This window comes from Cardiocondyla obscurior, linkage group LG09, assembly GCF_019399895.1.
Source record: "Cardiocondyla obscurior isolate alpha-2009 linkage group LG09, Cobs3.1, whole genome shotgun sequence".
In the NCBI taxonomy this organism is placed as follows: domain Eukaryota; kingdom Metazoa; phylum Arthropoda; class Insecta; order Hymenoptera; family Formicidae; genus Cardiocondyla; species Cardiocondyla obscurior.
In genome coordinates, this window is record NC_091872.1 from 1,120,365 (window position 1) to 1,192,453 (window position 72,089).

The 72,089-nt window shown below is 40.8% G+C and overlaps 2 protein-coding genes and 2 pseudogenes across 2 annotated transcripts; 2 read left to right on the forward strand and 2 right to left on the reverse strand.

Moving 5' to 3' along the window:
* Positions 1-33,078: 33,078 nt before the first annotated feature.
* Positions 33,079-43,530, forward strand: LOC139105615 (uncharacterized; annotated as a pseudogene).
* A 3,517-nt stretch (positions 43,531-47,047) lies between these two features.
* On the forward strand, positions 47,048-48,757 carry LOC139105616 (uncharacterized). Its single transcript, XM_070661806.1, has 3 exons — positions 47,048-47,294; positions 47,382-47,544; positions 48,612-48,757. Exons 1-3 carry the CDS (start codon positions 47,094-47,096, stop codon positions 48,755-48,757), a joined length of 510 nt encoding a protein of 169 aa, XP_070517907.1. The 5' UTR covers positions 47,048-47,093.
* Positions 48,758-48,939: 182 nt separating this feature from the next.
* On the reverse strand, positions 48,940-50,901 carry LOC139105617 (putative nuclease HARBI1; annotated as a pseudogene).
* A 1,661-nt stretch (positions 50,902-52,562) lies between these two features.
* LOC139105619 (uncharacterized) lies at positions 52,563-54,332 on the reverse strand. Its single transcript, XM_070661807.1, has 3 exons — positions 53,923-54,332; positions 52,684-53,356; positions 52,563-52,589 (listed from the first exon to the last, which is right to left on the reverse strand). Exons 1-3 carry the CDS (start codon positions 54,330-54,332, stop codon positions 52,563-52,565), a joined length of 1,110 nt encoding a protein of 369 aa, XP_070517908.1.
* Between the last annotated feature and the right edge of the window lie 17,757 nt (positions 54,333-72,089).

Genomic DNA, 72,089 nt, shown 5'->3' on the forward strand with positions numbered 1-72,089 from the left:
CCTTAAGTCCGTTCGTATATCCGCTTCTTTAAGCATCATTCATTGTGCATTTACGAACACACATATGGAAGCGGATAGAAACGCAGCACGTGATTTTCAGTCGGTCGCTCGTCATTCGGTCGCTCGCCAGTCGAGGAGTACAGATCTCAACATTGCTTATATTGTTTATTATTGTTTGTGTTGTTTTTATTATTGCTTGTGTTGTTTTTTATTATTGCTATTATCGTTTTTATTATTGCTGTTGTCGTTTTTTGCTTGTATTGTTTTTTTGGCTTTTGTTGTTTTTTGGCAAGATCTGTTTTAAATTAAAACAAAAAAATTTTTTTGCAACATCCCACTTTAAAAATGAGTTGCAGAGATTATTTGATGAAGGTGTGTGCCAGAACGGAATGTAAGATGTTCCACGAGGTCCGGCGGTGCACAAAATTGGTGTGCCTAACAGGCAGCATGTGTAAATTCGTTCACCTTACCCAGGATGGGATGGATGAAATCAATAACTACGTGCGGCCGATGACAGAAACGGCGTTTAGCGAAGTAAAACGTCTCGCTTTTTTACTGCGCGAGACGTACCCGCCGGATCAAAGGCCTCACACATGCACCAAGAATCTACTTGAAGAGTGCATGTGGGAGTGCCTCTCTTGCGAGAATGGGACATTTCCCAGTAAGTTTTTTTTTTTCTTTAAATTAATATTAATTTTTAAATTACAGAGGATAACACGCCGAGATGCAATTTCTGCCTGGTGCAGCATTTCAAGGGGGTCCAGGCCTTAATTTGTGGCCACTTCTATTGCACACCGTGCATGAAGATAATACCATTCTCTATGCAGGGTCAAGTACCCAAATATCTTTGCACGGTGTGCAAACAATGAAAGGTGCAGATAAATCTATGTAAGTATATTTTAAATAAATTTTATTTATTATTTTTTAAAACATTTTATTTTATATTTTTTTAATAATTTTTTTTGTTTCAGACAATGACTAAAGACTCCAAAAAAGGCAAACAGGAAATTGACGGAGAGAGAACGCCGAAAAAAAATTTTTAGTTTATAAGTTTAGGTTAAATTTAATTTTATATTCATTTTATTATTTAATTTTTTATTATTTTATTTTTTATTATTTCATTTTTTATTAGTTTATTTTATTAGTTCATTTTTATTATTTCTTTTTTTATATTAAATTTATTTTTATATTAGATTTATTTTATATTCTAAAGTAATTGTACACATATTTATTAGTTTGTAAGTTTTTAATAATTAAAAGATGTTTAGACAGAAGGAATAAAATGTGTTTTTAATATAATATTTATTTTCTATCTTAATTTACTACTTTATTCTAAAAACGTTTAATATACATAAGCAAACTACAAAAAACTAATCATAAAACATAAAAAAATGCCATTAAAAATTATATTTAAAAAAATACATTAAAAAAATACATAAAAAATTTAAAAATAATACAAGTATAAAACACATAAGCAAGAAAATACTACACAAGAAAAAACAATATAGGCTAAAACGACATAAGCCAACAATAAACGCAAAAAAAAAACGACACAAGCTAAAGCAATTGTTCGTAACTCGCAACGGATCGGCATACCGGGCACACAACTGTTAGCATTTGGTACGGACGCGGAGGCCCTTGGCACTTAAGAGCGCATGTATAGCAGTACACGTGCCCGCAACTAGACGCCCCGAAAGTGTCCATCACTATTTCCGTACAACATACTGTTACGTCGGAGATAGGAAATTTTAAATGGGTTCATTCACCGTTACTCGGATGCTTAGGAAAAAGGCACAAGAGTAGGTAAAGAGGAGGAAATGTCTTGGAGAGCGACGTAACAGCCGATCCTTGCGTGGCGGGTATTTAAAGGGCCACGCGTAAACGCACTAGGAATGGGTTCGAGTAGGTTGAGTGCGTAATATTTGTTCTTTTTAGGGAAAGAAATTTAATTCTTATTCCCAGGGATAGAACCAGAGGTGATTTTCGCAACACGGGTACCAGGGTAAAAAATAAATAACTGATTCAGAAATTGAAATGCGTAATTTTAATCTTAATTAAAATACAAATTTAGAATAGAAAAATAGATTTAATGAATTTAAAGTGATTATAAGGTAAAAAGAAAGAGGAAGAGGGCTTAATAAAAGATATAATCTGAACATTTTAAAAATATATATATATATATATATATATATATATATATATATATATATATAAAGAATGGAAGAAAATGAGTAATGAATTAAATAATAAAAAAAACTAACAATAATAATAGCAATAGATAATCATTATTCTAAATTAATTTCTATAATCTCGGTAATCCGGGCCGTCGACCTCGGGAACACCCTGTCGATCAACCTGATCGGAGCCAGGAAGGGATATTCTACTCCAGGATAATAAATGAGGATATTATGGTCAGGAGTCGCCCTCCTGGCTTCCCTCCTGATTTCCTCGGGATCGAAGGAATCCGGGCCTATTGTATAGGCCCTCTCGGGGACGGGATCCGTCCACGGAGTGCAGGTGCTCCGGAGGAGTTCGAGGAGAGGATCTACGACCTCACTCTGTTCCTCTTGCTCCTCCACGAACTCTACGCTCGGGACGGGGGAAGGGGAACGTTCCGGGCTGTCAGGCTCATGCCAAGAGACGGTCTCGTCTTCAGCAAAGGAGTCGACCTCCTCGGGTTCCCCAGGGTAAGGAGTCGGTGAGCGGACGGGAGAGGAGCATGCCTGAGGGGCAACTCCAGGAGAAGGTGTGGACGAGTTCAAAGAAACGTCCGGAGTATAGGAAGGAGTTGTGGGGCGGAACAGCTCCGGCTCAGGTTGAGGGGGCGAGGTCGATTTCGGACGCGACGGCGATGGTGTTCGCCGCGGAGTATTCTCCTCCGTTTCTAAGTCTTCATGGTTACTCGGCGAATTGGGAGGTACAGAAGGCAGAGGAGACCATGAACGCTCTGTTTTCGCCCTCGGAGGTTCAGGTGTGAGCTCCTTTGGTGCTGCCGCGAACAAGAATTGGACGAAGAAGCTTCTGACCAATTCTCTTAACTCGCGGACCTTGCGATTTCTCCGGGCGCGGCTTTTCTTAATTGACCGAAGGTTCCTTGATTCCACTAAAAGGTGTTGATTTGATTTTTAATTTAACAAAATGATTTCTGCGGGAGAAATGTCAGGGCAACACGCCGCATCACTCCTTCCGGATCCCCCTTTTACGCCACCTCAAAGATTCTTTCGGTTCCTCTGACAGGATGGACCCTTACTCGAGCTAAGGTTTCGATAGTCACCATTTACTGGCGGCATATCGCAACCCCTGACACGAGGAGGCCCATTAACCAAGTCGAGTTACCGGAGAATTCGAGGGACTTTTGAGAGATGCCTATTTTGGAGAATGCAAACGGCACCCTGGCAAAACCCACGTCGTTCATTTTCAAATATATTAATTTTAAAATCTTAGTGGAATCATTTCAAACGGGCGGAGGTGAGAAGGTAGAATAAATGATGAAACTTACTTTTTGCTGTCTTCGGTTGCTTCTTGGACAAGTCCCTTGCAACTTCTTTATTAATCTTGATTCGGCACAAGTCACACACAAATCAATGGTTTAAACGAGATGAAATTCAGAGACTGAATGAGAGCGAGTCCTGCTGGAACACGCGGTTTAATAACCTCGGAAAAGGGGTGGGCTAGCGCCGGATTTCCATTTTTGGAAAAGTCAGTGCTCTGATTTGGCGGCCATGTCCCTCCACTTTTCCTTTTTCTTAATTATTGGTCCTTCGATCTTATCCCTTCTCTGATTTGCTTAAGCTCTAGTTTTCGTCCTTAGCTTTTTAATTAGTAGTGTGGAGTTCCCGATATCTATTGGCTCGAGAGAAAAAACTTGGTTGTACGAAACTCCGCCCGCATGGCTTCCCCTTCCAACCTTCCAGAATATTGTCATTAATAGTCGGGAAAAATTCTTAAGGACCCCCTTTCGTTATCACCGGGTCGCGTTTGTTTATGGGATCCGGTCGCGTGTCATATTCTTATGACTGTGGAGCTTTCACCCTCTTTATTTACGTTTCGTAGTCGCGGTTTCAAGTGCTTCACTTATCGCCAGATATTCGATATTGATTCCAAATTGTTTTAGGTTCCTTCTAATATTCTTTAAAGAGTCTTCTGTTTATATTTCCCGTTGGTATCTATGCTGTGATTGTTCTAAATTTCATTTAAGCATCCGGCGATAAGAGTTTCAGAGTGTAAATTATTTTCTTCTGAAAGCTTGGAAGTTCTCTCTCGTCACCGAATAGTCACGGTTTACTCCCTTTATCTAATTTATTGACCGCGTGTCGGAAAAAAGGAGATGTGGAGTCCGAGGACGTAACACCCCCCGACTTAGACAAATGTTGGGGAGTAATTCACAACATTTGCATAAACAAGAATATCTCCGTTTTTCTGACACCTCTTAATTTTAGTATTCTACACATTTTTTTTTTTTTTATTATTATTTCCACTAGGGATTATTTTGTACATATATGCATGAGTGCAATATTTTTCTAATTTAAATCTTTGAATATATATATGTATATATATATATATGTATATGTGTATATATTAAAAAATTATTTCCACATTCATAAATTGACTGCAGGTCACTTTTAGTTTATTTTTATTTCTTGCACATGTTTAAGGAATTGTCTATGGCTCGAAAGGTGAAACGTTTTTCCTAGCGAGCGGCCTGCTAAACAGTCCGTTCGAAATTGAGTGGGGCCATGCGGCAATTTTATTGCCTACACAATTGAGTCCCGTTTTTTTTGACCTGCTCCTAATAGGCAGATATTTCGGGTTTGTTTTGCTGAGCATTTAGTGAGCATAGTTCATTCACATTCCTCTTGTAGTACCATTCTACCACGTGCTTATTTCCACCATTCTCCTTGAATGGTGATACTGTTTATTTTTCCTGCAGTTACTTATTATGTGGTAATTCTAAGTTCTATCTATCCATTTATTTGCACTCGTGTATATATGTGCATTTTTAGTGTGTTTGTTTTTTTTTTTTTTTATTTATTTTTTTTTTATTTTTTTTTATTCTAATTCAACTATTTTAGGCCTTATTTAGATTATTCGGTTTCGAGGTTATCTTATTCTAAAGGATGATTATTACAAAATTTTTGTATAGTGTATTAAGGTATATATATTTGATAATGATATGTTTATAAATGCCGTATGTATATATATACTTAAAATCAATTGGTTAAATGTATAAGTATGTTTATAATATAATGCTAATATAGAAAAAAAAGTAAAAACATATCTCGATATATATATAAAAGAAAAAATAATTACATGTATATAATAATATGCATACATGTTTATATAATAGGAGGCTTATTTTCTAGGGATTATAATTATTTTCGCCCTGGTTGGCGCAGCTGGTCTAGGCTGACCCACTGCTCCACATTGTTGGGCCCTGCCTTATAATTCACTACCACCCCAGTGCTCTTGAGTGCTGCCCCCGTTGATTCTAGGGCGTTCGCCAAGCTTCGCTGCTGGTCGCCTTTCCTCCGGATGGAAAAATCCACCTCGGCGAATTCCCCACAGGAGGGTCGGCGAATTGAAATTTGCCCCCATTGTTTTTCAATGAGGGCTTTCGCGAGGGCAATGTCCCTTTCTTGCCATCCTGATGACTCGATGGGCTTGATGTTGTACGTTCCGCACGGGATTGCCTGCCATCTTTCTTCCATAAATCGTTCCTCCAGGCGGTAACAGTCAAATTTGCGGCGGTGAATTTTTCGCCCCCAGTCGCGTAGGTGAATCGTGACGTCGGTGTTCGATGTCACCTCTTCCACGATCCCCCTTTGCCACCGCCTCTTCTCTTTGACCGCCACCAAGGTCCCGACTTCTACCTGGTCCGGCGCCAGGCTCAAGTTTTTCCCGATCCTGTTCATCCGGATCGTCAGGAATTGGAGCAGTTCATTAATTTCTCCCTCTCCGTTCTTGAGCTTGACCCAGAAGAGGGTCGGCGACTCTACCTCCAGAACCTGGGCCTCCAGCGGTGACCGGGTCAGCTGGTGGGTGTTAATGCTTTCAATGGTGGCCATCTTCTTTTTCTTTCTCTTTTTTTATAAAAATTTAAAACCAAACTCTTCTTTTCTTAACTTCTTTCTTCTTTTCTAAAATCAAATGGTTTTTCTTATAAGAGTGAAAAGAGATTTTAATTATGGTTAATAAACTGTTTAAGATATATATATATATATGTACATATATACCTATATATTTATATATATATATAAAAGAAATTAATGTTGCGTGTACGGAAATACACGAGGTAAATGTAGTTATAATGAAGGGAAACTGTTGCGTGTATGGAAATACACGTGATAAATGAAGGGAAATTGTTGCGTGTACGGAAATACACGTGGTGATATAGTTGAATTGTGATTAATTTAATTATTATTTTTTCCTTTTTCCTAATGCCGCAATTGAAGAGAGTAGGATGCATTTTCCCGGTCGGGTAAAAGTGGATAGTGTCGTTCTGGTTCTGCATTGAGTTTCGTTTCAGATCCCTCGTCGGTAGGTAGTTCATTTTGCATCTGTTTTTCGTTTTCTGTTTCGGGCATTTTGGGTGCGCTGGGTTTTTCGTACCTGCGCCTCTTTTCTCCCAAATGTAATAAGAGTTGTGTTAACGAATCCCAGATGGCTCCGATTAGGTACAATGACCATCCATATACAGTATGTAAAGCATATCCATGAACTAAAGTGTCGAGGATTAATTTGACTCCGCGAATGCATAAGAATATTCCTAACATTCCGGCGCTAATATTTCCAAAAATCAAAAATTTGCTCCACATTTTATTCCATGCAGAGGTTGCTACCTTTTCTATTGATGCTTCGTCCATTAAATTTGAAATCAGGCCCCCGTGGACAGTTGTAGGCTCCCCCATTACTCCCCTCGCTACCGTATTTAGTAACGCAGGTCGTTCCGCGGGGAACATTATGTGATCTCTTAGATGTTCGAGATCTTTTTCGCTGTAAATTCCGCTTGCTGCAAGCGATCCTGGATTCGTATAGTGCCACGTTGGTTTAGTCATTGGTTTGATGGTGGTGGGGGGCAAAGTTCGTTCAGGAGTAGGTATCATTCGATACCATTCATCGTTTAGATAATACATAGTTGGAATTACTCGATTGCATGAGATTTGTGTTCCGGTTTTTGTTAATATGTGTGTTCGTGGAGATAAGAAATATGTTTCGTTATTTTTCAGTACCGGTAATTCAGAATAACATTCTTTAACGTGTTGAATCTTTACATCTACCGGTGTACATTTTATTATATGTACAACCTCTCCAGAGATTACAGCCATATAACCGGGCCCCTTCATAATTTGGTATGCGAATTCGTCAGGTGAATTAACTGCGATACTTAAGGCGTTTTTTAATACTTGTTGTTCTAAATTACAGCGTTGCTTTAATACGTCTCGATATAGTGAGTTCATCTGTGACCGAATATGTTTTTCAACATATACAAATTTCGAATTTACATAAGTGAATATATCTAAATTTTCGACCGATAATGGTCTTTTCTGTGCAAATGAATCGCCCTTTGTTGTTTCCAGAATAAGTAATTTTGGATGTTCGGTTTTCGTTAGAGTATATCCGCATAACGGCTCCTCCCCTGTTTTTGTTAATGCAAACGTTATATCTTTAGTGGATAGGGAGTATACTATTTGTGGCTTTTCGTACATCGTGTCGAGCATTCGGTTCGCATATCCGTCATACAGGATGTCATAATTGTTAAATTTACAATAATCGGTCGGTAGTGTCTGCCAAAAGGTATATCCTCCGTCGATATCGATACAAGTATTATCGGTATAAGTGCATACAGTTCCCGATCGTAGTCGGATTTGATTAGCTTCTAAATTAACAGTGGCTTGATGTGTAATTAGTGTGATCGTTATTACGGCTTGTACAACAACATTATCCCAGCTGCCGTAAGGATCCGAATAATAACTGCCGGTGCAATGTCCGTCAGTACTGGCAGATCCTGCGAGCGTAACCGGTCGCATTATGGTTTGATTTACTTTCAGTCCATAAATATGGTTGTAAGTTGAGAACGAAAATGACCCGGTTGCGTGCATCTTTTTGCATTGGTCTGCCGTGGTTTCAAAAACATATTCTGCTTGTCCGTTAGCTACGGTTGAAATATGTGAATGCATGCCGCAATGATATACGTGTCGGTTTATAGATATTTTGCACTGCGTTACTTGTAATGCTTCGAATTTAGACAATTGTAACAATTGTATATAAGTTCGGTCTATTTGGGGTTGTGTTAAGGGTATATTGCAATTTTCGACGTCTAATAACGATAAAGTTGTGACATTTAAATTAGCAGATCCGCAATCGTAGCCAATTATTCCGTTCACGGTGGTTATATTCGCGAGGACGAGGACGCCCATAATCCATTTTAATCTTGAATCCATCTGAAATTATAATTTTATTTCATTCGTTCGTTTTAATATATGATACACGTAGCCTATTCGGGTGTACTACTTTTGTGTTTTTCTTAATTTTTATTCTCACATTGTTTCTATTTAAAATTTCTAAAACTTCGTGTGGTCCGGTGTATTGATTACCAAATTTTCCTGGCTTCGGCCCCTTTAGTAAGAATACATAATCTCCAGGCTTAAAAATTTTCGGGTTAATCTTTTTATCATAATGTTTTTTAGATTTTTCTTTTGCTTCGGTTACGTTTTTGAAAGCGTTTGTCTGCAGACTATGTAATTGTGTGGCGAGCCCTATTAAATAATCGTCGTAACTTGCTAGCTTTTCTTCCGGACCGAGAGGTTCGTCCGTCGGTACCCTAGCTATTTTTCCGAATACCAGCTCATACGGCGTATGTTTTGTCGCTTCGTGTACACATGTATTGTAATTAAACATGGCAAGTCCGACCCATTTATCCCATTCTTTCTGTTCGTTGGCGTATTGTTTTAAATATTCGCCAAGAGCGTGGTGAGACCTTTCTAAAGATCCGTTTGATTGCGGGTGAAATGCTGTAGTTCTGAATTTTCGAATCCTGAATATTTTTGCAACTTTTTTGATTAGTTCACTTATAAAATTCCTTCCTTGATCGGTTAAGATTGCTTTTGGAGCCCCTAATACGCAGATGAATCTGTCTACGAATGCTTCGGCTATTGTTTTGGATGTTTGGTTTGGTAACGGTATACCCATGCAGAATTTTGTTAATTGATCTTGCATGGTCAAAATATACTCATTTCCTCTGTCAGTTTTTGGCAGAGGTCCCACAATATCCATGGCAATTTTATCGAAGGACGTTCCCGGTGTGTCTGTTATTAACATGGGTTGTTTCGTTTTTACTCTTACTAATTTCTTCAGCTGACATTGTAAGCATTGTTGAATATATAATTGTACTTCTTGTTTTAGATTTTCCCAATAATATTTATGTTTAATCCTGTTATATGTTTTATTCACACCACGATGTCCTCCTGTTGGAGAACAATGCATTTCTCCGATTATTGACGATCGGAGATCTCTAGGAGGATATTTTATTGACCCATTACAGATTATTAATTTTGTCGGTGATTTTAGAAAGATTATATGTAGTAGGTTTTTAATTTCGCGCCATGGTACATTATTTATTAAGTCGGTTTTTGCAATACTAATCGTTTGTAAATTTAGTTCGTCGGTGATTGCTCGTAAATTTTTTATTGCTGTGGTTATGTATTGTAAGGTTAAAGTTGGTCCTTCTCGGACTCCTTCGCTGATTGGTAAAATTACATGATAATGTTTTTTATATTTTATCGGTTGCGCTTCTCCTAAAGTGAGTGCTTTAATTTGTGGAAGTTCATTTCTCTCAAATAATTTTTGTGAACCAGAATCTAAAGGGTTTCCTTTAGTGTCAGTGAAGTATGTGATGTTATCTTTTCGTAAGAAGAGTAAGTCACGGGTTTCGATTATATTGTTAGGTATGTCCTGAATATCTGTAACAACAGGTAAATTTCTATTTTCCTCTGTCTCACTTTCGCTATCACTTCCATCATCGCTCTCTTTTTCCTTGTCGAGGTCCTCCTTTTGAATTTCAAGTTCTTTTATTTGTTCGTTTTTCTTTTTAATTATATTTTCCTTTAACTGTTCCATTCTTTCTTTCTTAGCTGTTTGGCTTCGTGTTTGAATTCGATGCTCTTCCGGTGGTTCATGAATTAACGCTTTTTCCACAATTTCCTGTGACGATTCGTTTAATTCTTGTTCTGTAAATGGTATTGAATCATTTTTGCTTATTCCATTTTTATTTATTTCCTTTTCTATTTCTTCCTCATCAGATAAGTATAATTTATAATCGTCGTCTTCTTCACTGTCATTATCAGATTCCTCCAGCATTTGCGCGATTAATTCTGCATCCTTAGGATCATTCGGATTTAATTTTTTCATTGGTTTAATTATGTTGCATTGCTTTTCTTCCACCGGATTTCTTGATAATGCATCTGCGTTTACATTCGTTTTTCCGGCTTTATATACTACATCGTAGTCATACTCGGCTAATTTTAATCGCCATCGTAATATGCGCATATTTGCATCTTGCGCATTTTTAAACCAAAGCAATGGTTTATGGTCCGTGACTAAAGTGAACTTTCGACCGTATAGGTATGGTCGGAAATGTTTCACACAATAAACTATTGCTAATGCCTCTTTCTCGTATGTGTCATATTTTACTTCATTTTCTGTCAATGTTCGTGATGCGTATGCCACAGGTTGATCTTTGTTTACTATTCCTTGTGACAAAATTCCTCCTACGGCTATTCCTGAGGCATCCGTGGTTAGTATAAATGGTTGTGAGAAATCTGGATATTGCAATACAGGCTCTTCACATAATTTTTGTTTTAGTGATTCAAATGCTTCTTCCTGACTTGGAGTCCATTCGAATGCTGTGTCATTTTTTAATAATGCGGTTAGTGGTTTAGCTAATTTTGAGAAGCTTGGAATAAACCTTCGGTAGTATCCAGCCAGGCCTAAGAATTGTTTAATATTTTTAGGCGTTTTCGGTCGTGGAAATAATTTGACAGCCTCCAGTTTCTTCGGGTCTGGAGTTACGCCGTCTTTACTGATTACATGGCCGAGATAAGTTACCTTTGATTTTAAAAATTCACACTTATCTGGCTGTAATTTCAGGTTCGCTTCTCGTAACCGCTGTATCAATAAATTGAATTTTCTTTCGTGTTCTTCTAATGTTTTTGCATATATGACTATGTCATCCATATACACAAATAATTCGCGCCCCTGTAATCCTGTTAGTACAAGATCCATTAACCTTTGGAAAGTTGCAGGCGCGTTTTTTAGTCCGAAGGGCATTCTTTCAAATTCATAGTGCCCGAACGGAGTTGTGAAAGCCGTTTTATGGCTATCCTTCGGATCCATTTTTATCTGATGAAATCCGGAAGCTAGATCACAGACGGAGAAATATTTAGCACCGCCTAACTGATCCAGTATATCAACGATGTTAGGTAATGGATAAGCGTCTCCAATTGTTTTTTCATTGAGGCTTCTGAAATCCAACACCATTCTCCATCGTTTATTTCCTTGTGAATCGTCTTTCTTTGGCACGATCCATATGGGTGTATTATACGGTGACTGTGAAGGTTTTACTATCCCTCCTTTCAACAGTTCGTCCACTTGTTTATTTATTTCCTCCTTATGTTTTTGTGGAAACCGATACTGCCGGGTGTTAATCGGTTGGTCATCCGTTGTGGGTATCTGATGCTGCAGTACCTGAGTGCAGGTCAGTTTTTCTCCGGGTATGTGAAATCTGTCTTGGCTCTTTTTAATGAGATCTGTTACATTTTCCTTTTCGTCAGCGCTTATATGCTCTAAACGCAATAATTCTATTATTTCAGAGAGGCGCTTATTTTCCTGCTCGTTTATTATGGCCAGGCATTGCGCACTAATTTTATCCTTTCTTTTTCCTTGGTTTGGACGATAAGTCATAGATTCTTCTATTATTTGTCGTGATTGTTTTTCCATGGAGGTTGAGATTCTTGAAGACGGTTTGTTAATTGTAGTTTTATTTTTATTATTATTAATTTTACATTTATCGTATAAATGTAACTTCTCCGTTAATTCTTCGAAGGTAATGTGAGAGGGAATAATTTCATTATTTCCGGGTTCTCTGACTCGCGGAAATTTTAATTCTTTTATCATTTTTAATGGATCCATTCTGGAATTACTGGAGGGGGTCATATCACGTAGTGAGGTTTGGAAATTTCCCTCCTCGTGATTGACAGGAATCGAATCTTTGGAAATTTTAGATTCTACTTGTGAGGCTTGGAGATTTACCTCTTTATTTATTATATTTCCCGGCGATGTCCTGGCATCCTTCTCCTGGGCAATTAAATTTATATATTTTTCTTCTTGGAACGGGGTTTGGAAATTTCCCCCATTATTGATTTCGTTAAGGTTGTTACCAGGCGATGTCTTCGCATCCTTCTCCTGTGTAATCTTTATTTTATTTTCCTCTCTCCTTTTAATTTTCTTCTGGATTTTGTCTTCAAGAAATTTTTCATCGTTGAAGTCTTGATGGCAGAGATCGTTGCTATCATGATTTCCTCCGTCATAGGAGTCTCGTGACTTTTCAACGGTCTGCCATTCTTTATTACTCTTCTCGATGTTTCCTTCCTGCATCTCGCTTAACGGTAGCAGTTGTATTGTAGGTACCTGAACTTCGATAGGTTCGTTCAGTGTACTGATTATGTTTAGGTAAGCTTTTCCGTCTTCGTTGGTAGCGACGGTATCTCCCAGATAAATACCGTGAACGACTTTCATTCGCGGTACATATCCGACTTCAATTTCCGGATTTGAGATTCGTACAAAGAATAGAGATTCGGCCTGTGGTGGAACGGTAATTGTCTCGGGAGTGGAGAATGAAATTTTTTCCCCTGATATTTCTAAATGTCCTTCGGCATAGTCAATTCGCGAATTTGTTTGTTTGAAAAAATCATTACCTAATATTCCGGCTTGAGAAATTGGAAAATCTTTTGATACAATGTGAAAAATTACTTGTTTTTTGAATAACGGCATTATTACTCTTCCAAGAGTATACACCGGATAATCATTTATTCCGTTCAGTCTCAAAATATTTCCGTAATCGATTTTTAATTTATCTGAAATTAAATTTTCTTTAATTATATTCGGGCCTGAACCTGTATCTAACATAAAAGTCGCGTTTTGATTCCGATTATTTAAATTCACCTGTATCGTGGGTACATGGCTATGCCTATCTAAATTTACGGTGACCGGCCGAATTTCTGGCTCCATTCTTTGTCTCATTTCCGGGGAGTTACCACTGGGTGTGAGATCCGTCCGGACCCCTGCTGCACACCCATCTTGGAGGGGCCACTGGCGTTTCCCGCACTCATCGCTTCACGCCTCTTATTGTTAGCAATTCTCAGCTCGCAATTGTCTAACACATGGCCATCTTTCTTGCAGTAGCGGCAGTTCTCTACTCCTTTGGAGTTACTCTGCCTCACATTACTACGGCATTCCTTTGCCGTATGACCGAACCCTTCGCATATTTGACACGCTACTCGTGTTCTAGGCTCGGCCGCTCTTGATTCTTGCTGTTTTTTCCAGCAAGTGTTTGCGGTGTGTCCCGACTTTTCACACCACTGACAGATTAGTGTTGTCCTAACTTGGTTATTATTATTACCGTTACTGTTATTAAATCTGCAATTTCTTGCATTGTGACCGGGTTTATTACAGATTTGACAATTAAATTTATTTTCTTGAATTAAATTTATAAACCGACGGTTATTAGTTTCACGTAACCGACATTTTTCGGCACTATGTCCGCGTTTCTTACAAATCTGACAAATTAAAATTTCGTTTGGAGCATTAAAATGGTTCCCGGTTTGTATCGTTAACTTCCTGCAGTTCGAGGCAACGTGCCCTTCTTTGAGGCATAACTGGCAAGTTTCCCGAGAACGATCCGTATTTGATGATTTGGGGATGGCTGAGATTTTACCGTGTCGTATTTCAGTAATTTCACGTAGCTCTCTCTCTATATTCAAGGCATCGTTAACAGTTTCGTGCACATCTAAATCCTTTTTTACCCTTTGCTCTATTTCCGCTTTTAATCCTCGTATAAAACATTTGCATACGTCCTTTTCTAAGGTATTTCTGATTTCAGCTAATTGCTCGTAATCGTCAGTCATTCTTTTGTGCACGTCCATTATTCTGTTTCCCAGAAGTCTCACTCTGTTAGCATACGTGATTACATCTTCTTCGTTTTTTTGATATACTCTACCCAATTCCCCCTGTAGTTGATAAACATTTTTATCTTGTCCAAAAATGTTCTCTAAAAATTTAGTTAATTGGGCCACGGTATCAAATTCTCTCCCCTGGATCGTACGTCGAGCTTCGCCTGTTATCCGCGTTCGAATTACTTTCGCGAATTGTTCCTCGGCTTCGGGGGGCAACATATTCTTTGCCTCCTCACATCCTTCCACAAAATAATTTATGGAGATGTTTTTGCCATCGAAGAAGGGAACCGCCTCCACTGCGTATTTTAATGTGGCGAACGGGTTTATATTCGCCATTTTCTTAGGTTCTACTACAGGTTCGGTTTTACTATAATACGCTTGTAATCGCTTTGGCACCAAGGGAACTCGTGTATCGTCTAATTTAATTGTAGATCCCTCCGTTACCTCGGATATATCAGGCAAAGGAGTAGATACGCATTCAGTGATGGTTTGTAAAGGAGTAGGTTGTTTAGGTTGTGGATTTTTGGCCACGGTAGGTGTCGAGGTGTGTATCTGAGGTTGCGTCTGTTTTGGTTTAGACGATTGTTCTACCGCAGCTTTATAGTTTTTATCTACTTCCTCCTTATCGGATTTTGCTCTGGTCTCCATTTGCGAAAAACACGCTCAACATCCCGGACGAGCCCCCAAAAATCAGCTGTATGTTACGTCGGAGATAGGAAATTTTAAATGGGTTCATTCACCGTTACTCGGATGCTTAGGAAAAAGGCACAAGAGTAGGTAAAGAGGAGGAAATGTCTTGGAGAGCGACGTAACAGCCGATCCTTGCGTGGCGGGTATTTAAAGGGCCACGCGTAAACGCACTAGGAATGGGTTCGAGTAGGTTGAGTGCGTAATATTTGTTCTTTTTAGGGAAAGAAATTTAATTCTTATTCCCAGGGATAGAACCAGAGGTGATTTTCGCAACACGGGTACCAGGGTAAAAAATAAATAACTGATTCAGAAATTGAAATGCGTAATTTTAATCTTAATTAAAATACAAATTTAGAATAGAAAAATAGATTTAATGAATTTAAAGTGATTATAAGGTAAAAAGAAAGAGGAAGAGGGCTTAATAAAAGATATAATCTGAACATTTTAAAAATATATATATATATATATATATATATATATATATATAAAGAATGGAAGAAAATGAATAATGAATTAAATAATAAAAAAACTAACAATAATAATAGCAATAGATAATCATTATTCTAAATTAATTTCTATAATCTCGGTAATCCGGGCCGTCGACCTCGGGAACACCCTGTCGATCAACCTGATCGGAGCCAGGAAGGGATATTCTACTCCAGGATAATAAATGAGGATATTATGGTCAGGAGTCGCCCTCCTGGCTTCCCTCCTGATTTCCTCGGGATCGAAGGAATCCGGGCCTATTGTATAGGCCCTCTCGGGGACGGGATCCGTCCACGGAGTGCAGGTGCTCCGGAGGAGTTCGAGGAGAGGATCTACGACCTCACTCTGTTCCTCTTGCTCCTCCACGAACTCTACGCTCGGGACGGGGGAAGGGGAACGTTCCGGGCTGTCAGGCTCATGCCAAGAGACGGTCTCGTCTTCAGCAAAGGAGTCGACCTCCTCGGGTTCCCCAGGGTAAGGAGTCGGTGAGCGGACGGGAGAGGAGCATGCCTGAGGGGCAACTCCAGGAGAAGGTGTGGACGAGTTCAAAGAAACGTCCGGAGTATAGGAAGGAGTTGTGGGGCGGAACAGCTCCGGCTCAGGTTGAGGGGGCGAGGTCGATTTCGGACGCGACGGCGATGGTGTTCGCCGCGGAGTATTCTCCTCCGTTTCTAAGTCTTCATGGTTACTCGGCGAATTGGGAGGTACAGAAGGCAGAGGAGACCATGAACGCTCTGTTTTCGCCCTCGGAGGTTCAGGTGTGAGCTCCTTTGGTGCTGCCGCGAACAAGAATTGGACGAAGAAGCTTCTGACCAATTCTCTTAACTCGCGGACCTTGCGATTTCTCCGGGCGCGGCTTTTCTTAATTGACCGAAGGTTCCTTGATTCCACTAAAAGGTGTTGATTTGATTTTTAATTTAACAAAATGATTTCTGCGGGAGAAATGTCAGGGCAACACGCCGCATCACTCCTTCCGGATCCCCCTTTTACGCCACCTCAAAGATTCTTTCGGTTCCTCTGACAGGATGGACCCTTACTCGAGCTAAGGTTTCGATAGTCACCATTTACTGGCGGCATATCGCAACCCCTGACACGAGGAGGCCCATTAACCAAGTCGAGTTACCGGAGAATTCGAGGGACTTTTGAGAGATGCCTATTTTGGAGAATGCAAACGGCACCCTGGCAAAACCCACGTCGTTCATTTTCAAATATATTAATTTTAAAATCTTAGTGGAATCATTTCAAACGGGCGGAGGTGAGAAGGTAGAATAAATGATGAAACTTACTTTTTGCTGTCTTCGGTTGCTTCTTGGACAAGTCCCTTGCAACTTCTTTATTAATCTTGATTCGGCACAAGTCACACACAAATCAATGGTTTAAACGAGATGAAATTCAGAGACTGAATGAGAGCGAGTCCTGCTGGAACACGCGGTTTAATAACCTCGGAAAAGGGGTGGGCTAGCGCCGGATTTCCATTTTTGGAAAAGTCAGTGCTCTGATTTGGCGGCCATGTCCCTCCACTTTTCCTTTTTCTTAATTATTGGTCCTTCGATCTTATCCCTTCTCTGATTTGCTTAAGCTCTAGTTTTCGTCCTTAGCTTTTTAATTAGTAGTGTGGAGTTCCCGATATCTATTGGCTCGAGAGAAAAAACTTGGTTGTACGAAACTCCGCCCGCATGGCTTCCCCTTCCAACCTTCCAGAATATTGTCATTAATAGTCGGGGAAAAATTCTTAAGGACCCCCTTTTCGTTATCACCGGGTCGCGTTTGTTTATGGGATCCGGTCGCGTGTCATATTCTTATGACTGTGGAGCTTTCACCCTCTTTATTTACGTTTCGTAGTCGCGGTTTCAAGTGCTTCACTTATCGCCAGATATTCGATATTGATTCCAAATTGTTTTAGGTTCCTTCTAATATTCTTTAAAGAGTCTTCTGTTTATATTTCCCGTTGGTATCTATGCTGTGATTGTTCTAAATTTCATTTAAGCATCCGGCGATAAGAGTTTCAGAGTGTAAATTATTTTCTTCTGAAAGCTTGGAAGTTCTCTCTCGTCACCGAATAGTCACGGTTTACTCCCTTTATCTAATTTATTGACTGCGTGTCGGAAAAAAGGAGATGTGGAGTCCGAGGACGTAACAATACAATGCACTCCATTTTTTCCTGGTGCCCGATATGCCGACGTTGACAGTCCGTCCTCGTGCACCTGCCCGCCTTATAATCCCCGCAAATGATGGAGTTTTGCAGGGTGCGTCCGACTTCATAGCGTAATTTTGCTGATGATACTCCGGTGGCCTCGTAACGAGCCTGCTCCACGCTCGTTATATGCAAGAATTTGCATTGCGCGTTTGTGCACTTTTTGTTCTGATAATTATAACAGTATCTATAGGTGTGCACTAACGCGCAATAACTATTGGAGCAGCTGCCTCGCTGGAAATCGCGGCATAGCTGTTGTTTTGCTAAAACAGACAAAATAAATATTATAACATGATTTAAGAAAAATTGAATTATTTTATAAATTGTATTATAATAAGTAAGCGTATAACTATCAGTAGGGTTAGTAAAATGCGATTAGGCACGCTCTAAGATTAGCAGGAACACCTACGGGAAAGAACCTGCGAAAAAAAGAGATGCAAAAAAGACAGAGCTCAGCGGAGCCCCGACAGTCAGTCGTCTATCGTCAGCCAAACCAATAACTGTACTGAAAAGAAAAATAAAGCCGCGTCAAGAATTATTAAAAAAAGAAAAACCCCTACAGAATCTCAGAAGTGGGATGTCGGACAGTGAAACCAATAATACTACATCAAAACAGGAATCAATGGCCTCAGCACCACCATCAACTGAATTCACGGTCGCCGTGATGAAAGAGGCCCTCCGTGAAAAGGGGTTGCCCACAGCAGGATCAAAAACGGAATTAATCCAGCGCCTCGGGGAAAGTGACCCAGAAATTTGGGCAACTCTGTCAGAACGTGTCAAAGCAAAACATCTGACCAGACAATTAAAACCGCTCCAGATTTCTTCAAAAATGACGACGAGAAATACAGCGGACGATGCGGGTGCGGAAAGCAGCGACGAGGAATCCGAGGCACCATGCGGGAAAGCTGGACCTTCCAGAAGACAGGCGGAAGCCAGGTGTACAGAGCTAGAGCTCTTGCGTCGAGAGAAGGAACTCCTAGAAAGAGAACGGGAGATTCTGCGACGGGAACTGGAGATAGCACGAGGTACATCGACTGTTGTGTCAGCGCCTGTGGAAGTAAGTGCCGTATCCACCGTGGGAGGTATTCAAATGTGAAGGAATTACTACCCGAGTTCGACAGTTTGGATAATACATTTTGGAGATGGAGACAACAACTTGATTTGATACGACAAACGTATCACTTAGACGATGGATCAACAAGAATCCTTATGAGTTCACGCTTGAAAGGACGAGCGTTGTCCTGGTTGCACTCAAAAACGGAACATATGACCATGGACTCTCACTAACCTGCTTCAAGAGATGGACAAGATGTTTAACTTGCGACCGGGAAAACTCTCCCTGCGAAAGGAATTTGAGACCCGCACATGGAAAAGTAATGAGCCATTTTGTGATTATTATCATGAAAAAATGATCTTGGCCAATCGAGTACCTGTAGCCGAAGACGAACTTCTTGATTATGTTATTGAAGGAATAACTGACCGTCGCTTGCAACAACAGGTGCGTCTCGTAAAACTCAATTCGGTGTCAGATCTGTTGAAAGCGTTTGAAAACATCACCTTAGATGTGAAAAGTACAAGCGAGGAAAAATCAAAACGAGAAGTGACAAAAACCAATACCAATCGGAGGTCAGAAGCAACAGCCGATGAAGGGAAAACAACCAGAGGATTCCGGGGACAGTACGCAAGAACAACGGGATAATACGCGGGAACAACAACAGCAACGCAGAGTGGACGAATTCTCAGAAAGCGTACCTGCTACGTCTGCGAATCGGAAGAACATTTGGCAAAGGAGTGCCCCCAACGAAGTCAACAAGCAGCTGCGACAACTCAAAACACAGCTCAAGCAACTGCGACAAATTTAATACAACCAAATGCGTTACCAAAACCGTATGTATTTACCGTTAAAGTGCGACCGGAAGAACAAAAAGAAACTTGCTATGTAATAGACGCGTTAATTGATTCGGGATCTTCGATTAGTCTTATTAAAAAAAGGGCAATTGACGAAAAAACGCCCCTTCTTAAAGAAGAAAACCCCGACGAATTCCATGGTATTAACGGCTCTCGACTCATAATTAACGGTGCGTTTAATAGTAACTTAGAAGTTCAAGGTATTCGCGTAAATATAAAATTTTTTATAGTACCGGATCATGCGATGTCATACAATGCCTTGCTCGGGAGAGACTTTTTAAACTGCCCGTCATTTCGTGTTGTTTTTGGACCAACACCCAAAATTGTAGATATAAAAGAAGATCACGCAATAAAGAGCCTTATGCAAATAGAATGCACCGGGGATCCCGTACAAGAAAAAGAGAAATTGCAAATTAACCGGGCAATAGACAAAACCATAGCGCTTAATATCCGCAAAGTTTATCAATCTAAGTATTTAGATAATCTGCAAACGGAAAATAATGAATCAAATTTCTCTATGGTAATCGCGCTCACGCATGAACAACCGGTTAGCTCGCGTCCACGTCGATTATCTTATGCTGACAAAGAAGCGGTCCGGAATATTCTCGACGACCTCTTAGAGAAAAAAATTATTCGCGAAAGTAATTTACCATATGCGAGCCCCATTGTTTTAGTACGAAAGAAAGATGGTAGCCTGCGACTTTGCGTTGATTATCGTGAGCTAAATAAAATCACAATCCGTGATAATTTCCCGACGGAGCTCATCGATGATAACATCGATCGACTCCATGTAAAACGATATTTTACGATCTTACAAGGGGATTATCAAGCCGCGCCCCCCGGGATTTTGTTAAAAAAAATATATGTTGTTTGGCATCCCTCCCCGATATACGCGGTACAATAAGTCTTTTCAATGCCCATTAGTTAACGAGAAAAAAATTATTAAAATATTGCGCGTGTGTAATCTACCGAGACGATAAACCTAACTTCCAACTGTTAGCGTGGTCGTGCGTTGAAGGCGCGCGGCTAGAACGCTGGAGGTCTCAAGTTCGAGACCAGCTTTTTTGGATTTTTTTTTTTTTTAATATATGTAATTAAAACGTCGCAACAAATATTTTATTTAAATAAATTAATTTCTAGTATTTAATAAAAAAATAATTATTATATACATATATGTTTAATCATACTTTTAATTCATAAAAAATAAAATACTTTATATTACAATATATTATATTTTATTAAAATAATATATATATTTTAAGTAATATATATTTTAATAAAATATAATATATTGTAATATAAAGTATTTTATTACATAGAAATAAAAAATACTGAAACAACCCCCGGAATCAATAAAAAACTCATCCCAAAATTCAAAGGGCCCTATGTCATAAAGAAAGCTTTAGATTTTGATCGGTATGTTATTTCTGATGTAAAAGGATTTCAATTAACCCAGTGTTGTAACCCGACAGCGCAGTCTGGTCATTGACCACCACGCGCGACACATTTTTATACACAACTCAGCAGATTGCCAAACTGTTGGAATCTGCTGAGCTCAAGAATCCGTCTTGTCAGCCTTTCGACATCGCGCGCTATCAGCAGAAGGCAGTAGGGCACGCGGCCACTTCCTTCTGCTATTTCGCTGACAAGACCAAAAAATAATAATATATAATGCACGAGCTCCGAAGCTCGTGCAAGTCAGTTCGAGAGTTTGAGGTAGCGACTCGTAACTGTATCACCGAAAACATCCAGGAGAAATAAACACAAATATATACTTTAAACGACTAAACGATATTTATTTATATAAACGCTGTAAACCTCCTACACTAGAACGTGTAATATTCGGAGGACGGACCCCGTGCACCGCTCCGGTGCAACACCAGCAACCATACACTGGAATAGTAGCCCCCGATCAAATGCGCCCGTATCTGGCACCTTGAAATGCGATAATATTATTTACACTTTAAGTTCATTTGCTATGTGTTATTATAGAACTTAAGTTTTTATTATTTCTTTTGCGTTCGATACCTTGAACATAGGTATAAAAATTTACATTATATAACTTTTTCTTATTTGTTTATTTTTATTGTCAATCATAAAATATATAAATGAAAACGTTTGATTGGGACAATTCAAACGGTCAGAACGGCCGAACTGTAAGCGTACAACTATCAGTAGGGTTAGTAAAATGCGATTAGGCACGCTCTAAGATTAGCAGGAACACCTACAGGAAAGAACATGCGAAACAAAGAGATGCAAAAAAGACAGAGCTCAGCGAAGCCCCGACAGTCGTCAGTCGAACCAATAACTGTACTGAAAAGAAAAATAAAGCCGCGTCAAGAATTATTAAAAAAAGAAAAACCCCTACAAATACATACCTTGTTCTCCAAAAAATGCCATTTTTTTACTTTCTTGGATTTACTTCTGGGATTTTCTTCTAAGACAGAGATCCTGCAGCTACGGATGTGAGACTGAGAATGAGGCATGGTCACATCGTCGTCGTCGTCGTCCTCGTCAATAAACAAAGAAAATAGATGCCGGGCCAACGAAAACGAAACGTAATACAAAAGATTCAATGATAAAAGACGCCAAAGATTTTTGTCGCATAGGCGTATAGAAAGAACTAAGGCATCTTGAAACGATTACTAGAAAAGCATGAACAATACTTGACCAAGAGAAAAACGCAAAAAGATTTTTTACAACGTTTGAAGCCCACAGAAAACACAAATGATTTTTGACCACACGGGTATATAGAAAAGAATCTAGCGATAGCATGTTACGCATCTGGAGACGATAACTAAAGAATGCGAGTGAGAGCGTGAAAGGGTGTGAGCGAGAGCGCGAATGACACTTGAACGCGATACCAAACGAGAAAAATACAAAATAGGAGTGAGAGAGATATAACGCAAACGATACACGGTGTTCAAAAGAAAATTTAACTAATGGGGGATTTTTTACTAATTATATATTGAACAAATTAAGAGAGAAAATCCTTTTACACATTAATGCATGCAAATCTCAACAATAGAAGAAATAGCTGTTCAACTTGAAGATACCCCTGAAGATATCAACTATCAGCCAGTCTTACTAAAATTTTACCGTAATGTTTAGTGAGAATCCGGTCCATAAACACTCGGCTGCTAACCAGGTACCTTATTTCCATTTAAATAATTAGGGTGGAAAGCCCTTCAATCTTTTGGGTACATCCTTCTCGTTGTCGAGGAGAATTTGAGCTACTATAAGAAGAATTCAGCCAAAGGATGGTTAGGAAGGGTAGATTTCTCCACATGCCTACCGAAGAAATGATTCCTGAAAAAACAGTTGCCGTCAGAATACATAGAGCATGGTTTAGAGCAGAAATCGCCTTCATACACGACACAACGATTACTGTCGATTTACGAGATTGGGCATTAACCACACAAGTCCCTATGTCCAAAGTTTATTATCTAGAAGATAAATTTGGGGCCTTCCCTGGCAAGCAATTCCTTGTGGATTAACGAATTTTCCGCCCATTGGTGGAGGATGCCGATGGACCCGTCGTACAAAGGAGGTGACCAAATGCTTTGCCGAAGGACTAACAGGAAGAATGAGGATAAGATTAATACCCTTTGATTTTGGCGCAATTGTTTCATTCGAAATTGATCAAAAAAGCGAATTTGCTGAACGCGATCTAACATAACTACTCATTAAAATGGGTTGTGGAGAATATACCGATAGAATTCAAGGGAGTGGTACTCCTAGTCTATAAGGAGAATTCCCAGAAGAAAAAAAAAAAAAAAAAATTTTTTTATAGAAGAAAAAAAACACACCAAAATAACAAAAAAAAAATAATAATAAAAAGGGGGGTGAGAAATAAAAATTAAATAAAAGGAGGATGGGGGAGAGAAACACAAAATGTAACAAAAGAAGAATTAATTAAAAAAAAAAAAAAAAGGGAAGAGAAAAAAAGAAGAGAGAGAAAAAAACACACAACAACAAAATATAATAAAAATATATACAAGAAGATATATACACTCAAGAAGAACTACATACCTACCTCAATTACTGGTACGCGCCACACAGAAGCCTCGGGTAATGTGCGCCCACATAAATAGAAAAGGGAACCCCGCTGAATTAAGACTACTTAACTCTAACGGAAACAAAAGGAGAAAGAAACAAAACAAATTATAATTTCAACCCATATTTATTACAAAGAATACACGAATTACACTTATGATTAATCCAAAAGCCCTGTTAATAAGGTAAATTGGATAGCCGCATTCGATAGAATTTTTTCGAAATTTAACGAAGCTACAAAGGGATGACGTTCCCCAGCCTCAAAAATTATCAATTGAGTCGTCGGAGGAAGGTGTTTAGCCGCCAACGCCAAGTTATGAAAACCGTACGGCCTCGGACCTAGGATGAATGCATCCTCCGGCACCTCGCCCGTCCATGGTGGAAATTTCGCCCTAAGATAATGAGCCCATATACTCTCCGGTACTGGACTCATGGACAGAAGGTTGTCCTCGTTGGCACCCGTATCCGAGAGGGTGAGGGAACTAGCACCCGTCGAAGGACTGGGCACCGATTCTCCCACCGGCGAAGGAGAATAAGATGGAGACATCGGCTGGTACTCCCGCCCGACTGAAATGTTACTCCCCGCAGAGAGGCTCTCCAGTGACCCCGCAAATCCTTACGGCTCCGAAGAAATAGCCAAGGGAGCCGAAAACTCCATTCTGGGATTCTCCCCACCTTCCATCTCCCCTGATACAGGTGTCCCTTCGCTTATTAGCCGCTCCACTAACAAGAGTTGCAACGATCCCATGCGGCACCGGTACCTGTCACTTGGGCTGACGTAGTCATACTCCACTAAAAAAAACCAAAATAAAGAAATATAAATTTTGAGTTTCGCCACAAATAACACAGAGAATTTACTTTTGAATCGTGTCACAAGAAAAAAAACTAATAAAGCAACAGACTAAAAATTCATCTTTATATACTTACAGTTAACTACTTCCACGAACCCTTATTTTGGGCGCCCCATTGCCCTACCTTTGATCAAAATAGCCACTGAATCTTCACTAGCACTTAAGCCTCACTAGTACTCCTTGTCTAACGGAATCAATTCCACCCAAAAAAGGGGGGAAATGTAAAGAAAAAATATATTTTTTTTTCTCTCTTTTATATATATCATTCATTTAAACAATTTAAAATTGAAGGAAAATGCTACAAGCCAAATAAAAAAAAAAAGAAAAAAAAACGACACCAAAGAAAAAAAAGAGACTTAAAATAAAAACAAAAAGGGGGAAAGAAAAATTATACGAAAAAGTTTCTATTTTACCAGTGAAAAAAAAAAGAGAGAAAAGAAAAAAAAAAAGAAAAAAACGTCACCAAAGGAAAAACTAAAATAATGCAAAAAGGGGAGAAAGGAAAGAAATATCTATTCATGAAAAAAAAAGGGGGAGAAGAAAAATATATATAATAATAAAATAAATAAATAATAATAGAAAACACAATTTCAAATTTAATTCAGTTTTGTTCTTCCCTATTTTCATAAGCTGTATTTACATTAATAAATAATGGTCTCTTGTTGCGAAGATATTGTTCATACTCTGGATAAAAATATAAAAAACTACCGACACATTCCTTACAATTCCTAGCTCGAAGAACATAGCAATCCAAAAATTCCGAACAAAGTGCGCATTTCGTCTCATCCGGCCATCCAGTAAAACGGTTGACCAAAGCATGCCAATTCACGATCGTTGTGAACCTCAGTGCGCCACCAGAGATGCAAACCTCGCAAGCTTGATGAAGCTCACCTCGCCGCGAGTGGTAAATAGTTGGCATCCGTATACACTTTGCCGTAAACCAAAAATCCTCGACAACGGAAGGATTATAAGCTGCAAGACGTTCCACGGTCTCCTCAGCCGTCAATGCTATGTATTCCTTCCAGGACAATGGATCCATTTTTCTCTAAAAAAGGGAGAGGGGTAAATAATGAAAGATGAAATCATATCGATTACAACCAAAATATCGCAAACATTAAATACTTACAGTTTTAATATTTGTCTAAGGCCGGGGGTGTTACGTCTGGAGCCGTTTCTTGTATGATCGTTCTCTCAGTAAGCACAGTTTTAATAACTCTGACCAGAAACTAAGGTCCACGTGCACGGAGACGATTAGTCAGCGAAGGCGTCACCAATAAAAAATTGGGGGGAAGAAAATCTATTCCCACACTCCGTGAGATAATTCGTACGGTAGCCGAAAACGCACAGCTCATTTCAGCCAATAATACAGTCGTAAAACCTAAATTGGTCTTACCATGATATCGCCTCGAGCAGTACGGTTTTGACTAATCAACGGAAAGTCGTAAAACAAGACAAAGACTCCCGCAGCCGTTGACACTTAGAAAAACCCCCCCTGGATAGTAAGAATACGAACCCTATGACCTCCGTTTTCAATTTTATTACCTAGATAAAATAGAGACGCCGACTCTATAATAGGAAATATTAAGATATACGATGGGCAGATGCGCCGAAACAGCAAGCATTTCGCAACGATCATCAAAGGAAATAATATGTGTAATCGCGCTTGGCAACAGCTAAGGAGCTTCAAGACAATCGGTGTAATAAAAACTTCGCAGGATGACTCAGAATTGGAGCATAATCAGGAAATAGGGAGATGAGACAATTCTCCCACCCTTCAACTTTTCTGCTATATAAGGCCCGCGATTTTAGGGCGAAGACGACTACCGAATTAAGACCCAACGTATACATATCGTTACCCTGCCCGATTTCCTCGCGAACGAATAAGTGGCCCATGCAGAACGTCTGGATCAGGGACTTGACGCCCTCACCAACCTATTCAAACCGAAAATACGAAGCCATTGTCAAGCCTACGCCGCTCACTCCAGAGGAAGCCGCAACAAAGACCGCTAGACTGCAACTAGCAACCAGCAGAAGTGAGTTAAAGATTAGATCATAAAGTTCGGAACGTTTAACAAACCGTAAATTATAGTGCCGTATCCCATGAATCTGACGCGACAGCAACCTGCTGAGATCCTGCGACCTCCTCCATCCGGGACATCAGCACATCTTAATTCAACCCCTTCGCGTCTATTAACAAATTCTATCACTTATACAACATCAGATATTACTCAATCGGCATCCTGATGCGAATCTGTTCCCCTACCCTCTCAATCTAGCGAAAGAACGCTAATTTATCCTCAGTTTGAAATAGATTCGCATTTATTCCCTTCAAATTCCCAACCTCCTTCCAAGCCCGAAACATACCATCCATTCTCTGATTTAGATTTTCCTACTTCAATATCCCGTCCACCTACCGTTATTCCTCACCCTGAAGAAAATTCCACTTTTTACCCTCCGGATAACAATCCACCAGCTTCCCGTTTTTGCGACTCGGAAAACTACCAATATCCCTCCCACCGAAAATTTTACAATTGCGAATCTCATTTACCACGTTGTGGCTATCATATGTGTGGTTATCAAAGTGCAAGGAATTCCGAATTTCGTCTATCAATTTCTTGCTCGCCATGCTCATTTTCAATTGAGCAGCCTGAAAGAAATTATCTTTGGCCAGGTTCTCACCATTTTCATTATAACAGAGCAGAAATAACCAATTGTCCCTTCGGGTCAACGCATCCTCCGCCCTTCTTTCCTAGAACTTCCCATTATTCTCATTTTTCCCCGCTCTGCCGACACTCTCATGCACACTGCCATTCACACATTTATCAAGAGAACCATATGTAAAGATACACATATACTGAAAAATTGTACACCCGCGAACATTCACAAACACTTGCAATAATTTAAAACAAAGGATGAATTTAATTGTAACAATTATCTAAGCAATAGTTACCGTGAAATTGTAAAACCGTTTGAAAAAAACAAATATCATTTTTTCAACACCATCATGCTCTGGTTTTTATTCGCTTAAGACTAGCGCGGCCCTGTCCCTATAAATAAGATTAGATTCTTTTATTAAAAAGGGACCATAGGCCGCACGCGTTTCGAAAGGAGTGTCACAGCGCCTATTAAAGGCGTTGACCCCCGACTCGAAACCTCAGCTCGTGCGCCTCTGCCGCAGCGGTACCGTCCCTTTTTTTAACGGCGAATAAAAGATTTTGTCCCGTTGCATCGTTAGCTTTCCGATTTCCAGCTTTCGGACGTAACAGTACCGCGGAAAAATCCGCGAGGCGCGAGAGTGGGGATACGCCGGGCCTCGTGCCGAAAATTCGCGCGGTCCTCGCTCTCTTCCGTGTAGACCGGCGTAATAGACGATAGGCGAGAACTAGCGAGCGATAGCGAGAGTGAGCCGAGACGACTGGGGCGAGCGAGAGCGAGAGAGAGGGTGCGAGAGAGAGCGAGGACGACTTAAGGGTCAGGACGTGCTTATTCGCGACGTTCGGAGGCGTCGCCGAGATTATTTTTTCAAAACCGTCGCGTCGCCAAAATTTATGGCCTCTTTTGTAGACGTTCGGCTTGTTTGCTTAAGACGTTAAGAGACTTTGCCCATATAATGAGTATGGAACCGTATTTCTATCCGAACAATAGTGTCTTATCTTTATCTTACATTTTAAGTCGTGCACGATCGCGTTTTTATACGCTTTCTCCCATTTCTTTTTAATCTTATCATGTCGCCGCATTGTGTCGTTCTTCTTTTTCAGTCGTAGACGTAACACTTCCACTTCTCTAAATTATCCTCAAATAATATTTGTGTACCAAGATCGAATAATTTTAATAATTTTTCAATGTGATGTCTTTTCATAATTTTTTATTACTATATTTTCACCTTAAAAAAACATGTTTTATATTATGCATCAGAAATATAACATATTATAGATTTAAAATATTTACTTACTTAAAAAATGATTGACGAGTTCCTCTTGGTCCCAACTTCGAAGCAGCATTTTTAATTCCTCTCTATGTTTTTTTTTATCATCCAAATTTAATAAATCGGGTGAAAGAATATCGTTTGGATTTATTAAAGACTCGACCATTGCTCGAGAGAGAGTTTCCATGCGAGGATCAAAATTTTCATTTGCAATATCAGATAATTTAAAGAATAAGCTGTTATTCGTAGTATCTAAATTTTCCATCTTTCTCTTGTAGGATCGTATCCATATATTATTTTCTGAAACACCATAGTGTGTGTGTATTCACATACACACACACGCAGAATAAAATACATACATATGAACATTTAACTATTAATTATTAATAAGTAAATATAATTTTAATATTTTTATTTAATTTTTATTTTTTATTTATTTAATTTTAATTAATTTTTAAGTAATACATTCATAATATTTTTTTACGCGAAACATTGATTTGTCTTTAGCGGTTTTTATTAGAGTTATTGAAGGTCCCATTTAGCGATATTATGCAAAATTCACTTAAACTAGTTTCGTCAATTTCGTACGCTACAAAATGTTTCTTAAATTGTATTTTTTGTAATTTTTGAGAAAAAAATAAGACTCTATTATTTTGCAATATCAAAATATCTAAAACTTAATATATCTCTATATTACTTTTATTATTGTATTCAAGACCTTTGTACTCGATGCGAGAATAAAGTTTAACATCTTTTTCGTTAAAATTTAATTTTTTAATAATAATAAATAAAAAATTACTTGATATTTCAAATTTATTATTAAATTTAAAAGTTTCAACCGCATGATTTTCAAGTTTCATTAAATTGTATGCAAATTTTAACTGGTATTTTTTACTTAATGTTAAACAAATATTTTTCCACGAAGTGATACAATGGGAGTATATTTTAAACTGCCGATGTTTATTTTCATATTTAAAGCACGAAAATTTTCTTAAGGGTCCTGATTGGCGAATAATCATCAGATAATGAGTTAAATTATAAAATTTAGGTTTTAACGTGTCATTAAATAATCTAATATAATCATTGTTGTGTTTTAATTTTATCTTTTAATAATTGAATATTTGTTTCATCAAATTCAAAGCAAAGAATAATGTCAATTAGTTCTATAAAATTTATTTAAAAAATTTAAATCTCTTCGTCAAATGGAATTAAGTCCCCAACCATACAAGGAAAATGTGAAATAAATGTTATCATTTCCAATGCTGACATTTTTAAATGTTTTTTTTCTAAATGCGATAACGTAATATCTTCTGAAATATTTCTTATTTTTTTTTATCCGTATTCAAAATTGTTTTCCTAGAATTTAAAGTATTTAAATCAAAATAATTCATTTTTAGAATAAAATAAGTTGTGGCCATAGACCACGAATTCTAGTCAATTCCAGACCCCGCGCCGCAACCACCACCGATCGCTTACGAAGTTCGCGCGGCAACCGTCCATTGTTTAAACTAACGCGGGCCGACCAGCCGCCCGTGCCGCGCACCGCATCAGTCCGCTCGGGAAGGGGTTTCCCCACTCTCGAGCCCTCGGGTATATAAGCCGGTTCGAGCGCGAGCTAAGGACCTTATTCCTCGCTGGAGAGCACTCCAGCAACCGTTTCACCAGGACTTGGGCGCTCCCAAGCCTTTCTCGACCGGGCTCCCCCGGCTCGCGAAACCGACAACGCTACCGCCGAGACTCGGGCGCTCCCGAGCCTTCCCTCGACCAGGCTCACCCGGTCTTTAAAACTGCTGCCCCCAGGACTCGGGCGCTCCCGAGCCTTCCTTCGACCGGGCTCACCCGGCCTTCGAAACCGCTATCCCCAGGACTCGGGCGCTCCCGAGCCTCCCTACGACCGGGCACTCCCGGCCACTGACACCTCACCGTCAAGACTCGGGCGCTCCCGAGCCTTCCTTCGACCGGGCTCTCCCGGCCTCCGACATCTTCACCACCGAGACTCGGGTGCCCTCGAGCCTCCCCTCGATCAAACTACCTCCGGCTCCGAATACCCGCGTGCGCCGCGACCGCGAAATTCCGTCCGTACGTCACGGCCTAAGCGGCCCACCCTGTACTCCGCGTCGCCGACTCGCGACCGCGTATTCTCTGTCCGTGCGTCACGGCCTAAACGGCCCACCTTGTACACCGCGTTATCGACCCGCGATCGCACAACTTTGTCCGTGCGTCACGGCCTAAGCGGCCCACCTTGTACACCGCGTCATCGACTCGCGATCGTGCAATACTGTTCGTGCGACGCAGCCTGTTAGGCTCAACCTGATATTAGTTTAAGACTTGTAGAAAAGATCGGGCTCTCTGTGAAATCCCGCTTTTCGCAATCTACTCACTTTAATTTTCAGTCTTGTCTACAAATTGCTTTAAGCCTTTATTCTGTTCTTTCATTTATAATACGTTATTCTGTACCTATTGTCTTTGATTTAATAATAAATTACTTTATTTTGTACGTTGATCACGTCTCGTTCCTTTAACTCGTACCCCGGTTCCCGACGAGCTTTCCACCGACGAAATTACCGTGTTACAATATTAATTGCCGACTATTTTTATATAATAAATGAATTAAAATATTACGGGACTGAAATAAAGCGGTAAAAGTATTAAAAAAATTTAAGAAATATTTTAAAAATAATAAATATACTTTAATTAAATTATCTTGAAAATAATGTAAAATAGTTTCCGCGGATTTTAATTTATCTTCAACGACCGCTAAAAGAAAATAACTTTTTAAAACGTCCCAGTTTTCGAAAAGTTGACAAACGCATTTTTGAAAACTAAGCCATCTAGTATTAGCAAGTTTTAATACTTGATGTCGATCTACATGAAAAAAATCCTGAAACTCTGCTAAAATTGCACATCTCCTTGCCCTGCCCGAAATATAAGAAGCTACTCCTTTAATTAAATTTTCGCATATGTCCGGTAATTTTTCACAACCTCTACTAGCTACAAGTGCCGATGAATGGCAAATACAATTCAAAGTTATTAATTCCGGAATTTTCGATTTTAAATGTGTCATAAATGAATTATTACATCCTATCATGAAGGATGCATTGGTACACGCTAATCCAATAATATTAGTAATAGGAATTTGCTTTGTTTGAAATAAATTTTTAAACGCTTCAAAAATTTTATTCGACGAACAATCTTTCGCGTCTAACGATATTAAATCTAATAATTGAGTACTGATCTTTTTATTTACAAGAGAAAAATATCTATCAAGAACGCACATTATTTTAGTTTCCGAGATATCAGTACTCTCGTCAATTAAAACGGAAAATTTACGTGTTTTTAAATTTTGGATAAGTTTTTTACTTTCGCGTTTGGCAATAATATTTTTAACAATTTTGGAACATTTTTTTCGAGACAGTGAAAGGTCTTGCACAATTTTAGAGTCAATACTTATGTAAGTTTGGGACGAGTCCAAACTTTGGCGCGACACGGCAGAGGTCGTACACCTGAGAATGATATCAGGCTAGCGGGTAGCCGGCGCGCTCAGTAGTCGTTGATATACGTAATAGATCCACGGCATTTCTTGCCGAATATTATAATTGAGAAATTCTCTATTAGAATAGAAAAGCTGTACTTGTTGTTGATTCAGGTATACCTGCGCTTTATAGTGTATCACAATTATTATGTGAATATTTGTATATAGTGTAAATATATTTACAGTTATTATTAGCATCAACCGCAATACATCAATTAAGGACCATCCTAATCTATAAGACCAATCAATTGTCTTATACTTATATCTTTTTGTTTGCGCGTCTAAAATTTTCGTTATAAATCGACCAGAATCGTATCGGCGGTAACGGTACGTCCGTCGTCTTCGCTCTATTTTCTTATTTTCGTCAGTCGCCGCATTCCGTTCGTTGTTTACGTCTACAGGTGAGATCCGCTAACGTTGGATTAATCCGGTTTTCACCGGTTATTTCGCCACCTGTTTTGTTTTCATCTTCGCTATTCCGATGATCGAGGGATTATTTCGGCCGAAAAGCGACCCGTTTTCGCGCGAACCGCTCACTTGTCATTCCGCGGTTCTCACGCTCTCATCGTCGGAATAAAGTCTCACTCGTTGCGATTATTTTCGATCCTACGCGATCTATAGATCCTCGGCGATCAGAAGATCTCTCGCGATCACCAATTTTAACGAAGCTCGGTTTCTTGTCATCGACTAGTGCACCGACAACAGTGCAGAGCAGGGTTCGCGATCGCGCCTTTATCCGGCACGCGTGCAAGATTTCCGACGCTCGCGTGCAAGATATCCGCCGATCGGGCGGGTAACAGTCCGCTCAAGAAGATCTCCGCCGGGAACGCCGGGCTAACGAAGATTTTCCGTCCGTCGTCAACCTTGCTCTCGCGCTCCACACTCTTGACTTTATATATATATCTTTTTTTGTATTTCTGTCTCTCCGTTTTTTTGAGGTTTTTTGTAAATATATATTGATTTTCTAATTGTCGCTGTGGCTCACCACGATTATTACCACGTCTATCTCTCTTGTGATTGTCGCCGTTCCGCGAAGCACCGCGTCGAGCTCATTGCTGAGCTGTTTTCACTCGCAGCGAAATAAGCCAGTGCGCTTTTTTTGAAATTCAAACTTCATCGCGCACATAAAATTAGTGGTCCTTCGAGCCGGATTCGACGCGTGTGCGGGTTTCCCGTCTTGTTCCTCGGGAGCACTCAAGTCTGTCATCATGTCCGACACCGCAAAACAGCTGCTGCTCGCGCAAGGGCAATTGCAGCGGTCCATCGTGCGATCTGTGGACAACCTCAAAAAGCTGGGTCGCGCCAACGTCACGCCAGCCATTCTTCGCTCTCGCATCAGCACCATCAAAGAGAATTGGGCGCTCTTCTTTCGTGGGCATTCTGAGCTGCTGAGGTCAGTGAGCGAGGAAGTTCAGCAGAACATTCCTTACTTCAAAGACGGTCATTACGACGTGGTGGAGGACGCCTATCAGTCTGCGCTGGATTATATGAATGAATCTCTGGAGACGCTCGAGCCGCCGGCCGTGAGTTTGAATCAAACAAGCAGTGACGCCGGGTTCTCGCGGTCAAATTTCTCGTTATCACATTTGCCTCCGATTTCTCTGCCGCCATTCGATGGCACTTTAAATGCGTGGGAGCACTTTCGGGATCGTTTTAATGCGCTCATAATCCAAAATCGAGATCTCAAAGACTTTGCGCGGATGCATTACCTCGTCTCATGTCTCACGGGCAGTGCGTTAGAATGCGTTCGCGATCTGGCCGTCACCGCCGATAATTTCGAAAACGCCTGGCAATCTTTAAATCTGCGCTTCGAGAATAAACGACGGCTTGTTCGCTCACATTTGTCTACGTTGCTTAATCTTCCCACGGTTTCGAAAGAATCTGCCGGAGAGTTACAAGCGTTAATCGATAAAGTCAATTCCACAATTGCGTCGCTCAAAAAATTAGATCGTCGGCCTAAAGATTTGTGGAACGATATTCTCGTGTATATCGTTTCTCAACGCCTCGATGCGCCGTCGCGAAAATCGTGGAGTATGCGGATAAGTGATTCCGATGATCTCCCTTCGTTTTCGGAATTACTTGAATTCCTACAGCATCGTCGTCGTGCGCTAGACGATTTAAGTGTTCCGCCAGCTCGTGTCTCAGCGGCAAAGGCGTTGCCGCATCGGATAAGTGCGTCCACGGCGTCTTCGACGTCCGCGTCCGGCTCCGGCCACCCCGCCGCGTCCGTTGCACCTCCTGCAAGTTCTCTCCATGCGTCATCAAACGCCGGGCCCAGCTCCCGCTGCCCAATCTGTCAGGCCAAGCATTATTTCAACGCATGTCCGTCGTTTGTAAAGGGGAGCCTGAGCCAGCGCCGCAATTTCGTGCAATCTCATAAACGGTGTTTCAATTGCCTCGGCGGCAATCATTCCAGTCGCGAATGTCCTAGCAAATATACGTGCCGCCATTGTCACCAAAAACATCATACGTTGCTTCACGATAGTGCGTCCGCGGGCTCAGGTTCTTCTTCTTCTTCGCAGGTCTCGGCCGTGAGCGACGCGGCGAAATCCGATGAGCCTCACGCGGAGGTCACGTCGCTGGTTGCGTCCCGATCTCCGCCCCGTGGCGCGACTCCCGTCTTGCTTGCGACCGCGTGGATATCCGTGATCGGTCCCTCTGGGCGCGAGTTGCGCGTTCGTGCGCTGATCGATCAGGGATCGGAAATGACGTTCGTTTCGGAATCAATTACAAATGTATTGCGCTTGAAACGCGTTCGTTGTCCAGTAACTGTCTCCGCTGTTGGTGGCCAGTCCGCCGGCACCTATCAGTTCGCGAGCAGTTTATCAATCTCTCCCGTCGGACTTCAATCAGTCTCAATTCAAGTTCTCGCGTTGATATTGCCGAAATTGACGTCATATTCTCCCCGTTGCGCTACGGATCTGTCCTCCTTGTCGCACCTGCACGGCCTTAAATTTGCCGACGAAAATCCGACCGGCGGAGAACCGATAAATGTAATACTCGGCGCCGATGTATATAACGAGATCATTTTGAGTGGATTAAAAAGGGGGGCGCCAGGACAACTCATTGCGCAAAACTCCATTTTCGGCTGGATCTTGTCGGGTCCCATCGAATCTCGCGATAGCAACGCGCGCTGCGCGTCGCATCACGTCCGTATCGCCGCTCATCACGCATTCGCTCAAGATAACGACGCGATTGATCTTGCCGACGCGCTCGAACGCTTCTGGAAATGTGAGGAGCCCCCGGAGCGACACGCAACGTCTGTCGAAGACGAGCACTGCGAGTCACATTTTCTCAACACATATTCGCGTAATTCAGACGGTCGGTTCGTCGTTCGTCTTCCATTCAAGAATCCTCCGCCGCTCGACATCGGTACTTCGCGAGCCAGGGCGCTGCATTGCATTAATTCGCTCCTGCGTCGTTTTCGCTCAACTCCGGAGCAATCGGCCGCATATCGCGCGTTCATGAGCGAGTATACAGCGCTTGGTCATATGCGTCTTGCTCCATCGGTTGATCCGCGGGCCGTGTTCATTCCACATCACCCCGTGTTCCGCCCCGACAGTGCCACGTCGCGAATTCGCGTCGTGTTCAACGCCTCGAGTCGCACGTCGAACGGATCCAGCCTCAACGATCATCTGTATGCCGGGCCGAAATTACAAAGTGACCTGCCGACGGTCATTCTTCGATGGCGAATTTTCCGATTTGTATGCACCGCGGACATCGCAAAAATGTATCGCCAAATCTTGGTCAACGAAAGTGATGTCGACTTTCAGCGTATTTTGTGGCAGCCGGATCCGTCCGACGAAATCCGCGAGTTTCAATTATTGACAGTCACATACGGAACGGCATGCGCTCCGTTTTTGGCATTGAGAGTTCTCAAGCAGCTATCTCACGAAGACGGCCGTGATTCTCCGCTCGCGCAGCATATTTTGAATCACCACATTTATGTTGATGACGTGCTGTTCGGCGCGGACGACACCGAACAGCTCGTTGAAAAGCGAAATCAACTCGTAACGCTATTACGTCGCGGCTGTTTCACTCTGCGCAAATGGGCCAGCAATTCGCCTCTCCTTTTATCCGACATCGATCCCGAAGATCACGGTCTCGCCTGCAGTCCAATTCCCGTCGCGGACGAACATTTAAAAGTCCTCGGGATTCACTGGATGCCGTTTGCCGACGAGTTTCGGTTTCGAGTCACGGTCTCCGACACGCTGCCAATAACGAAGCGCTCGATTTTATCCGTAATCGCGAAATTGTACGACCCGATCGGCTGGGTGACGCCTACCATTATTTGCGCAAAGATCATTATTCAGCACTTGTGGAAATTAAAAATCTCCTGGGACGATCCGGTCCCCCCGTTGATAATGTCGCGGTGGGAAAAGGTATATTCAAGTTTTTCCTGCTTAAACTCTCTTCAAATTCCGCGGTGGATCGGGTTTAGCGCGGCGTCTAACTTCATCGAATTGCACGGATTTGCGGACGCGTCTAGCGAGGCCTATGCCGCCGTCGTCTACTCCCGCGTAATTTCGACTTCCGGGGAGATCACAGTCTCGTTACTCATTGGAAAATCTAAAGTGGCCCCGCTTAAATTATTGAGCATTCCGCGTCTGGAGCTTTGTGCCGCGGTCTTGCTCGCTAAATTGCTTGAGTTCGTTACGTCGCTTTTTACCGACTACACCGTTAAGAGCACTTGCTGGACGGACTCATCCATCGTCCTTGCGTGGTTGCGACATTCTCCATCGCACTGGAAGACTTTTGTCGCGAATCGCGTCGCGGATATCCAGGCGCGCATTCCGGGGGTCGATTGGCGACACGTTGTCACGGGGGATAATCCTGCCGATTGCGCGTCGCGTGGCCTCACGGGAACCGCGTTGTTAACGCATTCGCTTTGGTGGCACGGGCCTCCCTGGCTGAGTCGTCCCTCCGCGCAGTGGCCAAATTCTCTCGTGACCATTGCTGACGCGTCGTTGGAGGCGAAGGATCTCACCGTGCACGTGACGTCCGCCGAGCCTTTCGATCTGTCCGATCGATTCTCATCGTGGCCAAAATTAATTCGCGTTACCGCGTACTTGTTTCGCTTCATCGCTCTGTGCCGACGACGGCCCGATGATCGACAACGCGACTCAGTTCCTGGCGCGTTGACCGCATCCGAGTGTGCACCGGTAAAATTGTTTTGGCTGAAATTCATCCAAGCAGCTACTTTTGCTCGTGAATTTCAAGCACTTACGGCTCGCCGACCGGTTTCGTCAAAGAGTCCGTTGAGCCCGCTTAATGTATTTCTCGATCGCGACGGCCTCATTCGTGTTGGAGGTCGAATACGGCGTGCCCCGCTCACATTTACTCTCCGGCATCCGATTGTTTTATCGGCTCACCCGCTCGTGACTCTGTTAATATCGCACGCGCATCTCCGCTCCATGCACGGCGGTTTGCAGCTCACGTTAAATACGCTTCGACGCGAGTATTGGATCCTTCGCGCTCGCTCCTTAACTAAAGTCGTAATTCACAAATGCGTAATTTGTGTTCGCGAACGCGCCGCGGCTCCGTCTCAGCTGATGGGCGATTTACCGGCCTACCGCGTATCGGCCCCTGCTCGTTGTTTTACGCATTGCGGACTCGACTACGCCGGCCCATTTCTCGTTCGCTCGTCGGGAGGTCGCGGCATTAAGGCTACGAAATGTTACATTTCCGTCTTTGTGTGCATGGCGACTCGAGCAGTCCATTTAGAGCTCGTTCCGGATTACTCCACTCTCGCGTTCCTTAATGCATTCTCTCGTTTCTGCTCTCGTCGCGGCTGTCCAACGCACGTCTATTCAGACAACGGAACAACGTTTGTCGGTGCCGAGCGCGAATTAATGAATGCATATCGAGCCAGCCTTCGGAATCCGTTACTTCACAACCGATCTGCCAGCGACAATATTTCCTGGCATTTTATTCCGCCCGCGGCTCCCCACTTCGGCGGAATGTGGGAAGCCGGTGTTAAAAGTGTAAAGTTCCATCTCCGTCGAGTCATCGGGGCACATACTCTCACTTTCGAAGAGTTTTCAACCTTACTCTGCCGAATCGAGGCCTGCCTCAACTCTCGACCGATCGCTCCGTTGACAGACTCGTGCGATTCATACGATGTTCTAACGCCAGGACATTTTTTAATCGGGTCCGCCCTTACAGCTCCTCCGGAGGAGTCTACCCTCGACTGTTCGGAGAATCGTTTAAGTCGGTGGCAATTAATCCGACATATGACGGAACGGTTGTGGGCACTGTGGTACGTGGATTACGTTAATACCCTTCAACAGCGCGTTAAGTGGCGACGGTCTCAGCCCACTTTGAAACTCGGACAATTAGTTGTTTTGAAGAATTCCTCTCTCCCCCCGTGCAAATGGGAGCTCGGCCGGATCACAGAATGTTTTCCCGGGGCTGATGGATTGATTCGCGTCGTCACCGTGAAGACCGCTTCCTCCGAACTCAAGCGGCCACTCTCAAAAATCTGCGTTTTGCCAATTGACGTTGATTTGCCAGCGCCGGCTCCCATCAATCCTTGCTCAACTCCGTAATCTCGCGCTCACATTATACTGGTTCGTTGCGTCGCGATCATGTTCGATTCGTGTGACTGTCTCCTGCGCTGCGTCTCCGCGTATACCTTTGTTAAGTTTTTTTTTGTACACCAGTCAGCGGGCTGGAAAGACCATGCGATTCTCACACATTCTTGTACTTGCGACTTTTTTTTTGTACTTGCGATTCTTATTTTTTTTTTGTACTTGCGATTCATATTTTTTTTGTACTTGCGATTCTTCTTTATTTTTTCTACTTGCGATTACTTTATTTTGTATTTGCGATTTCGTTACGTTGTACTGGCGATTTTCTCTCTTGTTGTATATGCGATTCTCTTTAACTTCTCCTTTTCGTTGTGAGCGATGAAACTCGTCATCGTTGCATTGGCGGGCGGCTTGATAAAATTGCGTTGCATGATTCAATTTCCGTTACCCGCCCAACCGCCTCTCCGTTCTTTGTAATTTTGAAATTCATAATTTCAAGGCGGGCGGTATGTTTGCGCGTCTAAAATTTTCGTTATAAATCGACCAGAATCGTATCGGCGGTAACGGTACGTCCGTCGTCTTCGCTCTATTTTCTTATTTTCGTCAGTCGCCGCATTCCGTTCGTTGTTTACGTCTACAGGTGAGATCCGCTAACGTTGGATTAATCCGGTTTTCACCGGTTATTTCGCCACCTGTTTTGTTTTCATCTTCGCTATTCCGATGATCGAGGGATTATTTCGGCCGAAAAGCGACCCGTTTTCGCGCGAACCGCTCACTTGTCATTCCGCGGTTCTCACGCTCTCATCGTCGGAATAAAGTCTCACTCGTTGCGATTATTTTCGATCCTACGCGATCTATAGATCCTCGGCGATCAGAAGATCTCTCGCGATCACCAATTTTAACGAAGCTCGGTTTCTTGTCATCGACTAGTGCACCGACAACAGTGCAGAGCAGGGTTCGCGATCGCGCCTTTATCCGGCACGCGTGCAAGATTTCCGACGCTCGCGTGCAAGATATCCGCCGATCGGGCGGGTAACAGTCCGCTCAAGAAGATCTCCGCCGGGAACGCCGGGCTAACGAAGATTTTCCGTCCGTCGTCAACCTTGCTCTCGCGCTCCACACTCTTGACTTTATATATATATCTTTTTTTGTATTTCTGTCTCTCCGTTTTTTTTTGAGGTTTTTTTGTAAATATATATTGATTTTCTAATTGTCGCTGTGGCTCACCACGATTATTACCACGTCTATCTCTCTTGTGATTGTCGCCGTTCCGCGAAGCACCGCGTCGAGCTCATTGCTGAGCTGTTTTCACTCGCAGCGAAATAAGCCAGTGCGCTTTTTTTGAAATTCAAACTTCATCGCGCACACTTTTAATAACGGAACCAAATAATCTACGGTGGAAAATGCAACATTATGATCCGCGAAAAAAGCAGCTAATTTAATTTTCGCGCGTTTAACTTTATCTTTATGTGATAAAGTATTATCGTTGTTGATGGCTTTACACTTCCCTGAATTTTCAATATGTTTGACCGTATGTGAGTGATTAATTAAATCAGACTTTTGGCAATTTATACTTCTATTACATATCATGCAAAGCGCTCTATTTTCTAAAGGATGAGGAGCTAACCATCCTTTAAAACTACTGTCATCTAGCCAAGAAGCTTGAAATTCTCTAATTCTACGTTTTTTAATTGCTCCTTTATTACTACAATCCATTATGCCCAAATATATAATTGATAAATATGCTTACCTCTATGAGCTGTATGTTGTATCGGACGGATTTATTTAACCGATTTAACGGTACGACTAGATTTAGCGGTAATGCCACAAATTATACCAGATACTACTTTACTGGCAATTTAGTTATTTCTACCGTGCATGCGCGAATACTCCGTCCCGATTCCCATCACTGCCTGAATGTGGTGTTATTTGATATTGTAATAGAATATCCTGTAGCGCGGATTGTAAATTAACAGAGTTTTCGATCTTAGATAATGCGTTCTTAATAGTTTGTACGTAACGTTCGGCTTGCCCATTTGTGGCTGGGTGAAATAGGGCTGTTAGTTTATGTATGATTCTGTTTTCTTGTAAGAAATTTTGAAAAATTGTTGACGTAAAAGTACGGCCGTTATCCGAGACGATAAACTGCGGAATACCATATTGCGCAAAAATTTCTTTACATTTAGCGATAGCAGTTTCACTAAGCATATTTGGAACGAAGTGTACTTTGGGCCATTTCGTAAACGCGTCAACGAGAATAAAAATAATTTTGCCAAAAAAGGTCCTGCAAAATCAATGTGTACTCGTTCAAACAGGGCTGAAGGAGGTTTCCAAATAAGGGTTTCGGTCTTGATCGGATTGTTTCGTTGACTTTGACATTTAAGACAATTTTTAACAAGTTTTTCAATATCAGATGTAATATTGGGCCACCAGCAATATCCTCTAGCCAAATTTTTCATTTTGACTATGCCGAAATGTCCGACGTGTAATTCATTTTATATTTGCTGATGTAATGTTTGAGGAATAACAATGCGGTGTCCGCGCACGAGAATCTCTTGTTCCATAGAAAATTCTCGTGGATCTATGCCCTAAGTATTTTTGTTTGATAGCTTCTTCCCGGTAGTTATCGCTAATATGATATCCTTCAGATTATCGTCCGTATTAAGTGCGTTACGTATTTCTGATGCAGTGACAGATAAAATATTTAGAGTTTTTGCGTAATATACAGGGTGTCCCATACTAAACGGACGTAATTTGAGAAGTAGGTAGAACTGGTCTAGACGAATAGAAAAGTCTAATATAATTTTTTATTTTTCGCGATATTAACCGCGTTAACAATATTTTAATACATCAGTCACGCCGCTTGAAATAGGCGGAGTCTTCCCACTGTGTGACTCGGGCGTCATTCGGTTAATGTTTGGGGGCAAGACGAGCGAAGACGCGCGCGAGACGAGCGAGCGAGACGAGCGAAGACGCGCGGGCGAGACGAGCAAAGACAAGCGAGCGAGATACGCTATCATGCTATGGTTTATTGAATTTAACTCGTAAATAAAAATTAAATTACTTAGCACGGAAACGCTATTGTTCCACACCACCTCGAGGTAAATAGCACGGCGCGTTTTTTTATAGTGGTATCCCCATTAGGCCTAATCCACTGTTCAAAATTAGTGCAATAATTGCTCGAAATGTCTTCCTTGCACTTCAATACATAATCGAGCTCTTTTCTCGATTTGTCGCGTGGCACGCTGTATCATTTCTGGCGTGATTGTACGGAGGGCTCTCTAATATTGCTTCACGTACCTCCTCTACTGTACTATCACGCACGTTTTCAATCAAATTTTTGACGTGTCCCCATACAAAGTAATCCAGGACATTTAAGTCCGGAGATCGCGGCGGCCAAGAGATAGGTGCGTTTCGTCCCATCTACCTATCCGGAAATATTCGGTCTAAAACTTGTCGCGCGCGTCGCGGTGGTGGGGCCCCGTCCTGTTGAAAAATTAATGTTTGCCGCACTTGCAACGGTACGTCTTCTAAAGAGCTGGTATTGGTTCTCCAAAGTCAGCGTACCTCGCCCCATCGAGATTAGGAGGTAAAAAGTATGGGCCAATCTGAAATTTGTTAGTACTAATCATTACGAATTTTCTTAGACTCTTTATTTAACGAGCAATCTAAGATAAATACCTACCACTCTGTTACCAATTACAGCTGCCCACACATTTATTTTCCATCTAAATTGGAACCCACATTGACGTACAGCGTGCGGGTTTTCGTGTTGCCATATTAAAAAATTTTTTGAATTAAAAATTCCGTTGGGTGTATACATGGCTTCGTCGCTCCATAAAATTCGATCGCAGAATATTATATTTCGGCGACATTGAGCTAGGAACCCTACATAAGTTTTATTAATTATTAATTTACAATACATTGTACATTATAAAAATAAAAAAAATGTACGTACCGTGACAAAAGATTACGCGCTGTATTTCATCGCGCCAAAGAAGATGTTGCACCCGTTGATAATGGAACGGGTGCAACCCATCTTCTCTTATAATTTGGTGTACTAAAGATCGCGGTACACCAAGATCTCGAGCAACGCATCTCAAAATTGTATTTCGCGTTGGATGATTACAATTCGGAAATCTTTATGTCCGGAGATAAACTTAAAAATTCATAGAAACAGTATACGCCGCGTTGCTTGAGATCTTGGTGTACCGCGATCTTTAGTACACCAAATTATAAGAGAAGATGGGTTGCACCCGTTCCATTATCAACGGGTGCAACATCTTCTTCGGCGCGATGAAATACAGCGCGTAATCTTTTGTCACGGTACGTACATTTTTTTTATTTTTATAATGTACAATGTATTGTAAATTAATAATTAATAAAACTTATGTAGGGTTCCTAGCTCAATGTCGCCGAAATATAATATTCTGCGATCGAATTTTATGGAGCGACGAAGCCATGTATACACCCAACGGAATTTTTAATTCAAAAAATTTTTTAATATGGCAACACGAAAACCCGCACGCTGTACGTCAATGTGGGTTCCAATTTAGATGGAAAATAAATGTGTGGGCAGCTGTAATTGGTAACAGAGTGGTAGGTATTTATCTTAGATTGCTCGTTAAATAAAGAGTCTAAGAAAATTCGTAATGATTAGTACTAACAAATTTCAGATTGGCCCATACTTTTTACCTCCTAATCTCGATGGGGCGAGGTACGCTGACTTTTTGGAGAACCAATTACCAGCTCTTTTAGAAGACGTACCGTTGCAAGTGCGGCAAACATTAATTTTTCAACAGGACGGGGCCCCACCACACTTTTCGCGACGCGCGCGACAAGTTTTAGACCGAATATTTCCGGATAGGTAGATGGGACGAAACGCACCTATCTCTTGGCCGCCGCGATCTCCGGACTTAAATGTCCTGGATTACTTTGTATGGGGACACGTCAAAAATTTGATTGAAAACGTGCGTGATAGTACAGTAGAGGAGGTACGTGAAGCAATATTAGAGAGCCCTCCGTACAATCACGCCAGAAATGATACAGCGTGCCACGCGACAAATCGAGAAAAGAGCTCGATTATGTATTGAAGTGCAAGGAAGACATTTCGAGCAATTATTGCACTAATTTTGAACAGTGGATTAGGCCTAATGGGGATACCACTATAAAAAAAACGCGCCGTGCTATTTACCTCGCGAGGTGGTGTGGAAACAATAGCGTTTCCGTGCTAAGTAATTTAATTTTTATTTACGAGTTAAATTCAATAAACCATAGCATGATAGCGTATCTCGCTCGCTTGTCTTTGCTCGTCTCGCCCGCGCGTCTTCGCTCGTCTCGCTCGCTCGTCTCGCCCGCGCGTCTTCGCTCGTCTTGCCCCCAAACATTAACCGAATGACGTGCATCGCCCGAGTCACACAGTGGGAAGACTCCGCCTATTTCAAGCGGCGTGACTGATGTATTAAAATATTGTTAACGCGGTTAATATCGCGAAAAATAAAAAATTATATTAGACTTTTCTATTCGTCTAGACCAGTTCTACCTACTTCTCAAATTACGTCCGTTTAGTATGGGACACCCTGTATATCGACTACATCTGTTTTCTCGTTTTGATCAGGAATAGGTAATCTCGATGAACAATCCGCATTGCCATTGTGTTTAGATTTTTTGTATTCAATATCATAATTAAATCCACGTAAGAAAATAGCATAATGTCATTTTAAGAGCGCTGTAAATCGGTAAGTCTTTATTTTTAGAGAAAATTTGTGTTAAAGGACGGTGGTCAGTAACAAGCGTAAATTTATGACCGTACAAGTACTGATATAAGCGCTTGACTGCAAACACAATGGCATTCGCTTCTTTATCGATTTGGCTTGTAACGAGGTAGGCACCTACCTCGCCCCGGCAAAACATCGGCCGGCCCGTCGGACCGAACATCGTCCGGCGGAATAGGGGCGCGGTGCGCCCCGACCCTTTTTTTTAAAACACCGCGAAGATTAACGCGCGCCGTTACCGGTAAGCGTACCGCCGTCCCGCGTCGCGCGAAAATTAATACTATTAACGATCGCGACGAGCGCTGCGACGCCAACCCCCGGGAACCCGAACGCCCCGGGCCACGCGGAAGACCAAATAAAAAGGCCGGGTACCGAGCGATCGAGAGCAGTCTTCCGATCTACTGAGCTCCGTTCCGGGCCTCCGCTCAGTAGCTTCCCGGACAACCAAGCAACCCAGGAGTCGCTGAGTACGAGGGTCGAGCGTTCTCGGCCTTCGCCAAGAGTTCTTGGCCGCGACACCGCCTCCTGTCCTCCAAAGCTCCCAGGTCGCCGGCCACGGCGGATAAAGCGAAGTGAAGCGTGCTTCGCCGCCGCCGAGCGTTCTCGGTTTATCTCGTGGCAGACACCCGGGCAGCATCTCCAGCCGCTTCGGCGGTTCCTGACGAGCGCGGTGCAATCCGGAGGTAAAGAGTACTTCGCCTCTGCCGAGCGTTCTCGGCGATTGCTCCCCGCGCTCCCGTTTCTAGAGAAATCGCGGTCCATAATAGGGAGGGCACCTTATTATACCAACGCGCGCGGATTCACGCGACCGACGACAATTCCGTTTGCGTCACCCGTGCGATAGGAGCCGCGTCCTAAAAACGCATGTAAAGAAAAGCGAAACTCGCGTGACCGCCGACAACTCTGTTTACGTCGCCCGTACGGCAAGCGCCGCGGCGGAACATCTGTATATAAGCATATTGTAAATAGCCGATCTGAAAATAAATGTAAATATCCGACAAGAAAAGACACGAGACTCTAAGTGCTTTCTCTCCTTCCCGCGGACACCCCGGCCAGCCCTGGACGCACGCGACGACTCGCCGAATACCGCGGCGAGTCGCTTGACCGTGTCCGGCCACACGGAGGGGAGAAAGGGGGGTGTTACAGGCTGTATTTTGTTTGCGTTTGATTCAATGTTTGAGAAATGTACATGATAGCCTTTTCGCTTCTGTCGGGATAGCGGTGGGATAAGACTGCCCCAACGTCATAAGGACTGGCGTCCGTAGCAAGAATAAAAGGTAAATTCGGATCGAAGAATGCTAAACATTTATTGCTAGTAAATTTTTTTTTTGCTTTTTGAAATGCAGCTTCTTGCGATTGTGATCAGATGAATTTCGTATTACTATGTAATAACTCGTACAAAGGTTGGAGGATGCTACTCGCGTTTTTAATGAATCGATTATAATAATTTATCATGCCGATAAATGCACGTAGTTCCGTTAAATTTGTGGGGCGCGGCATTTGTGTAATTGCAAGTAGCTTTCTTTTGTCTTTACTAATTCCGTTCTTATCTAATACATAAGCGCAATAATTAATGTGGTCTTGAAAGAGAGAACTTTTATCAATGTGTATTTTAATGTTGTATTCATTAAAAATTTTTTAAACGGTATCCGCATGTTCTATAAATTGTTGTAAATTTTTGGCTGCAATGCAAATATCATCCAGTAAAGATTTAACCCTTGGAATGCCTTGTAATAAATTATCCATTGTTTTTTGCCAAATTGTTAGAGCGGAGGCCACTCCGTACATTAAACGTTTAAATTTGTATAATCCGCGGTGTGTATTTAAAGTTAGTATTTTGGCACTCTCATCGTCAACTTCTAATTGTAAATAGGCTTTAACTAAGTCAATATGTCCAAAAATGCAACAACCTGCCATTTCCGAGAATAATTCATCTGTATTAAGCATTGGATGCTCGTCTATTTCTAATTGCAGATTTATTGTTACACTGTAATCGCCGCAAAGGTGCACGCTACCGTCTTTTTTTTAAATTGGTACAATGGGTGTAGCGTATTCAGAGGTATCGACTTTTTCTAAGATTCCTTACTTAACTAAAGAATCTAATTCGCGATCAACTAAGGGTGCGTTCCACTTAGCGTTTTCAACGTTCGCAAAGCCTCAAAACCCATTCCACATAACGACTGTGATCGTTGTGGTCGTGATTGAAACGTCACAGATGACGTCATTACATCGAGCTCACGACGCTCACGGTTCGTAGGTGGGTCGGCGTGAGCGTTGGCGTTGCGAGCGTTGCAAACATCAAATGGAACACAGGCCATGGTCTATGTCATAGACTCTATGGTAACGACACAGTATATGTATGTATAGTCTGTGGTAATGATGATCGTTGGACCGTGCAATTGCGTGCAATGCCGCACAATAAAAATTTACTGAATATAAATTTAACTTATAATAATGGAAAAAATAACTTTATACGACGAACAATATAATTGTCACTACGAAGTTATGTTATGTTCAGAAGATGTACATCGTGCTTTTAACGGTATAGTATTTTATAATACAACCAATAATGAAATATACATAATTTTTACAAAATATTTTACGATGTTTTTTAATAAAATATCTATTTTTACAGACATTACTTTTGCAACAGAAATATTAAATATAGCACGTTTGGAAAAAAAATGCCGAAAATAAAGAAGCTTTGCAATCTGATACAATGCAACAAGTCTCAGATAATGAAGACACAGCCACAGTTCCTCATAATGATGACATACAATTAACAGACAGCTGTGAAGAAGGTAAGTGTTATCTCAATCTTCAAACTATTATTTTTTTAAATGTCATATTTTTATTTTAGATTCTCTACATCGATGGTCAGAAGAATGTGTTCTTCTGTTATTAAGAACAAAGGAGACAATGGAGAAACAATTTACTCAAGGTAAACTTTTCCATAAAAAATGTTGGGAAATGGTCGCAGAAATATTAAAAACAAATAGTTACAACATAACAGGAGTTCAATGTGCTTCAAAATTTAGAAGTTTAAAAAAGACTTATAAGTCGATAAAAAATCACAATTTAAAATCTGGGAACGATCGTCGAACATGGCAGTATTTTAAGGTTTAAAAAGACTATATTGGCACTAAATTATAAGTAATGAATTTAAGTAAGTTTTGTAATAAACATGTATATTTTTCTATTTTATAGGTTATGGATGAAATGTATTGTAAAAATGCATGGTGTCAACCTGTTGCACTTGCTTCATTTACAGAAAAACTGATTAAAAATACACACATAGAAGAATCTACAACATCATCAGATCTGTCAAACGACGATTTATTTGATAAGAACAATAATGTATCCAAAAAACGTATGTTAAATTTTAATTAATATAAGTATTTTGTATCAATTAACATTAATTTAATGGTATGTTCTATATATATATACAGGGTGTCCCAGATCAGTGGACGATGCCGAAAATGATAGGTAGATTTAATCGAATTAAAACGAAAAGTCCTGTACCATTTTGAAAAATTCTCAATAGTTTTCAAGAAAAAAATTTATTTATGTACGCGTAAAAGCGACGAGGAAGGGCTGAGTGAGCGCGACAGACGACGGTGCCATTTCTAGTCATTCGTCTGTTGCGCTCGCTCACGCGCAGCTTTCTTGTCGCTCTTACGCTTATACATTTTATATATTTTAATTTTTTTCTCGAAAACTATTGAGAATTTTTCAAAAAGGACTTTTCGTTTTAATTCGATTAAATCTACCTATCATTTTCGGCATCGTCCACTGATCTGGGACACTCTGTATATACAGGGTGTATCATTTAATGTGTCACACCGAGTAAGAATAGGTAGGTCTTAGTGAGAAAAATAAAAAAGTCTTATACCATTTTGCAAAATTCTCAATGGTTATTAAGAAAAAAATTAATTTGTCTAGCGCAAGAGCGACAAGGAAGCCACGCGTGAATGAGCGCGGCAGGCAACGGCACCATTTTTAGCTATTCGCCTGTCGCGCTCACTCACGCGTGGCTTTTTTGTCGCTCTTGCGCTAGACAAATTAATTTTTTTCTCAATAACCATTGAGAAATTTGCAAAATGGTATAAGACTTTTTTATTTTTCTCACCAAGACCTACCTATTCCTACTCGGTGTGACACATTAAATGATACACCCTGTATATAGAACATACCATTATACAGGATGTTTCGGACCATGTGTCAGACCCGTTAGGAATAGATAGGACTTTGTTAGACAAGTAGAAAAGTTTTATACCGTTTTGTAAAATGGTAGACTTTTCTACTTGTCTAACAGAGTCCTATCTATTCCTAACAGGTCTGACACATGAACCGAAACACCCTGTATATTGTGCGTGCGTGCGTGCGTGCGTGCGTGTGTGTGTACAATATTAGTTAATATTTTGGTTTATTTTTTAGGTAAAAAATTATGTATAACAGAACTTTTGGCAAAAAACATCGCCCAAAAGGAAGAACAAGAAAATAAGAGACAAAAACGGCACGAAGAACGAATAGCTTTAGAAATAAAATTAATTGATACTTTTAATCAGTTTTTAAACAAATAATTTTTTTAGTTATTAAACGCGCAAAAGTGGGCAATACGTAGGAGAGAGAAATAGATATTGGCATTTTGTAAAGCAACCAACAATCCTATGGAAGGTACAAATGTTTATGATTGAAAAAATGAAAGATAAGGAAACGTTTTAACTTATCTGTAAAGTTTATTAATAAAGTTTATTAACTTTCACTAATTGTTTTCTCTTTGTAACATGTTCACAATTATATTGCGTTTACAAACTCCATTATTATTTTCCTGTATCCCGTTATCTTCAAAATCTTGTTTTGAATTATCGAACGACATTACCAGCATCACTAAAAGTTCGTCATTTCGTAATAAACAAATGTTATGAATGACGCAGCACGCTACAATATATTCAGCCATTAAATCTACTCTTTTCATGGGTAAACAATGAAGTAAACTGCGCATTCGTCCTTTTAAAAGAGCGAAACATCTTTCTACCACTACTCTGGCAGATGATTGGCAATAATTATATTGTTTCTGGGCAAGAGTTAAATGTCCATTATCTTTAAATGGCACTAATAAATGTTCGTGCAATATGTAAGCAGTCTCCAATAATGTGGCTATCAAAAGGAAAGTTATCATTGTCGTTCAAATATATAGCCACTTCTGATTGTCTGAACACTCTTTGGTCATGTACTGATCCTGGATAGCCAACAAAACAATGTGTAATGAGAATTCTATGATCACACACCACCTTTAACAAAAAATAAACAAAGATTAGAAAAAAAAAATTTTCTTTTATATATCTGAACAGGCAGCACATGTTCACAATTTCCCTTTTTTAGGGCCAGTTGTTTCAACTTCCTGGCAGATTTACTTGTCAGGTAATCATATGTCTATCTTTATCTACTTAGGAAAAAAGATGAAAATAGATATATGATTACCTGACATGTAAGGCGCACCGCACAAGACTTTCCGTAAACACGTTACGTTACGTTACGTACGAACCTTAAACTTAAGCCGCACTTATACTTAAACTTGGGTCAACGCACAAAGAAAAACGTAAACGCAATAGAACGCTACGTTCTATTGCGTTTACGTTTTTCTTTGTGCGTTAACCCAAGTTTAAGTATAAATGCGGCTTAAGTTTAAGGTTCGTACGTAACATAACGTAACGCGTTTACGGAAAGTATTGTGCGGTGCGCCTAAATCTGTCAGAAAGTTGGAACGACCAGCCCTAAAACTTTTGTTCACAGATATTATACTTCTTCTCATATTGTACCTGAAGCTGGATAGAATGATATCCTTTTCGATTAATATAATCGACTGCATTTTCTACAAGTGCTTTTATTCTAATGTGGGTTCCATCTATAGCCCCTATAGTACTAGGAAAATCACTAATTTCCTTAAATTTATTTATAATACCGTTTGCCTGCTCATTTGATGGCCAATAAATAAAATTAGCTCACTTTAAACAGAGCATGTGCCACTCTACGAACTGCTCGTAGTGCTCTGGCTCTGTCTACGTTGAACCGATTACAAATAGATCTATAAATAAACATAATTTTCAATTTAAAGTGAAACAAATTTTAAATTGGTGAAAACTGGCTTAATATACTTTTAGCACGTTTTTTAAACCACTTTATGGTCGAATAAAAGTGAAATTTAATCTTGTTTTACTTATAATTACAATCAAATTAAAGCACTCAATAATCAGTATTATTTTTTATTGAAATACCTGTATGAATCAATCGTTGCCATTTTCCATAAGGCAATCATGAATTGCTTGCCCGATGGAATTGTTTCATTGCCCGTTGTTTTTCGAACAAGATCAGGACTTATAATACTTGATATATATTCAAAAGTTGTTCGCTGCAATCTAAAAACAAATCAATTGTATAAATTTATAATATATGTAATTTAAAAAATGTTTGTGTCATTAGATACATAATTAAATAATTAATATACATATAATTATTAAAATTTGATACTTAACCTGAAATGACTCTTAAAATCATTATCGGTATAACGGAAAATAACTGTTTCATAATATTCGTTTATACATGGACGAAGCAAATGCTTTTTCTTTTTTTCATATAAAAATTTTTCGTCCAAACTAAAGTCGGTATCTGAATCACTTTTTATTAACATTTTGATCGCAGATATTACTGCAATTTTTGTCGCCATGTTGTGTCGATCATAATACTCGCAAAATCGTTCCACTTGCCTGGCTTTAGTTGCTACAATGATCCAAGTGGAATAAACGATCATAACGCCGCGAGCGTGAGCATTCGTACTATCAAGTGGAACGCACCCTAAGGGTACCAATTTGAAAGAAAAAGAGCGCGGTTTTAAAAAGATAGGTTTTGCCCCGTTTTTTAAAATGAGTTTCTCTTGAAGTTTATTAATCTTTGTAAGATGAAACGACCTGTTTGCGTGGTCCTCGAATAACGGGCCAGCGAGCCCGGGACGCTCGTCGGAACACAGGATTCGAGTAGGTGAGGTCGAGAATGCACCGAGACGGAGTTAATTAACAAAGAACGATTTATTCCTCAACAACGACGCTCGCTTAGTCAAGCGACGCCGATAGATATAGATAGACAACAGAATATGAACATGATAAAATAAATACGTGTGCGGCGCGCGGATACAATGTGCCGGTGGACGTGTCGGCCCTTTCGATCGCGGATCGATATAACGCTTGCGCTATACGTATATTCGCGGATGGTCGCAGATGCACCACGTGAGGCGCGGTGGGTGGCGCGAAATCGTGGGCGCGGTGTTCGGCGCGTATCGTCAATTTCGGGATCGGTCTTGACGGAAGGACCGGTGGCACGCGGGCCGCGGGCGCGGAACAGTGGGTGCGGTTTACGCCGCGGATCGTAGATCTCGCGATCGGTCCTGCCGGGCGGACCGGCGGGACGCGGGACGCGGGCGCAGAGTGACGGGCGGGGCCCGCCGTGCTATAGATCGCGATACAATTGATCTCGTTTTACGGTCGGAAATATCGATGCGTTGGTGGACCGCGGTGGACGCGATGCGCGTGGTCAGGATGCACCTTGCCTGGTGTCGTTAGCCAAGAGTTCTTGGCCGAGGCGGAGATCTCTCCACCCCGTGGATCACGACGGTGCGGCGGGATCTTTATTGCGTTTCGAGTCTTTCCGTGCCGCAGACGTAGGATCGAGAGTCCTCGAAGGAGGCGGAGTGCGCTCCACCCCACGAGCCAGTCGTGCGTTCGGTCAGAGGTCGTAACGAGAGGATCGTGAGCGCCAGGATCTCCTGGCCGAGACGAAGTTCGCTTCACCCCGTGGTTTCGTGCTCTAGGACGGATGTTCGCTCGAGAGCGAACGGATCAGGACGGTCCCGCTGAGTCCTGGCGTCGACTTTTTATACGTAAAAAGTGACGGCGCAGGGTTGCCGGGGCTCAGCGGGGTGCGTGACGTGTCCCGACGCGTGGCGCCGAGGCCCCGGGATGCGGCGCGCTCGGAAACGACGGGCCTCGACGTCGACGGCGCGGTTCGGCGGCGCTCGGGGACGCTCGGCTAAGTCCGCGGATGGACTTAGCCGCGGAACGGCTACGCGTTGCCGTGCTGTGCCGGCGTCTAATAATATAAAGTTTGGGGCGCACCGCGCCCCGGATCCCCGCCGGACGGTGTTGTGTCTGGCGGCCGGCCGTTGTTGTGGCCGGAACGGTGCATCGCCGGTTGCACCGTTACAAAGATTTGAACTGGTAATGTTCGGGTATTTGTCTAGTAACGCTTTTATGTATTTTTCTTTCTCATTAGGATTTGTAGTTGTTGTATTAAGAAGTAATATGGAAAGAAGAGAATTATTTGCATTTTGTATTTTTAGAAATTCGTGTAACTATTCGCGACCTAATAATGGTTTTCAATTAACGTTTGTAACATATAGATTTAATTGAAAGGGAGTTTCCTTGTATTTAACTGCAACTTTTATGTAACCTATTACCTTAACTTCGGTATCGCAAAAAGTAATGAGACTCAAATCTGAGGGCTGTATTCTTCCGCCAGGAAAAAGTAGTTTCGTCTGGCGTTCCGACGTCAGGGTCACTGCCGCACCGCTGTCGACTTCTAAGGTGATTTCGCTTTCGTTGACCTTCAACTTCATGATGAATTTTTCACGGCTCCTTTTTTCTTCGTTAAGTTGTAGAATTTCCTGGACGTCGTCATCCTGAATCTCGGTGACCTGGTCCAGTCGCTGTTGTGTGTTTTTCTTCTTGAAACAGACACGTTCAATATGTCCAGTTGTATTGCAAAATTTGCATTTGATTCGGCTAGATAAAGAGCACTTTGGGGCCAAATGATTTCCGCCACACCGGAAACATGATGTTTTGTTTCGTGCTTCGTAATACCCTTTGTAAGACGTAGAGGAAGACGGACCGGAATTTGACTTCGTAAGCCATGGTTTTTTTTGTATGGACTTCTCAGTTGTATTTTTCTTCGCATATAGATACTGGACGGCTGTTGTATTTTGGCTCATGACAATTGCTTTTTTGGTTGTAAGTTCCATGGCAATCGCTGTCTGAACGGCTTTATCAAAGGTTAAATCCTTGGTTTCCAAAAGTCTGCTTTGTATGCGCTTGCTTTCTATGCCGTAGACGAATTGGTTTCTCAAAGCCGTTCTTTGAAAATCCCCGAAATTGCAAGTTAGGCTCAATTTTGTAATGGCATTAGCGTAGGTTTGTATATCTTTAGGCTATTCACTAATTCGCGGGATAGGAAACGCGCAGGATGTATAGCGAAATAACTCAAGAAATAGAAAGTAATAATAAATTGTAATTTAAACTCAATACAAAAGGAAACAAGAAAATGACAAAGTAAAAAGGAATACAAAGACTCGATATAAACTAGATGAAATCCGTCGCGTGCGCGCGGAACGACTTCGAGTGCTGGACTGACGCTCCGGCGCGTCGCCAGCAAGGAAACGCGAGAGGAAGTCTCTTTGTGGCTTATCAGCCCTTTGTTAGAGACGGGACTTCCCGGTGCATCATCCGAGCTGATGCAACGCTGCGTCAGCGGAAGCTGACGAAAAGGCTTCTAGAAGGTCCATAGGTCCCGTTGCCAAGCCGTACTGTTGCTAGGCAAGGGAGAAGATAGTGCGCGGCACTATCAATTGTTTGCGACGACGGCCGGCCGCAGGTGATGCCGGTACCGTCATCTGACGGGGTGCAGGCAAATCCGCACCCACATATCTTCTCCGGCTCTTTGTTTTCGACAGTTAAATTTGAAATTTTCTGCAATCTCAAATTTTGCCGGAGCATAAAGTTCTTTTAGTTTGTCCGTCAGCTCACTGTATGATTTGGTGTAGGGATCTTCTGCACCAAAATAATCACACAATTTATTGAACACTTCTTCACCCACGTAATGAAGGAGATGCGTAACTCTATCTTCACCATGTATATTTGTAATTATAAAAGATTCTTGTAAGCGTTGAATCCAACGATCCGAAATTGATATGCCTGGTACGAACGGTTGTACTTGTAATTGTGTAAGTTGCTGCGCAATAGGCATGATCGTGGCTGTAGCCGTAGAAGTAGAAGGTGCCGAAGTCGTCGGGAGTGTCGGTTTGCCTGGTGTTTTTTCTTCTTTCTGTGGCATTTTGTCGTGGAACACTCACTATTCACTTGTAATAAATTCCCGAATTTATTAATGCAAGAAAAATTCTCGTCACCAGCTATTGTATATGCGTGGAGGAAAAAAGAAATAAAAGAGCGACGTGCTTGGCCGGCTTCTAGTTTGCTACTGCTCGTCTTTATTAAAGCTAGTCTTGATAATTGTTAGAACAAAGAAGGTAATGAATATCTTAAATGATAAGGAGCATCTTGATGCATTCTCTGACGCATCTCAGCTCATCTTACTTTTATCGACTAATTTATGACGCATATAACATCAAAGTTTTATAGTAAAACACTTCTGTCTATTTATCTACTACTAAAACTAGAAACAATTTTGTTAAAAAAATTTTTTTTTGAATTTGTTACTGCAGTAAAATAGAGGTATTCTTTTTGGAAGACTTGTATAAAACATTTTTTGATATTTTGAGTTGTTTTCGAGATATATCGAAAAAAAGCAAAAAGCTCTTACATTTAAAAAGGATAATTTCTGCCTCTTATAGTAAAATTTAGCATAAACAAAAAATTGTTTTGTGTTACGGATGAACTACTCTACATGCACAAAGTTTCAGAATTTTTTTAAATTTTTGGATTTTCTAACCTTTTTTGTAAGACATCTGCACAAACAAGCGTTAAAAAAGTTGTAAAACAGACACAATAGACAAGTGAGAGTATTCCGTAATAGATGGATTTCTTAGAGAAGATAGACGAAGTCAGCAAACATCAATAGGCGAGCGAAATGTGTAGTTATTCCTGCTGTTTGCCGCTTGCTTATTGTCACGTGCTGATTCCATCTATCTTTTCTAAGGAATACTTGCAATCTTCTACTGTATCCGTTTCACAACTTTCTTGACACTCGTTTGTCCAGACGTTTTAATTTATTACTAGATAATAGTAACAATTTTTTCTAACAAATACAAGACTTTTCATCTCGATCAGTTATTGCGTACTCACAATTTTTGGAAGTGACATTTTGTTTCGTACACTCTGTATATAATCAAGAATATTTATTCAAAGATATTTAAATATTTTGTAACGTGTAATATTTAATACTTTCGCGAAATATGTACATGCACTTTGAAAACAGGTAGTGTAATAAAACGTAATTACTATAATTGAGTTTTTAAAAGAGTCTATAGGGACACGACGAAGCCTAATGTCTCTAATAATCTCTAAAAATATACTTGTTTAAGTTATGTATTGCAATACTTACATATTTTGTCTTTATGCAAAAATAGCATTTACTAATTGAAAAACATCATGCTTACATTACGTTTATCAAAGTATTTTGTAATTGATGTTATTACAAAATAATTATTAGTTTTTGTTTTGAATTTAAATTTGTCAGATCAAGTTTATATTAACTTGTATATGTGAAGAGACAGTTATAGGTAACAAAAGCGACATTTAGAAACAACTTTGCAATTACACTTACAATTGTAGCGATTACGTGAATAATAATTTATAATAAACAATAATTTTCTTTATCACAAGTTACTAATTATGTTCATATCGTTAACAAATTTTCAAGGAGAACGAAAAAGAGTCAAAAGAGGCAAACAAGGAAACAAATGGCAATTGTTTTATGCCAAAGACTTTCAATCTTTGATGTATCCGTGCTTTATGTTTTGCCGTATTATGGGTATATTTCCATATAAGATTAACGCTACAACTTTTGAAGTTTCAAAATCGCACTATATTTTGTCTATTATCTTTATCTGCATTCATAGCATTTACATATTGGTAATGCTACTCAGTTCTTCTTTAGTAGCGAGAAATGATATTAATATGTCAATTTTACCCGGAGTTCTTGGTTATAAATGTATTTTTGTGTTTGGCGGGTTTATAATGGTTATTACCTTCATTCTAAGAAAGCCACAAATGCGTATACTTCAAATTATATTAAAAATTTCTTCAAAATTGCCTTCGGAATCATATAAAAAACTATCTCGATTAATTCATGCTAAAGATATCATTGGTTCTGTTTCTTTAATTGGATTAATATTGTTCTTTATTTTCACGTTACAAATAAATTGCTACTTTTATATAAACATTATCACGGTGGTATTTCAAATGGATATGCTATATATCAATTATGTTTTTGTATTAAAGGCTTGTTTTAAAAGAATTAATGATAATCTGATGTACATGCAAGATTACATGACATTCGACAATATGCGTGACTCCAGATTGACTTATCAGCAAAAAAATGTATTTTTAATAATAGAACTCAAAGCTTTAAAGAAGGAACATTTGACACTCAGTGATACAGTAAAGAAGCTAAACATAATCTTTAGTATGCAACTTGTTGCTACAGTAATCATGACGTTCTGTACTATCACAATTAATTTGTACTATTATATAACTTATATATTAGAAGTGCAAATTGTGTTAATGTCTACTTGGGTTATAATAACTCACATGTCTTTTCTCTTCAGTTTTACGTATTACATTACAAAAATTGCGATAGTAATATGGGTCTGCGAAACAAGCAAGAATGAAGCTTTACAAATCACTACTTCTATTCACGATATAATAAATAGTATTACCGATAAGCAGATAAAATATGAGGTAGTAACTAAAAAAAAAACTACATTTTTAATTTATATAAAATTATTTGTTCGAGATCGGACTAAGAAAGAGTTTAAATTGTGGAAGTCATTATTATGTTTTTGTTCTAATCTCGAACTAACTTTCTACGTAAAACTTTTTGACAACTCTTTAAATCAGTTTTCGAACAAATAAATATAAAAATCAAATTAAGGTAGTAAATTATATTTATAATATTGTATAAAAATGAGTGATTACAATTTTGTGAGTTACGCCGCGAGGATGTTAACGCGGTCGTGGCCGGTTTAATTAACACGAAAAGGCGGATGTTAAGTCCTTCGTTCGAACCAATCACGCGGAGACACGCGATGAGCCGTGGCCGGTAAATGAGATCCGCACTGAATGTTTGATGAGTTTTAACGAGAGTTTTCTATGAATTGATATCTGTCCGTCTGAATATTTCTTAGAGTCCGCACTGAGTTTAACTAAAATCACAATTCTATTAATTATGAGATCACACGCTGTGAAGTTTAATGAGCTACTGAGCACGAAGTTCAACACACCTCGTGCTGCAGGATGATGTCTTCCAGATGATTGTTGGCGTGTTGCACACGGCGAGGATGATCTGGATGAGTTGCACTAAAGACAAAGCGATGAGTGATCCGATGAGTGACACAATGAGTAAGATTTCTACGAGAAGCACACTACACGTTTATGCACACGTGGTGATGCTTGGCACAGCTGAAAGAACAGTGATAAGCCTCGAGCCGGTAACGCCTTCGAGAATCGAAGGCAATAATCGAACGACGGATCGATATCGATCCGTCGCCGGCGATCGGCCACGAGATGCTGCCCCCGCGGCGGTAACAATAACTATTAAATAATTCAAATCTTTGAACAAATATGAATAATTAAACTTCGAACTCACGCACTATTCAATGTAGTCTATTTAAGTAAGACCACGTAAGCATTTCGAAAAATACACATTAAATTAGAACAAAAATATGTTTTATAGTATATACCCGATAGTTTTAATATGTAGTATGATTAGCAGTTTCCGTAGAAGCGCAAAGGATACAAATGCGGGTGCTCTATAAAGTCAGTTGTTGTTTAATCACCGTCTTAACTGACCACATCTCAGTGTACCTAGCAAAACTTCTCTATTTCTTACATATCGAGTAAAAACGTGTTTAATAATATTTCGAAAAGCATTAAATAGTTTCAAAAATAACCCATCCCAAACTTGTTTTAAGAATAGGGTCAAAAGCAATTGTAAAATATTAAAAGTAGACATTTTTTTATTGCAGATTTGTTATACAGAAAAGATACGTAATTATTGTTTAAAATATTTTTTTTGTGATTGTTAAGAAAAAAGAAAATATCAAGAAATGTAATGCGATGCTTGTGCGTTGAAAGGTTTCATGCGTTTGGAAACTTTGCTTTTTCTTTTGTTACTTATTAGTATAAGAAATTTATAACTGAATATCCGGTCACGTAGACCGACTGATAAGTTTAATCTTCAGAGAAACTGGGCCTTCCCGTAATATTATACGGTCGTCCTTATGAACAAAGGCAGGGCAAGCAGATATCGCAAGCCTTCTCTCCGTTAGTTAGTTGCCTTCCGATTCTCAATACGGATAGCTCGTGCTGCTTAGCAAATAATATAACTGTTCATTTTATACGTAAACTGCAATTGAAAAGGTTTGCTTGCGCGTCGCAGAACCGGCGAACCATTAATATTGAACTAACTTTCTATATCTCCATTATTCTTATTTTATTATTTTTTTGTATATTTTTTATTCAATGAATAAACCACATTTTCTTTACTATAAAAAAATTTGTGAAGTGTTTTTGGAAACTCAAACAGTGATAAATAGCGGTGTATTCGCAAAAAAATAAAATTTTGCAGTTTGCATATTGAAAAATTTCTAATACATTCATTATTTTGTGAAAATTTTGTGAAACTATTTTTATAGATTACCTCCTGTAAATGTAAAAAGAAATATTTTATCACACTAAAAATGATTATTCCTTCTTGTTTGCGATTTATCGAGCCCGCTCGACGGGGCCGCGCGTTTTATTTAATGTCACGCGTAATTACAGTGGTGGCCGCCAATTGTCATGGTGGCACCACGTTAGCCGGTTTTAATCCTTCTTCTTGTCCCGATTTTCATAGTGATCACACGGTGTCTAAGTCAGCTCTCGATTCACAGTTAGAAAACGCGCAAAGTGCAGTAATTTTCGGATTAGGCCTACCGGGAAAACCACGTAAAAAAAGAACGCATTGACCTATCTAATTCATAAAGTAATAAGAAAACGATAGCGTAAAAGATGCACGTAAATTTGCTCGCGCGTCGTCAAGTTACATCGCTCATGTGTTGTCGCATCGCCTCGCTCGCGCGTTGTCGCCTCGCCTCGCTCGCGTGATTTCGCTGCTGTATAGTCGCATCACCTCGCTCGCGCGTTGTCACCTCGCCTCGCTCGCGTTACATTCAGTTCGACGCCCCAGTAAGCGGGATTTATTCTTCTAGTGTACGATCACGCGCTCACATTCGCTCGACGGCCCCAAAATTTTAAAAATTCGTATCTCGAAAGTTAATGAGAATTTTGCAAAATGGTACACAGGGCTTTTCTATTTATATTTCCAAGATCTATCTATACTTAAGCGATGCTCACTACTCAACCAGACACCCTGTATAGATTAAATTAGATTACCTTTTTATTGGATTCCCTTTAGAGTTACATATTCTTATACAGGGTGTCTTAGCCCATGTGTAAAATCCTATACAGATAGGTAGGTCTTGGAGAGATAAATAAAAAAGTTTGTAACGATGCACCCCGACGGTGCATCATTTCCGGCCGACGACCTGCCGATGCCGTCGAACCGACCAGCCGTCAGGCGAGGAGAACAAAAACGCGGCGTGCCGTAAGTGCATTCAAAAGTAACGAACGAGCCGCTCCGCAACTAAGTTCCGCGCGCGGAAAGAATTGAACAAATCCGAGGGAGCCGACGGCACCGCGGCTCCTCGTTCCGAAACGCGCCGCGACAAAAAACATAGCGCCGCGAACGATAAGCGTCCTACCGCGAACCCCCGGCGCCTACCTTTTTACATATAAAAAGACGACGCCGAAGCGGTAAAGATACCGTTCCTATCCGTTCGCTTCCGAGCGAACATCGACTCCGACCCGAGCATAAATTGTCACGGGGTAGAGCACACTCTGCCTCGACCAGGCACTCCTGGTGCTCACTCCAGTCCGCACCTTAGCTACGTAATCTCCGGCTCGAGGGGTAGAGTTCACTCTGCCTTCACCGAGTATTCTCGGTTCCAGGGGAAGGCGTACTAACGCACGGCACCTTCACGATACTCTCGCGCCGTCGAGAACAACGGGGTAGAGATCTCTCCGCCTCGACCGAGCTATCTCGGTAAATCGACACAATACAGGCGCCACCCTCCTCTCGACCCCTCATTACCTCGCGTATCCGTCCGTCGAAATCTTCCGCGTTTATCATATAAGTGTTCCGCGACGTCGTTTCAAATTTCGGTTGACGATCCGCGTAAACACCGCGCTCCATCTCACTCACGCCGCTCGCGCCGACGACGCTCTCACTCGACGGGGTGAGCGACCGACCGCGTATTACCGCGCGAATAATAAATTTAAACGTGTAGCCGTCAACTGCGTCAGCGATCTTTGTTAAATTGTATACGACCGTCGTCACGAGACAATTCTCAATTGTACATATTTCTTTTGTTATAATAAATTCAGTTCATTATTCCATTTAAATCTCGAGTGCATCTATCGACCCTCTCACGCGAATCCTGGAATCCCGACGAGCGCTCCGGGACCGGCTCGCTAGAGCGATATTCGGTGTCCGCGACAAAACGGGTCGTTTCAAGTTCTTTAACATTTTGAAAAATTCTCAACCGTTATTGAGAAAAAAATTAATTTATTTAGCGCAAGAGCGACAAGGAAGCTGCGGGCAAGTGAGCGCGACAGGCGAATGGCTAGAAATGGCGCCGTCGCCTATCGCGCTCACTCACGTGTAGCTTCTTTGTCGCTCTTGCTCTAGACAAATTAATTTTTTTCTCAATAAGTATTGAGAATTTTTCAAAACGTTAAAGAACATTTTTACTTATCTCTTCAAGACCTACCTATCTGTATAGGATTTTACACATGAACTGAGACACCCTTACCTTATACCCTGTATAAGGTTATATTATTCTTACATCTGTCTTACTTGGTACCGTACGTACTCTATTGTATAACATTACAAACACACGTGGAACTGTACAAATGTAAATATAGGTTTACTCCAATGATATAACGTGTTTAACTATAAGAAAGAAAGTTTCCGCATATTACCGACGTGCAAGCTAACAAATTCCTCGATAAGAAATTAAAAAGAGAGATAAGAAAGGTATCGGACTATGCGCTTTGTTCGATGCTTTGCCACATGCGATTGTCTTTTGGTAGTTAGTCTGTCTCGAGCAGTATGCGAATTAAGATCATATATGCTCCTTGTTCTATACTTTTTCTTTTAAATATATTTGATTATTTTGCTTAATACACCACTGTGTAACTCTTATTTAAAAAATAAACAACATTAACATTACAAACCTATGTAGAACTGTACAAACATAAATCTAAGTTTGCTTCAAAACGATATAACATGGTAATGTAAAGAAAAAAAAAAAATCTTGGCGCTACGAAACCAACTAACCAAACTACGCATTTGTCTCTTCTTTCTTCTGTTTCTCTTATCGGTTGATATTGTGAGTAGATGTATATAGGCCGGTTCTGGACCAATTCGTATTAGTGTGTCCGTGTGACCTAGGGCGAGGGGTAATGACGTCACGCGGGGAGGGGTGTTTTTCCAGGAATCGCTCCTTTGTCTGCGATTCTCGGAATCGATTGTTTATAAATATAACAATAACATAAAAGTTATGAAATTAGATATTTTAATTACGTAATTTGATATTTTTAAAAAATAAATAAGTGCGTTATCGCGCCGCGGTATTTTCCTGCGGCATCGCGAATTTCAAAGGGTTGGAATTTTTTCAAAAGGGGAAGGGGGGGGTCTTATTTTTTACAGGGGTAAAGGGGGTGTTGGGGGTGATCACGCGAATCTTAGTCATGGTTCGGCGGCGGCGGCAAGCGGCGGGGCGGCGTTTGTCACCATCGACTACGACTCGTAGTTTTCATGCGTAGTATGCCGCTTTGAAATATAATATTAAACAAAAGTTGACACTATGAGGATGCACAACTGTCGGCTCGAGTGTATTTTCCTCTTCTTATTATTCTTACGATAAGAAAAAATTTTAATAGGTTGCGTTGGAGTTTTATACCGAGAGGGTATCTTTTTTTTTTTTTTTTTTTTTTTTTTTTTTTTTTTTTTTTTTTTTAATCAATGGCTAATATCGTGTTTATCAATCGCTCATGTCGTGTTTATCAATCGCTCATGTGGTATTGATTCCTTGCCCAAGACAATCATCGAAGAGGTGTGCGATTCATGTAATCCGTAAATGGTAAGTATAAAGATAAATAAAATAAAAATATTTTTATTCGTACGAATAGTAGCCGTAAAATTTTAATATTACAGAAGGACAATTTTGCGTAAAGCCAACGTCACCGGCGTCTTCATTGCAATCATCATCGTCGTCATCGTCATCGTTGCTCGCATTATATCGATTGTATAAGATAATATCGTTAAAATATAAAATTAGTAAAAAATTGTATTTTCTCGTTCAAGTGCCATTCGCGCTCTCGCTCACACCCTTTCACGCTCTCACTCGCATTCTTTAGTTATCGTTTGCAGATGCGTAACATGCTATCGCTAGATTCTTTTCTATATACCCGTGTGGTCAAAAAATCTTTTGCGTTTGTATGGGCTTCAAACGTTGTAAAAATCTTTTGCGTTTTCTCTTGGTCAAGTGTCGTTCATGCTTTTCTAGTAATCGTTTCAAGATGCCTTCGTTAGATATGGTCGATTCTTTCTACACGCCTATGCGACAAAAATCTTTGGCGTCTGGAATCTTTTGTATCACGTTTCGTTTTCGTTGGCCCGGCGTCTATTTTCTTTGTTTATTGATGAGAACGACGACGACGACGACGACGACGACGATGTGACCATGCCTCATTCTCAGTCTCGCATCTGTACGTGCAGGATCTCTTTTTCAAAGACAGACGAGAACAGTGAAGAAAACTTTTAGTAAAAATGGCATATTTTGGGGAACCAGGTATGTATTATAATAGAATTTATAATACAATTTAGAAAAATATTTTAATCTGTTATTAAATGATATATAATATGTATTTTTATGTTTTTAGCTCAAAAACAACAGCTCTGCCGCGACTTCCAGCGAGAAGCCTGCTCTAATAGTTATTGCGCGTTTGTGCACCCTTACAGGTATTGTTTCAATTACCAAAACAAGAAGTGCACAAACGCGCAATGCAAATTTTTGCACGTAACGAGCGTGGAGCAGGCTCGTTACGAGAGTACCGGCCTAACATCAGAGAAGTTGCGGTACGAAGTTGGACGCACCCTGCAGAATTCCATCATCTGCGGGGATTATAAGGCCGGCAGGTACAAGAGGACGGACTGCCAACGTCGGCATATCGGGCACGACGAAAAACTGGAATGCATAGTGTGTTGTACGGAAATTGTGTTGCACACGTTCGGGGCGTCCAGTTGCGGGCACGTGTATTGCTACACGTGTGCCCTGAAGTGTCAAGGCCCCCCGCGTCCGTACACTATGTTTACGGTTGTGTGCCCGGTATGCCGATCCGTCGCCAGCTATGAACAATTGCATTAGCTTATGTTGTTTTTGCGTGTATTGTATTTTGCTTATGTCGTTTTGCGTTTATTGTATTTGCTTATGTTGTATTTGCTTGTATCGTTTTTTTTTGCTTATGTTTTGTTTATTTGTATAATTTTTAATGTAATTTTTAATGTATTTTTAAATGTAATTTTTAATGTAATTTTATGTATTTTTATGATTATGTTTTTTTTTATACTTGTATTATTTTTAATTTAATTTTAAATGTAATTTAATTGAATTTTTATGTTTGTATGATAAGTTTTTTTTTGGTATTAAATAAGATTGAAAATATTATATTAAAAACATATTTTATTTCTTATGTATAAAATATATTTTAATGATTAAAAAACTTACAACTAATAAACTTGTGTACAATTACTTTAAAATATAAAAAAAAAAAAAAAAAAAAAAAAAATGAATACATAAAAGTGACTATATAATATAAAATAAATATATAAAGAAAATAAAAATTGGTATATGGTATTAAATAAGATTGAAAATATTATATTAAAAAAACATATTTTATTTCTTATGTATAAAATATATTAATAATAAAAAATGAAAATATAATACAAAAAATGAAAATATAATACAAAAATGAATATATAATATAAAATATAAAAATGAATATATAAAAAGAAAATAATACAAAAAATAATAAAAATAAAATATTAAATAAAACCTAACCTAAACTTATAAACTAAAAGTGTATTAATAAAAAATAAAAAATGAAAAATGAAAAATGAAAATAATAAAAAATGAAACTTAACTTAACTTAAACTTAACCTAAACTTATAAACTAAAAAATTTTTTTTGGCGTCCTCTCTCCGTCTCTTTTTTAGTTTTTGTCTTTTCCGGAGTCTTTAGTCATTGTCTGAAACGAAAAAAGAAATTATTAACAGGGTATAAAATAAAATGTATTAATACATTATAGATGAAATTTATTTAAAATATACTTACATAGATTGATCTGCACCTTCCATTGTTTGCACACCGTGCAGAGATGTTTGGGCACTTGGCCTTGCATAGAGAATGGTATCACCTTTAAGCACGGTGTGCAAAAGGAGTGTCCGCAAATTAGGGCCTGGATCCCCTTAAAATGGTGCACCCGACAAAAATTGCATCTCGGTGTGTTATTTTCTGTAATTTAAAAATTAATATTAATTAATTAAATAAAAAAAAAAAAAAAAAAAAATTAAATAAATAAAAAAAACTTACTGGGAAATGTTCCATTCTCGCAAGAGAGGCACTCCCACATGCACTCTCCTAGTAAATTTTTCGTGCATGTGTGAGGCCTCTGATCCGGCGGGTACGTTTCGCGTAGCAGGTACGCTAGGCGTTTTAATTCGTCAAACGCTGTTTTTGATATCGGCCGCACATGATGATTAATTTCATCCACCTCATCCTGGTTGAGGTGGACGAATTTGCATGTAGTTCCTGAAAGGCACACCGACTTCGTACACCGCCGGACCTCGTGGAACATTCTGCAGTCACTCCTGGCGCACATTTTCATTAGATAGTCTCTGCAACTCATGGTGATTTTTTTCTGATTAATTTAAAATGAGATCTTGCCGAAAATTTTTTCTGTTTTAATTTTGATCCAATCTTGCCAAAAAAACAACAATAGCCAAAAAACGACAACAGCAAAAAACGACAACAGCAATAATAAAAAAACAACACAAGCAATAAAAACAACAGAAGCAATAAAAAACAATATAAGCAATTTCGACATATGCACTCCTCGACTGGCGAGCGACTGACTGACGAGCGACCGACTGAAAATCACGTGCTGCGTTTCTATCCGCTTCCATATGTGTGTTCGTAAATGCACAATGAATGATGCTTAAAGAAGCGGATATACGAACGGACTTAAGGCCCTTTCGGTGTAATTCATTCAGCCGGCGTATCGATCCACATGATGAAACTTTTTGCAATACCCAGGTGTATGAATAAAGTTGACATATCTACCGGGTGCACATTTTCTGTTTGCCCGACTCTAATTAACGAAACAAGAGCCGCATCGCCAGAGAGAATATCATTGATGGTAATTCACTCCCGCGCTTTTTCCATGATTATTTTAGCGAGTGTGATCTCTTGCTCCGTCCACATCTGGGCTCGCCGAGGCAAGATTCCGTCTAGAACACACGGTATCGCTTGCCACTTTAATTCACAGAATCGTTCGTCCAGTCGGAAACACTCATAAGGTAGTCTACAAGTTTTGCGAGCCCAGTCGCGAAGATGTACCGTAATCAATGTAGCACTAACATCATCGACGATTCCTCTTTGCCACTTTAAACCTTCTCGGATAGCAACAAGGGTTCCCACTGTAACTTCATGTGGTAACAGCATGAGGTTGGCTGCTGCAATCCTCATAAATGCAGTCAATTGTTCAAGCATCTCCAAATGAGCCTTCTCTCCGTTTATTAACTTTACCCAAAATAGCGTGGGTGATTGTACGCGTATCACGCGTACTTCGTGCGGCCAGCGGGTAAGTTGTCTTATATTGATGTTGGAAATCATCTGAAAAAAATATTTTATATTAAGCGGAAATTTTTTTAAAAAAGATATTAAAAATAATATCAGAAAAGATACTTACATTTTTTTGTTACTTGTTAATTGGCGACAATCAGTTACCGATGCCTGGTTGCAAGGAACTAATCGCTCGACGGTTGAAGAACTCATCTCGATCCAAATTGTTTTATACTGATAAAAAAAAATTATCGTTCTCACTCGCGTTGTCACTCACGTTGCCACTCACGTTGCCACTCACGTTACCCCGCATCAATGAAAAATATACTGCTAAGAGAACAAAAGACTATGCGGCTGAATTCAAAGGCTGCAAACGGAGGTAGTTGTTATTTAGCAGGTGTGCATTTCTTTTCTCGGAAAGAGATAAGGTAACGATTTTCATTCCCCCACATCTTTGAAAAATAGACTGCTCAGATAACAAAAACTATGCGGCTAAACTCAAAGACTCTGCAAACGGGGTAGTTGCTATTTAGCGGGTGTACATTTCTTTTATCGGGCAGAGATAAGATAGCAATTTTTAAATACTGCAAAGTGAAACTTATGAAATGACTCATTATAATTTGAGAAAGGGTAAAAAATGTGTCACATGATTAATCAGGAGTAGGGGTAGAATATAAAGGATTCCTTAGGCCTCTCTTGTAACCACGCGCGAATCTCATTAGTGGACGAGCGATCGACGATAATGAACGTTGACGTGAGAATAGAAATCGGTGAAGAAATCGGTGAAGAAATAGAAATAGAAATCGGTGAGGAAATTGAAAAGGTTCATCCCCTGTCGGAGGATAGTGCTTGCGAAACCGACGATGACAACGATGAAACGGTTGAAAGTACTACGCGCAAAACGATCAATTTACGGAATTTAAACGCGATTAATCTGCGTACGAAATTTTGTGCCATATATTTTTATTATTGTGACGGGCGAGGATACAACGTGTGCGCTTCTTGTTTGGTGTTGATGCGAAACGATTTCAACGATTCCGTTTTCAAGATTCGTAAACACGTCGTAGGATCGTACGATAGTCTGAGCGGTACGTGGTGTTTGAACTGTACAACCGCAACATTCGTTGTAATTTCGTGCGATATGTGCCCGGTATGCACGAATGCGTGAGCAATGTACTTCGATTTCCATACTCACGTTGCTAATGTCGTTTTTATCGCTAATGTTGTTGTTTTGTTGTATTTATCGCTAATGTTGTATTTATTGCCAATGTCGTTGTTTTGTTGTATTTATTGCTAATGTCGTTGTTTTGTTGTATTTATTGCCAATGTCGTTGTTTTGTTGTATTTATTGCCAATGTCGTTGTTTTGTTGTATTTATTGCCAATGTCGTTGTTTTGTTGTATTTATTGCTAATGTTGTTGTTTTGTTGTATTTATTGCTAATGTCGTTTTTTAAAAAACATTAACGTGCAAGCATCGGTGTGAGAATCATTAAAAAATGGATCAAAGTTTTCTCGAGGAAGAGCGTGAACTCCTGGTGCAGGCTGACGCCGTGACCACCTTGGGAGAATTTTTCGTGTGGCTTGAGAGATGTGACGACCTAGTGAATCGACTCGAGGAACGCAGTCGCGCCAAGCGAACGTGCGTATCCGTCGAATGCGCGCAATCCACGGTGGCGAGTATCGCGCGACTTTTGGGTGCCAGGAAACATTTGTACGGACGTTACGTGCACCAGGGTGGCGAGTATGCGAGCACCAGTGCTGCCGACGGTGATGGTGACAACGCAGCTGGTGAACTCGAGTGGCGCGAGATCGAGACCGCGTTCAAAAGTCGTATCGCAACGGGTGTGGTAATAAACACAAACTACATCGAGCCGCTGCGATTCCTGGAGGACGCCGGTAACGCGGTGTGCGAGCGCGTACAGAACATCGTGCGTAAAACTAATTGCGTGAAAGTGAACACCGCGTTCAACGGTGAATTCACGGCCGGGGACAAACGCGCCAACAAAAGTATAACCACGAAAAACTGTGAGATCTTTCAAGATACTGATGTACGCGAGTGGTACCGATTACATGTTATCGAACCCACGCTGGCTTCTCTCGAGGAGTTTCAGGAGCGCGACAGCGGATGGGCGTTGTCGCGAATTTTGAACTTGTTGATCAACGTAAACAAGTACAATCCGATGCGTGCGGGATGTCACGTTACATTGTCGCGGAAAATAGTCGCTAAAAAAGCAGTGATATGCGTAAAATCGATGGATGACAAGTGTCTCGCGTGGTCGGTGGTGGCAGCTCTGTATCCCGTAAAGCAGCACGTGGATCGGGAATCGTCGTACCCGCATTACGCAACGGTGCTGAACGTCGAGGGTGTGGAGTTTCCCGCGACTCTTAAAGACGTTGCAAAACTCGAACGATTGAATGATATCTCGATCAACGTGTACGTCACAAAAACACGTGGAAAAGAAATAAACGTTCTACCTATACGCCTCAGCAATGAGAAGAAAAAGAGACACGTAAATTTATTGTACGTGCAACGCGATAACAACGATGACAACGATAACCAGAAAGTGGGACACTTTGCGTGTATCAGTAATCTATCACGCCTCGTCAGTTCGCAACTAAGCGGACGCGAGCATCGGAAACACATTTGTGATCGGTACGTATGGTTTTAAATATATAATTGATTTTTAAAATATTATTTTTAAATTATTATTTTTTAAAAATATTTTATTTTTAGGTGTCTTCATTACTTTAGTTCGAGCGAGAAGCTCGAGGCTCACGTCGTGGATTGCGGAATATTAAACGACTGCGCTATACGACTACCCAGCGAGGACGACAAATGGCTCAGCTTTTCCAATCACGACAACAAGGAGCGCGTGCCATTCATCGTTTACGCCGATCTGGAGTGCGTGCTGCGAAATATCGATCCACCATCATCGCCCGAACAAACGACGTTTAATTATCAACATCACGAAGTATTCAGCGTGGGATACTACGTCCGATGCTCGTACGACGAGTCGCTCTCGAGATACGAATATCGTCGCGAACCTGATTGCGTCCAGTGGTTCGTCGAGCGGCTAGTGAGATTAGCTCATCGCGTAAAAACCATAATCTCAAACGTTGTCCCGATGAAGACGTTGTCGAATGCGCAGCTCGAGGTGCACGAGAACGCGAAGCTGTGCCACGTATGCGAAAATCCGTTTGCAGCGGACGAGAAGCGTGTGCGCGATCATTGTCATTTGACCGGTCGGTATAGAGGTCCCGCGCACTCAAAATGTAACCTGCAATACCGCGACACGCGTTACATCCCCGTCGTATTTCACAATCTGTCGGGTTACGATGCACACTTTGTTATAAAGGAGATCGCCACAGCGTACGAGGGTAAAATTAATCTATTACCGATAACGAAGGAGAAATATATCTCCTTTACGAAACACGTTAACGATACGGCTGAGGGACAGGACTTGCGAACTGCGATAAAGTTGCGCTTTATAGACTCGTACAAATTTTTGAACGCTAGTCTCGACAAATTATCGTCTCTACTCGCCAAAGACAAATTGCGAATCTTGCGCGCTGAATTTGCGACACTTTCAGAAGAAAATTTCAATCTTCTGACGCGAAAAGGTGTATTTCCGTACGAGTACGTCAACAGCGTCGAAAAATTGAATGAGTCAAGCTTACCGTCGCGCGACTCATTCTTCAGTTCGCTGACCGGTGACACGGTGACCGAGACAGATTACGCGCACGCTGAGACCGTATGGCAGCGGTTTTCCGTTCGAACTCTGGGCGAGTACAGCGATCTGTACCTCAAGACCGATGTACTGTTATTGGCTGACGTATTTGAAAATTTTCGCGACAGATGCGTCGAGAGTTACGGACTCGATCCCGCGCATTACTACACCTTACCCGGTTTCACGTGGGATGCGATGCTCAAGCATACGCGCATAAATTTCGAATTGTTGACCGACATCGACATGGTGATGTTCGTCGAACGCGGTATACGCGGCGGTCTAAGTCAATGCTCCAACAGATACGCGCGAGCCAATAACAGATACATGCGGTCGGGTTACGACTCGTCGAAACCTTCGTCGTACATTGTGTATTACGATGTAAATAACTTGTACGGATGGGCCATGTGTCAGCCGTTACCGTACGCGGACTTCGAATGGGTCGACGACAACGACCTCGCGAACCTCGACGTAGACGCGATCGCCGCGGACTCGCCCACGGGTTATATTCTCGAGGTGGATCTCGAGTATCCCGCGAGCGTGCACGACGCGCACTTCAATCTGCCGTTCTGTCCCACGCGAGAGAAACCACCGGGGCGAAACACGATGTAAAACTTTTGGCTACGCTGTGTGATAAGAAGCGATACGTCATCCACTATCGCAATCTGCAGCTGTGCACGCGTCACGGTCTTCGCGTCACCAAGGTTTACCGCGTGCTGCGATTCACTCAATCGGCATGGTTGCGCGATTACATCGAGCTCAACACGCGACATCGAACTCGCGCGACCAACGATTTTGAAAAAAATTTGTTTAAACTGATGAACAACGCGGTGTTCGGTAAAACGATGGAGAACGTACGAAATCGCGTCGACGTTCGCTTGCTCTCGCAGTGGGACGGACGGTGCGGTGTGGAGGCGATGATCGCCAAACCGAATTTTCACAGCAGAAGCGTATTTGCGGAAAATTTAGTAGCTGTGGAATTACTTAAACTCGAGGTGAAATTCGCCAAGCCGATATACGTCGATATGTCTATACTCGACATATCTAAAGTATGCTTGTACGAGTTTCATCACGAGTATATGATACCGACTTTCGGAGACAAATGTAGCGTCATGTATACCGACACGGACAGTCTTGTGTACAGCGTCGAGTGCGACGACGTATACGAGATGATGAAACGCGATATCGCGAGGTTCGACACGAGCGACTATCCGCCCGATAACGCGTATGGTATACCTCTCGCGAACAAAAAAATACCCGGCTTAATGAAGGATGAGTGTAACGGTGCGATCGTCACAGAGTTCGTCGGACTCAGAGCTAAGATGTATGCGATCAGGGTAGACGGTAGAAAAGACACCAAAAAAGCAAAGGGTGTAAAGAGCGGAGTCGTGGCGCGAACTATAACGTTCGACGATTATGTGAGGTGTCTCGAGGACGAGATCGCTATGACTCGCGACCAATCTTGCATCAGGTCGAAATTGCATGAGGTGTACACCGTGTCCGAGACAAAGATCGCTTTGAGTCCGTACGACGACAAGCGATATCTCGTGCCGAACTCGACCGAGACCTTGCCGTGGGGTCATTATCGCATACTTCGATAAAAACGCAGTACACATGTACGCGGTATACATGTATGCAGTATGTATTATACTTCCGATTGACGCAAGGTCTCTCGAGTGATTGTTAACATTCGCATATTTAGCATTCTGTGGAGAGTGATGTGATGATTGAGGCGTTCATGATTGCATTGTTTTATTTTGGATTGCACAAAATAATTTTTATTTTGCGGAGTATGAGATGTTCTTGGTTGCTTTGGTTTTTTATCAAATTTAGTCTGATTTTCACTTTGTAGTATTTGATGTGTTGATTGAGGCGTTCATGATTGCCTCTTTTTTCAATTTTATCTGGTTTTAAAATATTTTATAAAAGTCTCGAGCTCGTTATATGAAGCATGCGTGGAATAACATACATTATATGTATTATTCCTAGCACTGTCATATTCTCCAACTATACTCGTATCTTTACCCCTTTATTTTATTATTGACGGTACAATAGTTGGTATTTCTTTCTTTTCTTTTTTTCTTTTTACCGGTTTATATATCTTTACTCCTTTACCCCTTTACCCCTTTACCTTTTTATTTTTTACTGACGGTACAATAGTTGGTATTTCTTTTCTTTTT

Excerpts from the sequence above, each read along its gene's own strand:
- LOC139105619 (XM_070661807.1), bottom strand. The coding sequence starts at position 54,332 with ATGCCACAGAAAGAAGAAAAAACACCAGGCAAACCGACACTCCCGACG. Across the intron at positions 53,357-53,922 it reads CAAAGAGCCGGAGAAGATAT|AACGGCTTTGAGAAACCAAT; the intron begins GTGGGTGCGGAT and ends GGATTTTCAAAG. Across the intron at positions 52,590-52,683 it reads TTTGCGATACCGAAGTTAAG|GTCGCGAATAGTTACACGAA; the intron begins GTAATAGGTTAC and ends AACCATTATTAG.
- LOC139105616 (XM_070661806.1), top strand. The coding sequence starts at position 47,094 with ATGGAGAAACAATTTACTCAAGGTAAACTTTTCCATAAAAAATGTTGG. Across the intron at positions 47,295-47,381 it reads GAACATGGCAGTATTTTAAG|GTTATGGATGAAATGTATTG; the intron begins GTTTAAAAAGAC and ends TCTATTTTATAG. Across the intron at positions 47,545-48,611 it reads CAATAATGTATCCAAAAAAC|GTAAAAAATTATGTATAACA; the intron begins GTATGTTAAATT and ends TTTATTTTTTAG.